We start from the raw sequence: 60,017 nt of genomic DNA on the forward strand, positions 1-60,017 counted from the left end.
GCTCTCCCTCCCCCCACCGTCCCGCCGCATCCGCGCCTAAACAGAACAAACTCCAGGGGGCGCTGTTGATAGGACATAAATTGTCATTGATCAAACAAGTGAATCCCGGGCAAATTACTTGGCTTGTGTATCCAAAAGAAGAATCCTATTTGTTTATATAATTTAAGTGCTTCCACAGAGCCTTTTCGTGACTTCCGAAACCAGTTTTAAATTGCTGAAATGATGGCCTATTAACCAGTTAGAATTTAGGAAAAGATAACAACAAATAGGCCTACATAAAAAAAATATATTTTCATTTTAAAATCACGGTCTAGATTTTAAAGTGCTTAAATGAATTTGTTTCAGAGATAATTTGTTACATTTTTAGAATTTTGTTTGATATCAAAACAAATGTATATAATTAATTAATTTATTAGGCCAATAACTTAATAAAAGTAATAACAATAACATAAAAGTAAATTAGCTTTCATAACAACGATGATAATAATAATAATTCTAAATTATTATTATTAATATTGTTGTTGTAATTATTATCTTGCAGTCAGACAGCAATGATTATCACGTTTGCTGAGCATCCCTCTTGTCATCCACACATTCCCGCCCCCTCGTCTGCGTTTCATTGGTTTCGTCCAAACTTGCTTTAGTTCTTCCAGACCGATGGGGTTTATTCGAGAGCTTGTATTCATAGTGTGTTCACAGATGGCCTGCCGGACAAGTTTTCAATGAATATTCTGGGTCTTTACAGTAAAATGCCCAAATTTACGGCAATTATGGACATAATTCGTTTGTTATGGATAATACGGATTGTGTGGGCTGTTGAAGGTAAGAGCATGTGTCTGGGTCAAGCGTGTGTGCTTTGAAATGTCTGTTACTTTTTACGCTACATCACACTGACGATATTGATCAAATTAAGATGATAATTATTTGAAGAAAGCCGCTGATGCTAGCGTTTTACAGTCATGTCATATTATCTCAATTTAAAGTCTTCCGTTTTCAGTAAAGTGCACCGAAAACAGGTGCACTGCAACTGTCTGTGGATATAGATGAGTTGAAATGGCTTTCCCTTGGTCAACTGTTATAATTCGTTTACAATCAATACAAACTGTTAATTCAGAGAAAAAGTTAAAGCGATTATTCACCCAAAAATGTTCCAAACCTGCATGAGTTTATTCCTTTCTGTGTAACACAAAAGATGAAATTAGTCAGTCTGTTCCATTCACTTTCATTGCACCTTTTCCAATGAAAGTGAATGGTGACAGACTCATTCTGCATGACATCTCCTTTTTTGTTCCACAGAAGAAAGAAAGTGTAATAACAACACAAGGGTGTAAATTATGTCTCTTTAAGCTGCATTATAGTCTCTATGTCTGTCTTCGAGAATGAAACATCTTCAGTAGTCTCTAACGTTATTATTTAAAAATGTGTAGGCTTAAACCTAGTGACCTTTTTTTCATTTATTACAAGTAAATGGAAGTAGGTGCCCCAAAATGTGGTCTATTTAGGTTTTAAGAAGAATACAGTAGTATTGAAACTGAAAATATCTTAAAAATACCTTTAGTATTTTACCAAGCAATATACTGTAGTACATTTTTGTGTGTCATGCTCCAGTCTGTCTGTTAGTACACGTGGGCCATTGTCTCAAATCTCTGCCTGGAAAATCTGCATCAGCACCTAATCACCACCCGAAACCTTCAGGAAAGCTGCAAGGATCTCTTTTTAAACTCCAAGATAGTGAAGTCTGTCTTTAATATATTTAGAAGAAAAAAAATGGACAAAATTATGTCTGCAGATGAGAAATGTTGATTCTCATTAGAAATCTTGTGTTAAATAGAGTGAATCAATGTGCTTAAAGTTCTTCCTGGACATTATGAGTTGGTCCTTGTTGGAATGATGGACCTGTTGCAACAGGACATGGGAGGAGAAACATTACAGTAGTTATTAATTTCTTTTGAGCATGGTTTTATTGATGATATCATCATCTTATTCTTGATTAGTCTTATAATATTAAAGTGGAAGGTTCCAAAACAGAGTTTTCACAGCAGTGCCAAAGAAGATCCATTTTTGGTTCCCCAAAGAACCTTACAGGGATAAGTTCTAAAAAGAACCAATTTCTTTAGCCTGAGGAATATTTTAATAATCTAAATAACCTTTTGTGCAATGAAAAAGGTAATCCATGGAGGTTGAGATGAGACTTTTGCTTTGTCTAGTATGTTATTCTGATGATAAACCATCAGTTTATATAGTGATAAGATATAAACAATGCATACTGTACATGAAGCTTAGCCATGGCCTGAAATCACACCGTCCATTCCTGTTGGTTTGGTCTGGTCTATGGATGTGAGGAGTAAAAGCTCATTCATTACACCTCAGAGTCAGAGCAGATACAGATCTTGAGAGTATAATTGTTTACACCATTGAGACACGCATGACTTAGGCTGCAAATAAGGACATGGAAATTTCCTCAAGTAAGTGAGGATGTCAGTAAATTAGACCCCGCTTTGACTAATCTAATGAATCAGTCCTGTTTCAATTTTGTTTGTTGGGTTCTTCATTTGCCCAGGGCCAGCGAGTAAATGATTTGCTGTAATGTGTAGAAAATACATGGCTGGACTACCACTTAAGCTCCTGTTCTGTTTTGTTCTTTCAATCATGTTGCAAGCTATAATGACAGGACTGTGCTGGAAAAGCCGTCCCCCTAAGCTTTTGTAGAGAAAGTAATGTGCATTTAAATTAAAGTTAGCAATGCATCAGTGGCTGTTTGTTATGTCAGAAATACACTATTTGTAATTTTCACAGAATGTATGAGTGAATCTGATACGGACCCATACCACTACAGGGAGTGTCACTACAAGTTTTTTTTTAATGATATCGTTTTTTTTTTTTTTTTTTTTATAATCCTCAAGGTTCGTTTAGGTTGCAAAATGTAATTTGATTTTACTCCCTACCAGAGTTATTATATAGCCTAAACTAAAAACATAAAAAAAAATGGAAACACAACAACATTACTAAAACTTGAACTAAAATTAAAATGAAAACCGAAAATATGAAAAGAAAAACTCATTCAAAATATCAACAAAAATAATAGTCTCTCAGTGATACTAAAATAAGACTGCACACAACTTTCAGGCTACCTGTAAACTAATGTAATAAATAAATAACTAGTAAAAAATAATGATTAAGAAGTAGCTACTTCACCTTCATTCAAAGTGTAGGGCAGGGATGTGATAATGTCGAGAGCAAATTACCGGTATGCAAATTGAATTATGCAAATTTAAATGGAAACATCATTGACAGTTGACAGGCAAATGTAAACATCTGTTGCATTGCCTCTAAGATCCTATTTTTGACAGAACATTCTTGACCCACTGTTAGAGAACAGTTCAAAATTGCTTACTCAAAAAATAGTTTCAAATGTTATTACCAAAATCCACACATTATCATGAATGAAAATAACATTATTTAACAATAGCGAAATATAACATAACAATTCAGTGCATAATTTCCATAGAGCACCCCCCCAAACACATGCATTTACCATTTAGTTCAGACAACATTCCCACAATCCAAAAGGCTTGTCTCAGGGGCTGTTTAGTTTTCAACCAAAAAAAAAGATTTTTTTTAAAAATCATTTATTTACATGACAACAGCGTTTTGGCGATCTGAAAACACAAACTTTTGAAAATTAGTTTCAAAGTGCAAGTTTTTGAAAACCATACCGTTATTGTCTTATTGTAAACAACAAAAACACTCATTTGTGAAAACTGGCACATGTAAATTAGAATTACGTGATCAGTCTATAAGCGCGTAGAGTTTCTTTACAAAGTATCATTGCCATCTACTGGCCTGGCATGCATAATACAATCATAATACACAGCGCTTTTAGTCATTTTCGTGGATCCGTGTGAACGGGGATCGTTTTGACTATGTTGTCGACTGTATGCGAGAAATGCAAAGGAAAAACTTTTCAGTTTTTATTACATCCTGACTGGAAAACACTATTTTAATCGTAAATTTTTCTTTTCTTTTTGCTAATTTTGGTGAACGTGCACATTAGCGCGCATATCCTACTACTCTCACGCTGTAATTACTAAGGTTATCGACAGGAACAAACAACCTCTCCTGGTTTGGGTTAACATCCTAATCTGAAAGCAAATGTATTAAAATTAAGCAGAATACAATAGGTTTAGCGGGCCGTTAAATATTTTGCGGGCTGCCAAGTTACCCATCTCTGGAGTAGGTGAAATGTTATTTACTTTTTATATGATGTTACATCAATTTTTATACACTTTTCTTTGCAAGTAATATAAACGCTTTTCAAATCAATATGAAAAATTTATACACAAATTCATTTTTTTATTTACAAAAAGATTTTTGTAGGATTTTGTCTTCTCTCAGCCGAGGACCCAATTATATGCCATTGGGCCTTTTAGATGTGGGATATGTTTTACTGTCCTTCCTTAGTCAGAGAAATGCAACCACCAACTTTTTTTGTTTCCATACAAAAACAGCGGTGTATCCTAGAATCCTGTTTTCAATCGTTCGATCACGTGACATGTATGCGCGCAGGGCCCATGTGACGTTTGTCATGCAGACCTCAGTACTTGCTGCACTCCCCTGTCCTTTTATTAGGAGCAAGACCTGCCTCTGGCATCTGCGACATCTTTCCGAGCCTTTACATAAGCACGGCAAACCTGACCAATTTCAGTCATGCCAGACACAGTCGGCTCTGTGGCCCGTCAGCTTTGCAGAACGACAGACCGAACAAACTGTCTCTGAATCAATGAATATATGAGTGATGTGAAACTGGGAGTTGTTTCCATATGGCCTCTCATGAAATGACAAGATTTTGTCCACAGGCTTTTGAGAGGGTCAAAATGCTGAAATTATCAGGTATCCAAGAGGGACTTGCCATCTGCTTGACAATTTAACTTTCCATCTGTCTCTCTGTCTTGTTGAGTGATCATTTTGAATAAAATGAGGTGAAATGGTTTGTCCTCTTAATGTTTATTGTTGGCCAGTTTGATGCGCTGTCATATTGATTTAAATCCATGCTATTTTTGAGTGCAGAAATGAGGGTACAAAACAAATTTGTATGTGTTAACACTCAGGATCTCATCTAACAAAATGTCAACCTGTCAGCTATTATCGAGGAGCAATAGCTCTCTAACTACCACACATACGTGGGCAGACATGGTTCATTTTTTAAATGGAGAGCACAAGCAGAGTACAGTGGTCAGTGGGAGAAAGTAGAAAAGAGCTTTAAAGTAGCAGCAACCCTTCCACTTTATGAAAGTTTTTTATGTTTAGGATTTAGGAAATAAGTAGCACAAGGACAGGATCATATTCCGGTTGTTTCTCTCCAAAGTTGTGTGCACACAGTTGGGTCAAAAACGTGACTTACTTTATTTTATTTTATTTTTGCCAAGATCTATTCATTTATCCAAAATCAAAATGTGATTTATACACACAGTGACTTAAATAAGTCTGTTCTATGATGAGCATGTTATTCATTTCATTGACGTAAACATTATTTTGATATTTTTTTGTGGCCATAACATAAAAATGTCAGTGTGATCCAAATGTCCTGATATCAAAATAAAGAAAAACCTCATTAACAGAATGAAAATCTTAAGTATTTTAGCAAAATATTTGAAAATACTAACTTATATTTTAAGATTTTTCCTCTACTTCTATTATGGAATTTTGTATATATTTTTTTTCATTAGCACAAGTACAGCTAACACTGATACATTGAGTCCAGTCATTTCTCTTGTGCTTACTTGATGTAGGTTTATTTGAGCATGTGGCTTTATTCTGCATTGTGTTGTTGCTTATTTGATGAAGATATATTTGAGATATATTTGAGAGCATGGCATTATTGTGGACCATTTTGTTTGTGCTTGTTTTTATGAAGATATATTGGAGTGCATTAAGCATTTCACACCAGTCTGATCTGTATGCCACCCAAGATGGAAAGTCATTCATCTTGCTACTACTGAAAAAGTAAATGTTTCTATGCCAGTGCAGTGCTGTAAATGCAATATAATTCATCCCCTGAACTTAACAGGGTTAAAACCTGGCTCAGTCACTGCTCACAGGTGTCTAATGGACTGTGCTGCTAAACTGATATTTTCTTTTTCGAAAAAGAATCTCAATTTAAATTGTATTGACCCAGAAGCTGTGCATTCCGAAGTGAACTTAATGAAAAGAGAAGAGAGATCCCGGAGCTAAAGAATCTCTATTCAAAGTGATTAAAAATCAGATGAAAAGTTAATTTGCTCTCATAGCCCGAAGCTGCTAATTTACTTCATATCCACCGAGGATTTGATTTGCAAATGGATTGTTGTTGAGTGATCATCAGTCTTCAGTCAAAACCTTCTCAACTGGAACCGTTTGGAATCATTTTCAACTTTGTTCTGTGTTACTTGATTTTAAGATTAATCAAGTACCGGTAATCTTTCTAAATGGAGAGAATTTGCATCAGGACGTGACCTAATAATTTTGATCTGTGTAAACTTAATTATTTTCTCCCTTCATTTTCATGCATTGAATGTCCCAAAGCAAGCAAGAAGTTATTATGAATGGACTTCCCAGATAATGAGCTGATATTGCATAATCATAATATCCTCAATAGTAACAGAAGTCAGATGCAGTCAATATACGCAGTGGTTTTGCCGGCAGAGCAGAAGCGCCCTTATTCCACAGAGAGCTGACATAAAATATTGAACTTCAAAAAGCTCATGACCTACTTCTCCACTATCCTCGATTTTGTAACTATGATTATCTGAAAACACAAGGGTACATGTTTGGTTTAATATCATTTGATTACCATTTGTCCTAATTATAATTTAGTCGTATTTATTGTTATTGCTACCTCAGTAGAAAACCTGAATGCCTAATCAGTCTTGGGTTACTTGCTTCTTATGTCTTCTACCTCCTCATACATTAGATCATGTAGACTGTATTTGCATTCAGTGTATTTATGGAGTAGATTATTTTTAAGTTAATTTATTTTTCAGTAGTAATTCATGAATGTATTCTCTATTTAGGCTGAATATACAAAAGTTTGGGTTCAGTAATATTTTTTTGGGGTAAAGAAATTCATACTTTCAATTGATAATGGTGACAATAAAGACATTTATAGGGCCCTAAAAAAAATCCGTTTTATTTTTTCCCAAATTCCGTTTTTTCCATTCAAATTTTTAGCAAATTCCGTTTTTTCCATTTTAATTTTGGGGATTTTTTTTTTTACCTTAAAATATATTGAGGTAACAAACATCACTTTTACTCAGTACTTTTCAGGACAAATATTGCATGATGCCACATAACAATGCACTCGAAGTACCGGTACTTCAAGTAACAACAAAATATTGATGCTTATGAGCTTAATGGTTAAAACCATTGACGGTAATGGACACAGCGACCCCATAGACTTCAACGAAAAAAAGTGAAGTCAATTAGAAGCACTCACTTCCTGATGGCTGAGTGAACTGCGCAGGCTCAAACTGAGCTTGACGACGTAGATGTGACGTGAGCAACCTGTCTGACAGTTGTAAGTCTTCTAGTAGCTGTGCCAAGAGAAATCTGAACCATTCCCTTCCGAATCTCGCAGAGACGGAGAGCGTGAGTATTAGCTGTCCATGAGCTATAGCAGCAGGATCAACTTTATCACTCTCTATGGGCTTCTCCCTTGACTTTATCAGACTTTATGCCTCCACGTCCCCCCGATTGCCTGCGAGCTTCTCCGTCTGTCTATACGGTAATTTCTCGACTGTGCGACAGAGAGTCGTGTGGTTATGACGCAACTGTTAGCCTGTTTTTACAAAAAGGCTTTTACGAAGCCCATAACGTAAGATACAAGGTAATGGAGCCTTTTATACATTGTCGTATTTCTTTAGAAATAAACAATGGACAAATGGAGTCTGTAAACGCCTCAGATATAAAGTTATTCGCTGTCAAAGTGACGCCAAAATGAATGGGACTCAATGGAATGCTAACAGCAGGTGATGGCTTGCTAGCCAATGGCTGCCCCCATGAAAGGTACGCTTTCCGGGTGCTGTATTACCCCCTTGGAAATGACGGGAGGGGTTGTCGCCCAGATTTGTTTCCCCCCGGTCTGCATTTTCCTCAGACATACGTTCTCCTCACACACAAAAACAGAATTTCATTCCAAATATGTAAAATTCCGCGTTAATTTGCCAATTCCATGATTCCGTGATCGCAGAAATTATAGGGCCTTACATTTATAATGTTACAGAAGATTTCTATTTCAAGTAATTGCTGTTCTTTTGAACTTTCTGTTCATCAAAGTATCCTGAAAAAAATGTATCACCGTTTCTACAAAAAAATGAAGCAGCATAACTGCTTTTAACATTAAAGTCGACATGAAATCAAAATGGACCCTATTTACTTTGTTAGCGCATATTACTAGTCTTGTGGTGAACAATTAATCCGTGCAAGTTAATACACAGAAATAAAATATTTGCCGTGGTAATCTTTAATCAAAGTCTGAAAAGTCACTTCCAGTCTGGAAGAATTTGGAATTCCTTTTCTGATGACGTAGGTTTGACGGATTGGGTTGAAAACGCTTAACCACTCCCCTCAAGCCGTTAGTCTGCTATGAGCGAGAGATGGAGAGGAGGAGCGCTAAAGTAAAACCCTGCCCTCTGTTCAATATTCCCTTTCACATGGAAATACGTCACAACAAAAAAAGTCGTTTACAACTTCCGATTCACGCTGACTTTAATGATAATAATAAGAAATGTTTCTTGAGCACCAAATCATAACATGTGAATGATTTCTGAAGGATTGTGTGACACTGAAGACTTGAGTAATGATGCTGAAAATTCAGCAATGCCATCTCAGGAATTAATAATGTTTTAGCAATTAATATTTTTTATAGTTGTTACTGCATTTTTAATTACACAAATGCAGCCTTGGTGAGCATAAGAGACTTCTTTTTTAAAAACATAAAAACTATTTTTTGCTGACCCCAAACATTTTAAAGTTCGGTAGTGTGCAAATAGGGACAAAGTTAACACTTGGAAAGATCCAAATGTATAAAAAAAAATGGGTTTGCCTTGTAAACTAAACTTGGCAGTTAGCCTGTAACTTTATTGAACCCTGCAAAATTACATGTGCAGGATTGTAAGAATGATAATTTAATCCTCGCTAACCAACCGTCTACTAAAACTAAATCTATCATGACCTCTGATCTCTTTATTCAGTGACAATCATGTTCAATGTAGTGTAATGTTTTTCAAATATGTGTAATGTACAACACATTAATAAGCATCCAAAACGAAATGCAGATCAAGAAGATCACAGACAGAGAAATGAAAACTGACTCTTCTCAGATAACACAAACTGTGCTGTTTGTTACGAATAATCTCATCATCGCAGGGATACAAATCTATTTTTCTAAGTAGCAATACTGCAAAATGTAGCCTGTAAATTTTCTCATCATTGGCATGTGTGGTTAATTTTGGCCCCCAAATGCGAGTGTTCAGACTCAGAGTATGGTCTGCTTCAGGGTGCTTTTTCGGCTCTTGGCCCACATCGCCATGGAGATGAGAGTTGTAAATTGGGAAAGCAGGGGATTAGTGTTGGGTCTGTAAACTGTGAGCAGGCTGCTCCACTGACCCACTGCTCATTCAGCGCCATCACATTTGGCTCCTGTCTGCAAATGTTAGACAGTCACACAGCTGAGATATGCGGAGGGGTTTATGGGCAAAACGTTCCCCTAATGTCTGCTCGAAATCCTGACATAACAGAGTGAGACAAATCTCTTGTTGGACCACAGCGCATGCTTTCCTGCCGCTGCCACAGACATCTTTCATCAATAGCTTTTGTAGGTCAGCAAATCCCAATTGTGTATCCAACAATGGATTTAGGAGGAACATGCTTGCTTGATTTCTTAAAGTCACCATGATATAAAAATGGACTATTCTAATTTTTTTATGGAATATTGCAGTATATACAGTGGGGAGAACAAGTATTTGATACACTGCCGATTTTGCAGGTTTTCCCACTTACAAAGCATGTAGGAGTCTGTAATTTTTATCATAGGTAGCCTACTCTTCAATTGTAAGTGATGGAATCTAAAACAAAAATCCAGAAAATCACATTGTATGATTTTTAAATAATTACCGAAAATGTGCATTTTATTGCATGACATATAGGCCTAAGTATTTGATACATCAGAAAAGCAGAACTTAATATTTGGTACAGAAACCTTTGTTTGCAATTACAGAGATCAAACATTTCCTGTAGTTCTTAACCAGGTTACAGAGATCATACGTTTCCTGTAGTTCTTAACCAGGTTACAGAGATCATACGTTTCCTGTAGTTCTTAACCAGGTTACAGAGATCATACGTTTCCTGTAGTTCTTGACCAGGTTACAGAGATCATACGTTTCCTGTAGTTCTTGGTTCTCAAAGGAGCTCAAATGTGCTGCGTAACACGAGAATGAACCTCATTAGTTCTTGCATGTCAAGCGAACATGCTATAGCTTCCGTTTACCGATGAATGCGTTGATGAATGTTTAAATGTGAATAAAAGCCTAAATTAAATCTGTTCTTTATCATATAAAGCGATCGTGTCTCCTCAGAAAATATGGACTAAACCGCTCAATTCATATGGATTAGTTTTACGATCTCTTTATGAACTTTTGAAGCGTCAAAGTGTTAGTTGCATAGAGGGACAGAAATCTCTGATTTCATTAAAAATATGTGTTCTTATCTTTTGTGTTCAGAAGATGAGTGAAAGTCTTATGGCTTTGGAACGACATGAGGGTGAGTAATTAAAGGCAGGGTAGGTGATTTGATCCAGAAGCATTTTTTTGTTATGCTGGCTGAAAGTTCCAAATGCAATGATACGAATGATTTGATCTGCCTATTAACGTATGCGTTTTCATACCTCCGCCCCTGCTCGCACAGACGTCATGTCATCAGCGCGTTTCATGTTTTTACAGTTCCTCCTGAACCAAAACAACGAGCTTATGCGTTTACGGCATAACTACTGTAATTATACTGTAATTGTGCAATTCAATGGCAACACTATCAACGCAGAAATGAATCTGCAGCAGTCAGGTAGTACATTAATGCTATATGCTTTGAGACATGAGGTAGTTTAAAGGTGCAGTATGTTATTTCTAAAATTCGCTGATTGTTGATATTTGAAATCAGTCCAAACAGACACACCCCTCTCTTCATTGCTCCACCTCCAAAGTACACCCTCCAATCCTAACCGCCCTGCTCCGAGTCCGTCTCGAACCTCCGTGCACAGGAAAGCTTTTCTAATATTAACGCGGCGGGTCCTGAAGCGTTAGATCTGTCCTGATCATAACCCTTCATTTTACAGTGATAATCTTTTGAGCTTTTCTGTTTTGTAATGTCTCTCAGCCATCTCTCTTTCTACAGTCTTTCTTCAAATCTCAGTTTTCCTGTGTGTGTGTGTGTGTGTGTGTGTGTGTGTGTGTGTGTGTGTGTGTGTGTGTGTGTGTGTGTGTGTGTGTGTGTGTGTGTGTGTGTGTGTGTGTGTGTGTGTGTGTGTGTGTGTGTGTGTGTGTGTGTGTGTGTGTGTGTGTGTGTGTGTGAGTGAAAATGCAAAGAATAAGAACATTTCATCTCAATATTTGTTTTTGGCTGAACTATCCTTTTAGGTATACTGTGAAATTATACAACCATTTCCTTCCTTCTATATGTCAGACTTGTCATTGGGTGCAGACTGGTGCTATTGTTCTTTTGAAGATGAATTGTGAATTTACACAGTCAGACACACTGCGTCGGTCTAGTGAATGTTTTAGCATCCCACCCACAGGTTGACTGACAGATCTGGAGCACAGAGGATCAATGCACTTTCGTTTTCTTTCTGGATGCGGAATTCTGAGCGTGTCCTCACACTAGTTCACACGTTCACATTGTGTCATAGCAGCTCATTGTAGGACATGGAAGCTCAAGCTATTGATCAGTTAGAATATCTATTACATTCGGCACTGTTTGACTCCATCATGTACTGGTGTGTACATGCTGTTTCAGTTGCATAATCATGTTTATGTCTGTCCATCCCCCATTTCAAATTACTCCACAAGTTTGTGTAGATCCTCATGATCCAAAGAGCAGCTTTTGCTTCAATGGAAGAACATCTGACCATCTGTACAAAAGAGTCTCATGATCAATGTAACATTGCTTCTATAAAGCTTCTATATTATTCATTTTAAGTCAGAATTCCTCATTTATTTTCAGGTTAAAATCAGATTTGGACTCTCACCTTTTTAAAGTGGTCTCAGACTTATGGATCCCGTCAGTAACATAACAAACAGTATATATAATGTCAGTATTGCACGCGTTGGCGATATTTGATATAATGGAATGTAATACTTTAGGGATCTGCATAGTTTTTGAGGGGTTGTTTTTGCATATCGTCGTGTATGATCAAAGCTTGATTTAATTAACTCTACATGAATTTTTCAGTATGTTTCAAGGGCAATCTTTGTGCTTCCATCTGGATAAAACAGACAAAACTAACGTTGGAGATCAGGAGAATAAAATCATCATGAAATGAGAATGTATATCATGATTCTGGACCAAAAAAAAGATGATTAAGAAAAGTAATTTCATATTAATTTCATATAATTTCAAAGAATATTTCAGCCATATTCTGGGAAAAATAAATGAAATGGATTTTGTGTGTTGCTTTATGTCCGTCTCTAAAATAAGCAAATTACAGTTGGTCCATCCTTACAATTGGACCTCATATCGCAAACAATAGCCAATCGTATTCTTGTACAAATATATATTTAAATATCAAGATTCACAAAGATACATTTAAATGAGCAAATGCAATGTGTATGTTATAAATTTAAATGTATCTTTTAGTTACACTTTTGTAAAAAGACAGACAGAAGACATTTACAGTCTACATCACATTAAGGGTTTATTTTAAAATCGGATATAATCAAAAAATGGTTCTTGATTCAATAAGAGAACAGTTTGATTCACTGCCTTTGAGTCTGATTTAAACTGTTAAATGTGCTGTCATTTACCATTGGTCTGTGTATTTTCACAGGCAAAAATACAGTAATTTCTCTAAGAATCTGCAATTTGGAATTTCCTATGAGGGTGAAAGATATACCCATGCAGACTCTGCATCACACTTTGCCACACTGACCAACAGAAAGTTGCTTGGTTGACTTTATGACCAGTGCTTCATGCATCCCGAGTATAGACACGAACAAAGCCGCCTTAAAGTTTCTAAATTATTGTCACAATTATTGTCTGTTTTAATCGCAGTCTGGAGTCCTATATTTCAATGAGTTCCAGAAGTGGGTCTTTTATGCAGTCTCATACGTCCCATAGTATGGAAATGCAAAGGAACATTGCAGCCATAAAAAACATTAAGTCTAGCTCATAGATTCTCAAGAGCACCATCACAAGAGCAAATTATATTTTAAGTATTCATCTTCTCGGCCTCTGAGCAGGCTCAGTAAACATCACTTCATCTAACAGTGTACCGTACCAGTTTCTCCACTTAAAATTTCACTCTTGATATAAGAGGGAGGATACTATGTTTATCATGTTGGTGCGTTTAATCAACATTACTTAATCCTCCCTGCTTGCTATGATGTTGTGCCATTTATATTTATGGGTATTTTGAGGTGTATTCATCTCCATTTGAATATTTTTTTTATCTTTAGCATGGATAGCATAAGGTCACAAAGAGAGTGATTTTGTGTGAGATTGATGAGCTTTTGTGGATGTGGGGTGCGTGCTTCTGTTCACCGCATTGGCATGGCTCAGCATGTGCAAACTGAGTGATGAAATGAATAAATAAAAAATGTGGGACTGAAAGTTGTGCCTTGGCACGCTGACCTAAAATCCAGTGAAGACTCGCCATGTTTCCCGTGGGATTAATCCAGTGTGGCATACAGAGTGTAGCGCAGCCTGTAAGGATTATATGTACTGGACTTGGGCTCCCGCTGCCCTACTTTTCATTAAAATATAAAGAGAGAGAGGGAGCGAGATTGCATGAATGCCTGGACAGATGGAGTGGGGGTTTGATTAAACAGTGCACCAAGTACTGGGAAATGCTACAACTTTTTCTTTCAATGCACAGACAGTTGTAATTTACTGGTTTGCATGATTTTCTTACAGGGATATTTTACTTGAATGCATGACGCTGTATTAATAATCATGTTATGTGCTTTTTTTTTTTGACCCATGAGCTTATAAAGTCTAAGAGGATTGTTTTTTTCCTCTTGTATTTTCCTCCCAGCCTCATCATATTCTCACATTCACAGACCTAAACACACAGCGATGCTGCTGTTCCTGGGAGAAATATCTTTGGTTGCCCCTGAGCTGCAGAAGCTGCTGAAATATAAATGAGACACTTAATGGCTGAGGCTGTATCGAGCTAGTGTTTAACAGGGATCCCAGGATTGTGTGTCACGGGGCTTCTGGCTTCGATCTCAGGAAGTCCTCCTGCCACTTGCCAAATCCCGATTCATAAATGCCACCGGGAGTCTGTGTGTCACACTGGATGTGTTAATGTTGCCGTGACTGGGGCCCATATGACCTGGCGGGACCCCCATATGTGATCCTCCCTCAAGACATCAAAATGCTCAATCATTTCTTTTATACATAAAAACTAAACAGCTTCACATACAGACTTGGACAGATGGTTTTCTTCTAAATATTGGGGGGAGACGTTCCAGTCTCCATTCTGAATATTTCACACAATTGGCTTGCAGGATGTTCACATGAAGACCCTATAAAATCAAAATTCGGTGGTGGTTTTGCGGCTTAGTTCTGATTTGTTAGCTTTGAGGCTGTCTGTATGCAAGTGTGCTCCTTAATGCTGAAAAAAAAATCTTTTTGGCAGATACAGACTTATCAATGACTCATCCTGCATAGATTTTTGTCCAATAAAAAGCCCTCAGAAATGAGTGTCCAGCCCCCCTAATACCACCTACCTCCAGCTCCAACCAACAAGTAGCAAATCATGACTGATGTCCATTTCGCCATGTAAAAGAAAAGGAACAACAGTGATGTCCAGCCCTAAATTCCTGTTTCAATTGGAAATTCAAGTGTTTTTTCCCCCATACTTGGATTTAGCCCTTATATATGCAGGGAGGGGTGGGTAACTTTGCTTTTCAAGAAGTGGTAGTTTTTTATTATTATTTTTCAGTATATATATGATTAAAAAAAAAAACGTTTGCTTTAAATGTTTTAATCTTTAAATTTAGATGAAGTCATTGTTAGGCAAAATGTACTTCAAAATGAATATACATTTTTCAAACTGTACATATTTAACAATGTTGAGATACCTGTACCTAAATTCACTTTTAGGTTTGAGTTGTACTTTTTATTTTTATTTTTTGTCAAGCTAATTTAGTAGCGACTCATCTTGGTGAAAATAATTGTCTGCTTAGCCTTAGTGGTTTCCAGACTTTTAATATCAGTGCATTTGTTAATTTGTACATTTGCATTTTGCCTTCTTAGGTCAACTCCAAAGCAGTACAACAAATCTTTTGCACAAAAAAACCCTAGGGTTTCATTTGACTGATTCTGGCAGTATGCAGAAACCACTTGTTCCCAGCTACATAATTGAAAATGTCAGATCAGAGTCATATTTCTAAACTATTTTGTCCTACTTGCCATATTGAATAGAAAGGCACTCTCTGTCATCTGGGGCAATTAGGAACTAGATGTGAAGGGAAGCAGATGTTAGAACATGATGTGATCTATCATCTGTGATGGATGACACCTTCCAATCTAGTAATAGCCATTTGTAACATTTGATTAACAATAAGAGTCAAAAATAGCGAGCTATTACTGCTGTGAAATGGGCAACTGTTATTCTGCATCTCACAGTGTGAGTCATCCTTCATTTAACATTCAGAAAAGCTATCCATTATGCATCATAATTACTGTTAAGAGTCTTGAAGAACAATGACCTTACAAATGCTCGAACGTGCGGTAATGGGCTCTTAGCGGCAGCATTTTAAACTTACAGGTTTTTGGTATGCATTTCTTTTCAGATGTGTTGATGGACTCCACGACGGCAACGGCAGAGCTGGGCTGGACGATATATCCATCATTGGGGGTGAGTCTCATTGAAATAATTTAGATGATCAGACCTAGCATAAATGAATAATTCAGTGCACAAATTCAGCATGTCTCATGTGGTACTGAAATAGAAGTTGAAAGAATTCCAAATTAGATTATTTTTGATGCGATCCATGCAGTTTGTCTCACTTCTGCACATTTTTACCTTAGCAAATGTGTAATGGTGTGAAACCAGAATCGAATGTTTCATAAATATGCAAATAGCTCGAAAAACATGCTTTTACTATTAGCCGCACACATTGCTTATTCAAACATTATTATCTGTTCTTTGGTTCCAGTGGGAAGAGGTGAGTGGCTACGACGAGAACATGAACACCATCCGCACCTACCAAGTGTGCAATGTCTTCGACGCCAGCCAGAACAACTGGGTACGCACCAAATACATCCGGCGGCAGGGCGCCCAGCGGATCCACGTGGAGATGAAGTTCTCCGTACGAGACTGCAGCAGCATCCCCAAAGTCCCTGGCTCTTGCAAGGAGACTTTTAATCTGTATTACTTCGAATCAGACTCTGATGTTGCCACCAAGGTGTATCCCGCCTGGATGGAGAACCCTTGGGTCAAGGTGGACACCATTGCGGCCGATGAGAGTTTCTCCCAGGTGGACCTGGGCGTCGGTATGATGAAGATCAACACGGAAGTACGCAGCTTTGGGCCGGTGTCCCGTAATGGCTTCTACTTGGCCTTTCAGGATTATGGAGCCTGCATGTCGCTCATCGCTGTAAAGGTTTTCTATCGCAAATGTCCCCGAATTATTCGGAATGGGGCCATCTTTCAGGAGACCTTGTCCGGGGCGGAGAGCACCTCTCTGGTGTCTGCCCGAGGCACTTGTGTACCTAATGGAGAGGAAGTGGATGTACCGATTAAACTGTACTGCAATGGAGACGGGGAGTGGCTGGTACCTATCGGGCGTTGCGTGTGCAAGGCCGGGTACGAGTCTGTGGACAACGATACTGTGTGTAAAGGTGAGTTTTGTTGCTTTTTCAGTATTGCTTATTAGATATTTTACAGAATTAGAAAATGACAGAAAAATTATTGTTTGGTGGTTCTTGCTGAAGATTCGCATGTGAAAAACACACAAAGGCCCATTTTCTTTTCTTTTTGTTGCTGGCAGACTACAGTAAAAATCATACATACACTGTTGGCTTGACGGGAGGGTTAGCACTTGGCATCACATTTTTTTTTTTTTTACATTCTTATCAAGAATTCAAATTCTTAAGTTTTGTCTCCAGAACAAACATAGGAAAAAAGTAAAGGAAAAAAAGATCAGAAGATTCTTAAGAGATGAGTTTTTATTTTGTTATTTTTTTTAGAAAAAATATTCTTTATTATTATAACATTTATTCTTAAGTTAAAAAAAAATAGAAGAAAATAGCAGTTAAGAAGATATTTTTTCTCTATGCTTTGTCATACTACAGACTTTATGGTGCTTTTATAGTACTTTTATGTACTTTTTTTGGGGTTTGACAGTACATAAAATATAAGAAAAATAATATATTTTACAAAACCCTTTGTCTAGCATAGATAGAATTAAAAATTGAAACCACTTTAGGCTGAGTAATTAATAATTCCTTTAAATTGTTTATTTTATTTTAACTGTTCTTTAAAGGCTGCCATTCTCATCTTTGTCTGGTTTTAATGGCTCTTTAAAACAGGAAAACTGTTACAAACTTAGCAATTTCTAGCAGATTTGACCCTTAAAAACAACTTTCGTCTGTGTGACGTGATGTTGTCACGTTGATTTAGATGTTACCACATGACACACATTTTTAGGTAGCCTGACAAAACATTTTTTACAGTGCCGGATGCCAGTAATGATAAATAAATAATGAAGAGCCTCAGCTTCAGCTTCAGCCTCAGATTTCTGCACCCACATAAAGCACCATGAAATAACAGATACATCGCCAAATTATGAAAAAGCTTGCATAATCTTTGTATTAGTCTTTTATTTTTATTTTTATTTTATCCAATGACGGAAAAGGAGGACCTAATGTCCTTCCTGAATGCGCATGCTCGCACACACAAACACGCACACATACGCGTGCGTTACAGAGTCTTACTATTGAGAGCTGCCCTGCAGGTACAAAACATTCACTGGCCTGATCCTTATGAAAGCTAGTTGAAAGACATTGTGTCCTCCTGCCTGTTTCCATCCATGTGCAGAGGATTTATTTGGTTACAAACATTGTTATTTCAAGCTAAATCCACACACGCTCATGCACACACAAGCACTGACCCTTAAAACTGTTTTTATAACATGAGATTTTGTTTTTTTAGCATTACTCGACCAGGAAGTAGCTCTCTGTCTGTGAGAACAAGGGAGCCGTAATGAATAGAAATCCTCCAGTCAGTTGTAATGCTGCCTTGATAGGTTGGAATGAATAGAGGGATTTGGGTAGAAAAAGGTGCTTTTTTTCACCCTCTCTCAACACTCGGCAGATATGATTACATTCAAGGAGAGCAGGGCGGCATTGAGGGAATGATTTTGGCAGGGTTCTCCTGGGTACTGTTGACAGAATCTAAATTACTAATATCCCCCCATCTGGAGCAGCTGATGGATGGAAATCGGCAATATCCTGGGCGAGCACAAGCCAGACCATCTCTTTTATTTCCCCTGGTGTTAATCCTCCTCGCTGCCACCACTTTAATGACACTCCTAATTGACTAATTTGGAGTGCGCAGGGGGAGCTGCGTGGACGCTTAGACGCTGCTCTCCCTGGCGAGTCCATTCAGAAATCAAGCACAACTAATGAATCCCCCTGTGGTTGTTAACCAAGGGCTGCATGCAGACAAATGGATTTATGAGTTCCATTTTCTGTCTCTAAAGGAAATATGCAGTAGCTATACTCATTAAAGCCAAGTAGAGACATAATGGTCTAATTGATAGCAAGCTTGACATGTAATTCTCTCATACTGTAATGTTATACTGGTACAATGGCACAGCACTGCATGCTTCCGGTCAATGCAACTTCAAAAGCACTTTGTGAGTGATTTCATCTCAGTGGCTGTGTGTTTTTTAAAGCCTTCCAGTGCTCAACAATAAGGATTTTTTGTCTGCTGGATAGTTGGACGTAGGCCAGTAGTTTTACTTGTCTTGCTGATATTTGTAATGGCCCCACCATATTAAATAACTTTTTGTTAAATATTTTAATATAATTGTTTTTAAATAAATTAAATAGTTTTTTTTTTAGTTAAATAAAGAACAATAAATAAATGCCTCTTTACTGAATTTTCTCAACAATTAGGATTTTTGTCTACTAACTTAAGCCAGTACCGTACTTAAAAATTGTACTCACCTTGCCAATGTTTTTAAATAGTCGCATAAATCAATAACCTGTAACAAATAATGTAACTTAATTGTTTTTAAATTCATTTTTGAATTATATATTAAAATGTATAAACCATAAAATACATTATTATGATTTTGTTTTTAGATTTCTTTTTATTAGGCTAAATCTTCTAATAATTAATGTCCCGGTTACACTTAATGTTGTCACATTTTCCTGGTTAAATAAGCATTACCTAAGACTGGTGTTTATGTAATATAAATGCTGAGGTGTCTTGTCCGTCACCTGTATCCACTGCACACTGCCGACACAGGTAACTGAACGAACACAAAATAGATTTCTTTATGTGTGTGATTATGCAGGAAATATTAAGCATTAACATATATCTGGAATTATTGACAGAAATATACATTAAATATTACATTACGTGCAATCCCCTATTATTCAATTGCTCTGTATAATATTAAAAAGGTTTACCATTCATCATCTTGCTCGGAGCGACCATACAAATGCTTGTAAATAAAGCTGATGTCTTTTTCTTGACCAACATCCACTTCAGACTCTTGGAGATCTTGGAAACTGTTAAAAAGCCAAAGGTCAGCTCAAATTATATGGCTTTTTAGCATGACTGTTTGCATATGAATTGAATGCTATTTGTATATATTGTTTAGCCAATTATTAATTTAAACCACCTTTAAGTCTTTATCTTTATTACTTTGAAATACGTGCTGTTAAGGAAAACACTGTTGAATCATTTACAGTTATTTTATGATTAAAAAAGGGTATTAACACATTACATAACCACAGTGAATAACTGTAGAAGAATCACTGTGACATTTGTAATACAAATGCTGAAGTTTCTCGTCCATCACCTGATCTGATATTCGCTCCTGTAAGATGAATAACGTGGACTCGTAAATACAGCTTTTTCTAATTAAAATCAGATGATTTCCTATTAATTCAATAGAATATGAGGGAATACTAGGGAGTGCCAATATGTTGGCGTGGTGGCTTTAAATATATATATATAATTATTATTTTTGGTGTGTATAGTTTTTTTAATTAAAATTAAATTAAAATCTTAATGAATTTTTTTCTTCTTCAAATAACTGAATTGTTTATTTTATTTTTTAAAAGTACAATTATAACTTTACATAATTTGAATTGCATTTCATTTACTGTAATTATTTATTACTTTTATTTTCGTATGTCATAAAAAAATACTAGGGCTTTTAAAATTAACTTATGTGATTTTTTTTTTTCTCCCCAGTTTAACACAATTAACGCAGCATCCACTTTTTTCGTCACCCTTTGGACATTATATAATCATGCTCTTATTCATGAAAATGCTTTTAAACCATTCAAGCGCGATACGACTCAAAAGAGAATACAGTGCAGTACTCTGAATCTCCTGTCTGTGTGACACACTCGTGCGCACAGAAAGCTGCTTCAGACAGTCGTTAAACTGACCAAAACACACAAAATGATGCCTAAATGCCGGTTTTGTCGAGTATCCTCGCAAGCACAGTCTTACTCTTAAATGAGAGAGATGAATGAGTCTAAATTAACGTAAAGGGTAAATGAGAAAACGGGATGCGTGTCAGATCTGCGTCATGTGCAGCAGGCCTTAAAGTGACAGCAGCCTAATAAACCTGCTACTGTCTGTCATTAAGGATGATCAAAGAACAGAAGTAAAAGAGAAAATCACACACTCACTGCTCTTGACTGAATAACTTTTGACTGAATAACTTTTGTAGCTTTAATAAGGATTCATCTATATTTAATTTATACTTCTTGCAGTGAAGACTGTGAAGTGTTTGATAGCATTATTAATTTTTTGTATATATCCTACCTGTTAGACCTACCTAAAATCTTAAAGCTCTGTTTACAAAGTTACATGGGTCAAAAACAACAAAAACAAAACAAAATTGTGCATTTTGACAGGATGGGTAAAAATGTGAACTGGTCTGACTGACTGGGCCAATGGAAAAAATTGAGCAATGATATATTGAGGGGCACAGGTAAATGTGACATTTATTACAATGGGTTTATGTGAAGATTGTTTTAAGTTTGTTTTATTTTTTTTAAGCCTAATAAATGTTAGAATTGATAGCTTTTATTTAATTAACTATTTAATCAATTGACCGCACTAATAAATTATTTTTTTTTTGTAAAAAAAAGAAAAAAAACACTATTCAAAAATGTGTTAGATTTTTGCGGCGAGAATAACTATAAATTATAAAAACTATAAATACTGACCAAAACTCTCTCACATAGGTCACTGGGCCATCCGGTCATTATTATAGTTGAGTCCTGTCTTATATTTACCCTATTGAAACATGACTAACCATCCTTATGAAAGAAAGTACAGGAACAGCTTGTGAAATATAATTTACATGTGTCTTGTGCCAGGAACGCCTCTCCTCTCCATAGCCAAGAGCTGAGACTCACCCACACCTCCAGTCATTTTAGTGGTAGCACTAATTCAGTTAATCCAACTGACCTTCTGACCCTCTCGGTGCTTCTCTCGAGATGTTCTTCAGCCCTCTCGCTTTCATTCAGATGTGCTTTGTGATGGATATTATTGACTGGCCTTCTAGATTGCATTTCATAAGTAATTACATAGACCTCATGGTACAGTCTCTGCTTGTTTTAACGTTTAATGATTATAAATTATAAATAAATGTTGGCCGCAGATGAATTACCTCTACTGTATGGAGCTGGACTGTGGCCAATCCCTCAAGCCAAACCCGCCTGTGTCTTGAAACAAGATGAATGTCGGCTGTTTTTGCTTATATTGTGTTATGGCCAATCAATACATTCCTCCACGGACAGCCACAATGTGCGTTTGTTGACCTTTCAATTAGAAGTAATGTTTTTGTTATCTTGTTATCTTTGAATAGGATATTTTATTATCAAGGGAGTACCTTAGGCCTAAGCATCAATTTTTGATTTATTGGAGTAACCTCAAAGCTAAAAGCATACAGTTAATCAAGGCTGTATATTCTTTATTATGTAAATGTCATGTATCTGAAGAGTTAGTTAGATCCACTAAGTCCTGCAATGTGTGTCCACTGGAATGTTGTATCTATAGCTTTTAATCTTTCAGTCACTGTTGAGGGCTGCTTGGTAACCTTTGTGCAATGCTGCCGCTATTTAAAAGCTCTTGTTTCATGTGTTTACTAGCTGGATGAATAATGTGTTCAGATGGGCACTATAGATCATAATTTAACAACACTCTCTGCTTTTTAGCACATGGGGAGCACATGGGGGTCACAGTGTCTCTACCACAGTTTCTTCAACCGTTATGACTGTAGTTATTATCTACATAGGGGGGCTGGGCTGGGACGGTATGGATTTGTTCTTACCGCGGTTGAAAAGCAAGAAATTTCACGCAAGTAAGTTTTAGTTAACAATAACAAAACGGAATCGAAAAGAGAAATCGATATCAATGCCCAGCCCTATAGAGAGAACAGTATAATAGATGACTTAGGCTGCTTCAATGTCCTCGCATTGGAAATGGTTCTAGAATATCAGCCATATGACACATTCACCGTGACAAAGGGTATTGTATGTGTCTGGATGTAATTATATATGGCAGTGAGACTTCACTGTGGATGTGGGGTCTGGAAAGTCCCAAGATGAGCCGTGTTATTCGGCATGGCAGTAAAGAAGGGTGCTGGAGCCTGTCTCCTGGACTGACTTTATCAGGTACAGCTCTCTAATCCAATCTCAGCAGCACATTGTCGTCTGCAACCTGATTTGTTCCTGTGACACAGGATGTATTTCAATTTGTTTCACCACAGCACTGAATGTAAAGAGACTGCAGTCAGGCTATAGAGAAATCAAATCAGTTTGCTACTTGTCTGTGCAAAAGAAAAGCAATATCTGCTTATTTTAGTTGCACAATTTCAAATTGCCCTTAGGCTTCTGATGAAGGTTTAAGTGGTCATGCAAGGCCGGGCCATTAATCTGCAGCTTTTTGTTTTCGGTCACACAATGGATTATTGAGGATTTGTTTGGATTGCCGCCTCATTCCACATCACACAAAACATTGATATTATTAACATGTTGACCGGTGGAGACCATCTGATCTCTTCACTACCTTTTTTGTTTAGCTGAGAATGCGACCGATAATAATAAGATGGTTACGTTTTTATTGCGTGGAGAGATTTCATGTTTTCATGTCAGTTTTGGTTTTTCAGCAACTGACTTGCAACTAGAGCTGGATGAGTAGTTCCGCTTCTGATGATGATTATTGATTGGATACCAGGCCAGACTTGCATCAGCTCCTTGATCTTTCTCCTTGCTGTGAAAAACCGATCCGCTCTGATATTCCATTTATTTTAAATATAAACCCTGAATTTCAAGGCTTGACACATGCATTCTGACTTCTCCTAAGTAATACTTATACTGTTATGTTCAACGTGAAAGTGCTGCAATTATACGCTGCTTGCCGGTATTATTGAAGTGTGATTTCCATGACTTCACACCCTGTGCGGAGGCCTCCTATAGATATGGCTCTTTTCATGAATATAGTACCAAACAGGGAAAAATAATAGTTTTTCTTAGTTCAAATGCATAATCATGCCATATCTGAGCTTATTTAGTTAAAATATTGTACGATTTTTATGATGCAACTGAATGAAAGTGCCTTGCAACATTTTTTTTGGTATATATTTCACTCTCGTTTTTCATTAGCTTATGTCAGCATTCAACATGGTTTGTTTAAAGGCTTTCGAGGCAGAAGTGCTTTGCGTGTATTGGACTGTGCATTGAAGCGGACTGTTTTTGAGCTGACCTTTGTGTCTAAAGACGTTATGATAAGACTTATGATAAGGGCAAAATCTGAAGTTTAGTGTGTTCCTTGTTGCATCAAAGTCAAAACATTGCCATAAATGTAATTTTTTGACAAGTGCTTTTGTGGGGTATATCAATCGGTACGAATACTAAATGTATTGTTATAAGTTAGTGAGTACAAATTGTCCACAATCACTTACTCATCTGAGAGAAGGGAAACCTGTATGGAGATAAAAGATTGGAGCATGGGGTTAATCAATGCTGAGAGCTGGATGTCCACACCGGAGCTTGCCTGGCCCTCGTCTCTTTGATGGGAAGCAGGTGTCCTGTTGTCATCGATAAGGGGCTCATTGATCAAAGGCCCTTCAGGAGTCCAGTGCTCATCCATCAGACTCCAGCGGCCAGGCAATGTCACGGAAACGAGGACTGGCAGTGCCTCTCCTCCTCACACATCACCATAGGGCTGGGCGATATGGCCAAAAAAAAATATCACGATATTTTTTTTTATATCAGTCGATATCGATAATTATCGATAAATGTCAAATCTTTATTTATTTCAAGTTTAAAGACAGATTTGTACTCCTAAGTGAAAGCTGTAGAAACCAGAGCGTTGTGTTTTTAAACTACTCTTTATTGTCAGAACATATCATGACAAACACTTGCCAAACAGGGGAACATTCACAAATCCGAGGTAGAACATTCAAACATTTGTCATTTTTCCTTAAAATAAATATCTTTATTTCAGTAGTATTAGCTTGAGTTAGGATGCAGATTTACTTTATACAATTTATGTTCATTAACAAAAACAGTAACATCTGTTAAAAAAAAGTAACAACATTATTTTTATTTGGTAAAATGTAATATTCTTTAGTTTTATTAAAAGTAACCATTGGTCATCCAGCATCATGCATTTAGATAATGATAACCACAGATAAAATTTAACTTTATGGTTTCTATGGTATTTATGAAAACCAGTAGCCTAAATACATTATTAAAAACTAATTATATTCCATTAGTCCTTTAATACATTGTCTACATTAATAATATTATACAATTCAATATATATATATCCCAGATTTCATGGTGCAGTTAATATTACTAGGCTAACGTTACAGTAAATCCGTGGTAAATTATGGGAATGTGTAACGTTAGACGGAGAAGCTTCTGACTGTATTTTTGCGCACAGTGTTTCTCATGTTCGTCAGCGCTGTTTCATCTGCCTTTAAACTGGTTTAAATCACTGAGACATTTGTGTTCCTCGCTGAATTCAAGCGCTTCTCACTGGATCTTGTGACCGAGACCGATCAGAGTAAACGCGTCTGCTCGAGTGAGCTCGCGCTGCGCTGCCGTTTGGACTTTGAGCCGAGCGGATAAACGGTCCGTGTGGCGCGCGCGGTTCAAATGAGATTCGTTCCGCTTTTGGCGCAAAAACATTATCGGACATTTATCGAACTCTTGATATCGTTTTATCGAGAAAAATTATATCGCGATAATTATCGTTATCGTTTTATCGCCCACCCCTACATCACCATGAAAGAAAGCGCTTCACTGGCCAGGCAAAAAAAAAGTCTACTAGGAGGGTGTTTTTGTTCACTTTCTATGTAGGCCCATATCAGGGGTGTGGACGATCGGACAAAATTGTTATTTCACAATATGAGAATTTATACACACACACACACACACACACACACACACACACACACACACACACACACAGTCATTTTTAGGAACAATACAGCATGGTTTCTTATGTCTCTTTAACGTCATTGTGCGTGTTTGACCATTTTAGCACAATAAGCCATGAAAGAGAACTGAATTTGGAATCGCATGCTATCTGAGAGGCGGCTTTCTGTGCGTGCGATTCAGGTGTGTGGCAGTCAGCATGAGTACACATTGATCAGTTTTTACACGACTTATTGCACTTAACTCTTTTTAACATCAGGCACATCACTCTCTTTATTTTCTCATTCATGCATGTTTCTTTATCACTCTAAAGTGTAAATAACTCTTAGTCCTACTGTGCTATCCGGATATAGGGTAAATTCTGGTTAATTGGGACACTTTTTCCAAGTAATCTCAATGACTTGAAATCACCTTATTTACATTTATCGATTTATTGACAAGATATAAACAAATTATTTGTTTATTTATTGTCAATAAATGTAAATAGGGTGAATTCAAGTCATTGAGATGACTTCGTACAAATCTATAAGGAGAGACTCTTTGTATTGTTGACTCAGTCAGTATACATCGTCATACCGCCCAGCCCTAACTGTCACAGAGGTAATTTGGAAGAGTCAAAGTCCTCCAGCATGTCAAATCACAGCTAATTGACCTACATGGGGATGTAAATGGTGCTCAAAACAGGCTGCCCATCGCCGTCACATTGGCACACCTGCTTAAATGAGTGGCAAAAGTCCCTTGTGGGGGGCACAGAGAAATAGGGCATGCAAGGTCTCTTTTGTGCAGCTGTGAAATGGGGCTGGAAAAATGGATTTTATCCATTTTTCCTCTTACTTCCACTTATCTTCTCAACCAGCAACATAAAAATGACCAAAAAAAAGGATTTATTGTAAAATCAAACTTCAGCTTACTGAACTTATTGAGTAAAGTCATTAGCATAAGTTCCAGCATTATGTAGTTCACATTGTATGTGGGTGGTTGACATTTAGGGATGATTATTTAGGGAGAAAATGTAGTGAACAAGACAAGAAAATTATATAGTTTGCTCTTACCCGTGGCTACGTAAAAAGGTGTATGATAATTGGACTTTTTCATTTAAAAAAAAAAAACGAACTTACCGGTAGCTTGTTTTTGCCACAGTTGGATAATAGTGACAACAGACTTTTTGAAGGACATGCAGGGGGAAAACAACACTAAAAATGTAAGCATTTAATGTTATATAATTTTAGGGAAATGTTTTAAGGTCTAAGTTGCATAGTGAAATACAAACTTCAAGAAACAGGCACTGAAAAACCCATATTAATTGGCCCTCAATCTCAAGTGTCTATATGGTGGTTATGACCGTTATGACCCTATCTGATTGAAATGCATCATAAAACATGCTACAGCATGTGTTTCATACAGTTGTTTCGTGGCTTATTTGAATACACCTAGCATACTTGCAATATAAACAATGCCACATAGCAACAGCGCTTTTAATATAACGCTGACCAAAAATGTTAATGCATGTCCGTGTGTGAAAAAACTGACTAGATCTGTAGCTCTAAAAATAGGCCATGAAAAAGTTACAAGGCAAACGTCGTCTCTTCACTTCCAACGTCCTTCAGAGATGTTTTCTATACTTCTTGGCTGAGCAAGGACTGCTTTTCGACACAAATATGTCACTTAACCCTTGTGCATCGTTCAAATTTCCATCCTTTCGTTATGTTCGTGGCTGAAAACAGCCACTACTTTAAACTGCTGTAAAAATTGATCAGATAAATATTTTTTTGAATTTTTTTTTGCATAAATCTATTAATCAACCTCAGTCCTGTTCAAAACTACTAAATGTTTTTAAAAAAATCAAGATTTTAACTCTTTAATTGCCAAATTCATAAATTATGACGCTGATTTTGGGGGGAAAAAAACACAAAATTACTTATTTTCAATATAAAATGTGATTGTGGACTGGATTTTTTTTTACCTTTTATCACAGTCTTGGACATGTCAAAGATTAGAAACAACATTGGTTTTGATGCATTGTTAGTTTTTGTGCAGCATCAGATTTTAACTTTTTCTCCCTCATTTACTGTTCGTGGCTGTTTTTGCCCCATTGACTTCCATTATAACCACATTTTTTGATTGCAAAGCCATGACACCATAAAATCATGCATTTTTGATTGTTGGTGGTTTTCCCTGTTGGGAAGAGGTAAAATTAGTAATTTTTACTGTTGATAACCAGGTGGCACCATTAACCCTTTATATAGGCCTGTGCAAAAAAAAGCTTAGTTTCTGGCTTTTACATGGAGTTATATGGAGTATAATAGCATAATAAAGTGAGTGTGTGTGTGTGTGTGTGTGTGTGTGTGTGTGTGTGTGTGTGTGTGTGTGTGTGTGTGTGTGTGTGTGTGTGTGTGTGTGTGTGTGTGTGTGTGTGTGTGTGTGTGTGTGTGTGTGAGTGAGAGAGAACTCACCTTGATGCGTCTGAGAAAATCAAAATATGCACCTCAGCTCTCAGAACTACATGGAGTAAACAAAAAACTAAGTAAGTGTATTTATGCATCTGCCTTTTGATGGTGAGAAATGCAGACTAAACAAAAACAAAGCAAGTGGACATTTATCACATGCTTGCAAGCCTGCTGGTCATTTGATGGTGAGAAGAGCAGCAACCAACATGAGAAAGGGCTTGACTTGCAGTGAAGTTCTAGAAATGATTTTGCAGCCTGACCCCTCCAGCGAGCGGCAGGATGTATTGTCTTCTCCCTCTGACACCACAGACTCAGGAGAGTCAGACCATGATTTGGATGTGGCACCCTCATCATCCTCTCTAGCTTCCACTGAAGGCAAAGGGGATTTCGGAGGATCCTGGGTCTGGGTGGATTGGGAGAAACGGCGAAGTGTGATTTTCCACCAACGCGGAGACAACTCCCTTTCTTCAGCCTGCCAGAGGCATGACTTCATGGCCGACGCGCTATGCCATCGCAAGGGTCCAGAACATTGATTCTGTGTTCAATCTGTTTTTTTACGGGCGCCGCACAATGAGAAACTGGACCGGGGTGGACTCCACAGATCTCCGTGCCTACATGGGGCTACTGATTTTGGCCGGCGTCTACAGGTCCAGAGGGGAGTCCACACGTTGCCTGTGGGATGATCGCAGTGGTCGTGCGATTTTTAGAGCTACCATGTCCCTCTCAAGATTCAAGAAATCAGCAGAGCTCTGCGTTTTGGAGGTTGGTCATGCTGACAATGAGGTCAATCATCTCGTCGGCCCTGGAGTCGACTCTGGCAGGCTGAAGAAAGGGAGTTGTCTCCGCGTTGGTGGAAAACCACACTTCGCCGTTTCTCCCAATCCACCCAGATCCAGGATCCTCCGAATCCTCCTCGCCTTCAGTGGAAGCTAGAGAGGATGATGAGGGTACCACATCCAAATAATGGTCTGCCTCTCCTGAGTCTGTGGTGTCAGAGGGAGAAGACAATACATCCTACAGCTCGCTGGAGGGGTCAGGCTGCAGAATCATCTCTAGAACTTCACTACAAGTCAAGCCCTTTCTCATGTTGCTTGCTGCTCTTCTCACCATCAAATGACAAGCAGGCTTGCATGCAAGTGTTCAAATCCACTTGCTTAGTTTTTGTTTAGTCTGCATTTCTCACCATCAAAAGGCAGATGCATAAATACACTTAGGCCTACTTTGTTTTTTGTTTACTCCATGTAGTTCTGAGAGCTGAGGTGCATATTTTGATTTTCTCAGACGCATCAAGGTGAGTTCTCTCTCACACACACACACACACACACACACACACACACACACACACACACACACACACACACACACACACACACACACACACACACACACACACACACACACACACACACACACACACACACTCACTTTATTATGCTATTATACTCCATATAACTCCATGTAAAAGCCAGAAACTAAGCTTTTTTTTTGCACAGGCCTATATAAAGGGTTAATGGTGCCACCTGGTTATCAACAGTAAAAATTACTAATTTTACCTCTTCCCAACAGGGAAAACCACCAACAATCAAAAATGCATGATTTTATGGTGTCATGGCTTTGCAATCAAAAAATGTGGTTATAATGGAAGTCAATGGGGCAAAAACAGCCACGAACAGTAAATGAGGGAGAAAAAGTTAAAATCTGATGCTGCACAAAAACTAACAATGCATCAAAACCAATGTTGTTTCTAATCTTTGACATGTCCAAGACTGTGATAAAAGGTAAAAAAAAATCCAGTCCACAATCACATTTTATATTGAAAATAAGTAATTTTGTGTTTTTTTCCCCCCAAAATCAGCGTCATAATTTATGAATTTGGCAATTAAAGAGTTAAAATCTTGATTTTTTTAAAAACATTTAGTAGTTTTGAACAGGACTGAGGTTGATTAATAGATTTATGCAAAAAAAAAATCAAAAAAATATTTATCTGATCAATTTTTACAGCAGTTTAAAGTAGTGGCTGTTTTCAGCCACGAACATAACGAAAGGGTAGTGAATTTGCCCAGAGTGTACTGTTGAGTTTTTGAAAAATTTCAAAGCATTTTCCCAAAATGTGTGTCAAAATAAGATTTGTCACCAAAAATCATTCCATTTGCTGAAACACAGAAAAAGTTATGGCCAAAATAAGACTAAAAAATACCCCATAGTGGCTGAAAACAGCCCCAACAGCACATAAGGGTTAATTTTTTGACTAAATCTGAAATTAATATTTTTCACTTAAATTATGAAAATGTTATTATTCTTAGTTTTTTTTTTTTTTTTAAGTGTTATTTTGACGCTCTCTTTAACGTTCCAAAAAATAAAGAAAATCATACATGTTTGGACCAATATGAGGATGAGTAAATGATGACAGACTTTTCTTATTCAATTTCATTCCTTTAATGAAGTGTGCTGTTGTCGAAGCTGACGCAGCACTAGCAAGAAAAGCTACTTTGAATACATTTTTTTAATTAATGTCTGCTATTCCACTGCTAACCTTCCCTCTCTCCCACCTCCATGAAACAATGAACTCTCCAACAGTATATTCATTTAGCATTTGATCAATTTCACATTATCTAGTTTGACACAAAATGCATCAGCTTTGACTTTGCTTGCTGACCCAAGGGGAAGAATGCACATTGCTTTGATTAATGTATATTTAACAACTTGCTGTCTTTTAGTGTAGGCAAAGAACAAGATTTGCATTATTGACTTGTTGCAAACAATTAAGAGGTTTTAGTGAGCAACCACCCTGAATTGATTTATCACTCCAGAACCTTGTTTAGACAAAGCTGTTTACTTGTGTGAAGCATATTTACCGTTGTCATTTGGATATGTTATTTATCAAGCCTCCGAATCATCATCTGAAAGCTTACAATCCATACTGAAGATCCGAGATGGAAATGCCCCATCTGAAACCCTCGCTGCTGTCGGATCATCTTCATTGTTCGCTGCTGCTGTGCGTCTTCTGCTAGTTCTGTCCCCAGCAGTGCCACTGAATGACACATTCAGATACAGTTGACACCCTCACAAAAGGAACACAGAGGATCTTTAGATGCATGAAGTTGACACCACACAATAAGATCTGGTATGGGTGTCATAACGGCACGTAAAAGAGCTTGTCGTATGAACATGGGGGTCTTTGTCTCAGGTAGAGGTTAGCAGATGGAGCTGACACCATTAATATTTACAACTCCAAATGAAATGAATACATTTGGACTGTCAGTCACGGCACAATGGAGGCAGTCAGCAGAAAAAAAGCTCCCTGGAGAGCAGAGGCTTAGGCGTCTGTGAGCACTGAAATATTAACACCAAATACTATGAATGAATAAAACAAAATCACTCTGAGGGGAATAGCTTTGCAGGTAAACTGGGTGTGTTAAGGGTTTTCTTTTCCCCTCTTTTTAGTAGTACTGGGCCTTGGAAATGTAAATATGTTTTAGCATTTGTAGTAGGGATGTGCCCGGAGTTCTGTTCACAGAAAATGAAAAGCCATTCAATGGATCCCATAAAAGGACATGGTTAGACTTGCTGCGGTAGTCGGTTACATTACAGTACAGCAGATTTCACACGTCATGTGAAGATAGTATGGAAAGATGACTGACAGGACGATGTCGGAGGATTTGGTGCACAACAGATTCTGAGCGGTATTGACAAATATCTTGTAAAATGTGTGGTCAGTACCGCCGTTCCCTGCAGAGTACGCGTGATTGTGAATTGGAAAGTGAAAGTAAAAACCAGCATTCAAAAGCAATTTCAATACACCACAATTAATAGAGACTCCCTGATGCCCGCAAATTATATACAATAATTACCCAACTACATAATTACGAGAGACCGCAAAAGCATGTGAAATATATTTTTTCCCTCCCATTTCATATTTTTTTTCTCATCAACATGTCCCTTTAGGGGCTCCCTAGAATGTGTTGTTTCCTTTCCGAACATAGTATTCGGCTTCGGGCACATCCCTAATTTGTAGTGTAGAGCTCTGTACAGGAATCGTGCGACTAAAAATCAATATTCAGGGAGGTAACAAACCTTGGAGCCAGCCTGAAAGCTTTTTGGTCTCACTAGTTGCTACATTTATCAAGTGACACATGCAAAGAGCTGATGTGCACACACTTGCGTAAATTGGATGAAAAAATAAAGCTCACAAAGAAAATCAATCCACACTGACACTTCTGAGCGCTCCTGTACCGCAGTCACAATGAAGCGATGGAGTCTGTTTTTGTCTGTGGGTATCAGGTGCTCTCATGATGCTTGTGAAAGAACAGACAGAATATGCTTAATTTCATAGAATATGGCTTTATGGCTGTAAAATAAGAACATATTTTATGCATTATACATTAAATGCATGTTGTGAAATTGCCTGAAGTTTAGAACTAATGTACACTTTCCATTTTTTGATTGTATCATTTGTCATAATGCAATGAAAAAAGTTGGAAGGATCTATAAAGTAGCTGGCACTTTAAAAATGGACCAATACGAATCCTGCTGAACACAATGTAGCCAACTATGGAGGATCTGTTTGGAGATCAAATGTGTATTTTCCAACATGATAACAATCCCAAACACACAGTGAATGCTTTATTTCATGTGAGCTTTATGCACTCTTGCATAATACACACACAAACAAAAAAACATTTAATTATATGCTGGAGTTTGCCTAATCTTGCCAAATTATTTTGCTGTTTTTTTTTAAAAACCTTTCTATCACAAATGTTAAAAATAAAAATGTATTTAGCAACAAATCAGCATATTAAAATGATTTCTGAAGACTGGAGTAATGGCTCCTAAAATTCAGCTTTGCCACCAGAGGAATACATTACATTGTAAAATATTTTAAACAGAAAGCAGTTGTTTGAAATTGTAATTAATATTTCACAATATTACTTCTTCTTTTTTTTATAATTTTTGTTTTGTTTTAGAACACTTTACGTACAAATCATTATTTGTATTAATGAGATTACCTTGACATTTGTCACTCATAAAAATGAGTAAAGCCCTTTCTCAGCTAAATCCAGCACAGGCTAGTGAGTGTTTAATGTTGTGGCCAGAACATATTTTTCATAGACCCAAAAAAAAAATTTGTTTTTGTTATTTAAATGAGCCTGTCAGTGTTTTAAAGGGTTGTTTTCTTCTTTCTGTACAGTACACCCTAAATGTCCTTCAACTCAGTCTGGCCGTGGCCCATAATTATTCAGATTCCAGACATTAGTGATGATAAAGGCATGAAAGAATCTGTTAATGACTATACTCTATAGAGCTTCCTCTGCTTTATTCTTGTGGTTTATGTTCAGATCTCAAGCTTGTGTTCTTGGCCAGCCGCCCCTCGGATTACACTTCTAGCTCGGGTTCTGCTCAGCCATGTTGGGCACAGGGGGGCAGGATTCCTGTGCCTCCCAGGCTCCGTCCTGTCCTGCTGGGTAATCCTGGCCATTTCGTAAGAATTCAAGATTAATCTGAATCTTCTGTTGCGCTCAGCCATGGTGATGAAAGTCTGGGAGAGTTCCCTCACACATCGGTGGGAATTAATGACCTTGTCTGAGGATGAAAACAAGATGTTAGCTTGAACTAGTACATGGTACAGCTGTCGTCATTTTTCTGTAACAATACAAGACTTCAGTGACGGAGTCCTAGTGCATTAGCAGCATTAGTGTGCTTAGTTTTTAAGAATTATGAAGACATATGCTGTTGGACATATGTTAGACATGTGCACTTGTAAATTTCTAGACCAAACATAGAATATCAGATATTAACTTCTCACGCTACACTGTAAAAGTTGACTTAACTTCAAATAAGTCAGGAAACCCGTTGCCTTAAAATTAAGTAAATAAACCAACCAATTGAAAAAATGTAGTTATGTGAACTTGACAATTCCTCAATAACTTTATTACGCATGAAGTTTATTTACTTAATCATTTTAAGTCAACGGGTTTCCTCACTATTTTTCTTAGTCAACTGATCGCTTTTTACAGTGTACAAATACATTTTCTGTATAGAAAACTGCGTAGTGCACAACGTCTAGCGGCACGCTGTTGTTGTTATGATCAGTATGTTATTCTAATGTTGATCTAGCTTACTGCTAGTCTCGTATACAGTAGCAAACAAACTAACACATAGAATAACATTATAACTTGCAACACACTCAAATGCAGTTTAGTATGATAGTGTAACGTTAGACCAAACAACACTGCGTTACCTCACAAGTTTAATTCAGCCATAGAAACTGTCTATGGGTTAAATCGACTGAAACGATCCCCTGATCTGATCAGAAATGACGGGATGGGTTGTGCCGCTCAGATTTGCTTCCCCCGGTCTCCATTTTCCCCAGACATGCGTTCTTCTCCCACACAAAAACAGAATTTCATTCCAAATATATAAAATTCTGCAAAATTCCACATTAACACTAGATTCCGTGTTAATTTACCAATTACGTGATCGCAGAAATTATAGGGCCCAATAAATGTCCTCATTCCTTTATATCCGTGGGACTGATATCGGTCTCTTATTAGCAATCGCGCCCTGCTTAAACATGAATCCATAAACATTATTAGATCCATCAGCATGACAGCAAGTCCCATCATTCCGCTTATCACTGCATCATCAACCTACTCCTTTTGTTATTATAAGAGGTTAGAAACCCCTAGCGGCGAAAAAAGTAATACATATTGTAGCTTTGACTATAGCTGTATTCATAAAAGTCAGCAGCACAAAAATAATTTGCCTGGTTAAATTAATGCTTTGCTATTGCCACCCACAGAACTTTGTTTAAAATAAATGTTTGTGTGCAGTTTCTATTGATCTGGACAGCAGTAATTCATCAAATAATGATCATTACTGAGAAGAGCATCATAACTGGGCATATATCCAGGCATGAAGTGTAGACCTTGCACATTTAGATTTTTTTTTGAAAGAGCCAATTGAGATGCTTCTGCAATTAAGTGCCTAGAACTGTCCTGCAAAATGTGGTGTTTTGATATATAAAAAAAAATGTATCAAGTTTTTGGTTACTTTTTCATAATTAATTTACTGTATTGGTGCAACAACTGAAACGGCATGTGCAAATTAGTGATGCTATTAGTGGGTGAGTTAATTTTTGGTATATTCCTTCCTACAACGTGTTAACACACTTCTACAGGGATCAGTGGAGGCTGTGGAGATTGTTTACACATTCTTGAGATGAGCTCTCCATAGTTGTTTACTGACAGTTCTGCTCTGAGTAGTCACTCCTCTCCGGTTCATCACATGCTGTCTGTTTCTGACTGTGTTTTCACTGTAGTCATATTTCGGGTTCCTGTCAGTGATGCGCGGGTCAATGTATAAACAACCCGCACCCGACCGACGTTTTCAACTAACCCGCCCGCAACTTGGACCGCAAAAAAAAAGAAAGAAAATATTGTACCCGACCTGCTTCCTGACCCGCGTTTTTTTTAAAAGTAGCTAGTAAATGCTCATTTTAGTCATTGGGCCATAGACGGAGGAACTAGGGGTGCGCATTTTTCTGAATGCTGTATGATATCGCCTAGTTTTTGTAATAAAGGCTTGATTTAGGCTATTCATTTAGGCTATTTCGTTTCATTTTCATTAAGATGCTGCATGTGTTTATCCAGTCTAATCGAAGTGTGCGTCTCTCCCCGGACTTTCCCAACAAAAACCCCGCCCCCTCTCAGCAAATACATAAAACTGACATTACTGAGCTATATGCGTTTAAAAGTAGCCTATTAAAATGGCACAATGGCATTGCTCAGTTCAATGTGTTGGGAAATCGGGCATTTTGTCCCGCGTCAGCTTTTATTCAAAAGTTAATAACGCTCAACATTCAAAAAGTAAATTAGGATTTCCCACTGTCATTTCTGACTGAGCTCGTGCGTCATCCTCGCGCAGTTATTCAGCCAATAAAGTGTAGACCTATGAATTTCATAGAACATTGTGTCTAGTACTATATAAATTACAAAGGTTTAATTGGCATCTTTATTTCAAACGACCCGACCGACCGCGACCCGAATTTTATTAAAAATATTTTTGGATGACTCGTAACCGCAGGCACCCGCTCACTTTGGATCAACCCGCGCATCACTGGTTCCTGTCTAGTGTGACTGTAAAGAGGGTTCTGGGGGGGCAATGGAAAATATTTATATGTATTTTTAGGACTGTCAAAATGAACAAATACAATGTGACAGTATGTTTTAATATGTTTACAAATTTTTTTCCATTCTATCTAAAGAATAAATAATAATTATTGAAAAATGTGTCTAATAAAAATACACTACTGTTCATACGTTTGGGGTCAGTAATATAATATATATATATATATATATATATATATATATATATATATTACAAACAAATGTCGTTCTTTTGAACTTTCTATTCATCAAAGGGTCATACTTTTTTTCCCAGTTTCCACTAAAATATTAAGCAGCACAACTGTTTTCAACATTGAAAATAAGAAATGTTCCTTGAGCACCAAATTAAAAGGATCATGTGACACTGAAAACTGTAGTAATGATGCTAAAACTTCAGCTTTGCCATAACAGGAATAAATTACAGTTAAAAATGTATTTTAAAAAATCACTAATTTTTTTTACTGAATTCATCATAAAATAATTGCAGCCTTAAGGCCCTTTCACACTGGACGCGATTTTGACGCACGAATAATTCGCGCGATGGTTTTATTTTTTGATCAGCTGTTGTGTAATGAGTGCTTACACACCGAACGCGAATGTGCTGCGGCGAAAAAACGACTTTTTTTTTTTTCGCTTCGATGTCGATTTTTTTTTTTTACTTTTGCGGCGACAGAAAAGGCTTCAGCCAATCACACACAGTGGATTGTTTATTTGATTGCATGTAAACGTAGCCCTCACCAGCAGACTGCCAGACGCTGCTCCGGACCGATTGGTTCCCTGAAGTTAGTGGTTTGTCTCGTCAGATGCGGTGCCACTGTCTGAACGAGCTCCTCAAATTGTCCCTATTTCGCACGCGAACTATTCGGTTTTTCGTTTCGCTTTTTCGTGTACGCGTCCGGTTTGAAAGGGCCTTTAAGCGATTAAAAATCATATTTGGGTGTTCTTGGCAAGCTTGAAATCCCAAACAAATTGAAGTAGAGGACTGAGTCATCTGTTGTATATTAAAATAGCAAAATGTGTGCTAAAATCCTCAAAAACAAATTATGCTACTTCTTTTGAAGGCTTTTGAAAGATGGATGCTCAAAGAAGAGGCTCATTACCATAGTAACTCCTTAAATTCTTCATTCACCTTGATATGGAGATGACAGGCAGTATAGCACAGATGAGTTCAGTCCTTCACCCCCATTAAACAAGTGAACTCCCCTGTGTGAATCCTGAGATGAGTTCAGCAGGTTGACACGGCACCTCTAATGGATATTAATGCCTCTCCAACCTCCTGCTTTGCCAAGGAGGGTTACAGACACATCTGTGGCCTCAAGTTGGCCAAGAAAATTGTTGGAGAGGGCTTACAAAAGACTGCAACCATATCTTACTGCATGAAATTATGTCTGTCAATGGAAAAGGCCCGTGATGTCAGTCTCTGCATTGTCTGAGGAAGAATTGACCTTTTTCTCTTCTTCGTATTTAATTTCCTCGCTCTCAACCGCTGTGGTTTTTTAGCTGAGCAGCTTGTTTATGAAGCGACAAAGATGAGTATGCAGATTGAATCATATAGTGTAAGCTTGATTCATCCTACTGATTTATGGAGATGCAAAAATCCTTTACCATAAAACCTTCTAAATACATTTGACATGCAATTCAGTGGCATTCAGCTGTGTCTAGTTGTTAAGTTTTGAAGACATTTGTTGTCAATTGAGTTACAGAATTACCAATTTTTCTGTGTTTTTGAATGAATCTTTTTAAGTAAATTAATCGTTCTTATTTAGTCACAATGCACTGACTCATAAATAACTCCCTTTTGAAGTATGTTTCTACTTTGGTGGTTTTTCCTGCCCTCAAAGATTGACTATTGCACAAGCCAGTAGCATTCGAGCCCGGACTGTAAAGGGCCATTCCATTGGTTGGACCGACTGAACCAATACACTAAATGAGTCTGTGATTTGAGTCTATAAGTGGAAACACGAAACAAACTAGAAAATCTCATTAGTAAACGAAATGAACAAATTAGGATGTGTTGTTCATGAATGAGTTGGTGTTTCAAGTCTAAACAAGACTCAAACTGGGACATGCCATTTGTGAATGAGAAGCTGCTGACCAATAGCGTTCGAATGAAAGAGGGCATGTTGTTCATTCAGCACAAAATATGAGTCAATCTTGGGTGGAAGAATTCTCCCCCAATTATTAATGTGTAAAAATTACTGCTGGCACACAATTAAAATGATGAGAGTAGGTTTTTGAAACCCATGATCAATTTATTAAGCCTTTTTTGTCTTTTTCTATAGCTTGATAAAACCATATATAACCATCTTTTTAATAAGACACTCAGTTATTATGCAAATGTGTTTTTGAACAATTCTGTTGAGTGAATTATTTATTTAATGACTCAATATGACTTTAAGTCACCACAAACAGGTTGTAACCTAGAGTGAAGGTGTGGTAGGGCAATTTCAGTGAAATATCTGCAAATAAAAGTGATGTTTGGACGGCCATTCACACAGTACCGGTAGTCACTTTCAAAGCAAACATTCTGTTGGTAATTGAGGCGGATTTCCATGAAAAACTTGAACCCGATGCAAAATATTTTGTTTGGACACCTATTGAAATGACTGCAAATGTTCACAGAGCAAGGGTAAATATAACTGCACCTTAAGGCTCACAGAGCAAATCAATGAAATTAATCTTTTGATTCCGTTAAAAAAAAAAAATGTTGTTCACTAAATCAGTCAACACCACTCTAAAACAAACCGCAATGGCATCACCAAATTTAATTGTTTTGAAGAAAAAAAAAAAGTTTGTTATTCTCGCCTCATCTTCTTTAAATTGGTCTGCCAAACGGATAGTCTCACCACAAACTCACTAGATTGAGCTGGATTCCCAGTAGATTTGACACTTTTTGAGAGAGTCAACCACGATTGTCTCTGCATTTCAGAAGATAAGGGAGAAAGTATTTTAACATTGAGAAAATTACACACCTTTAAATAAGTAAGTTTGTGTTTAAGAGGCATGGAAATGCCTTTCACCAAAGAATAAACAGTTATACCAAGGCAATGAAGTATTTACGGGGATTTCCCTGTTGTAAAATCTGCCTCATAATAAAAGAGCACAACTATTCACAGGAATGAAGATAAACAGAACTATAAGATTATAAAAAATGTGCGCTGCCACAAAGGTCTTTAATCAATTCCTCCCAGAATTCCATTAGCGCCTACTTAAATACTCTAGTCATGTACAGTACACTCTGCACACACATCTAATATGTCGCCAGGATATTGTTCTTCTGTCGTTCTCCCTCTCGCGCAGCACCATCTCTATTGTGGAGCCCTGTGGTACCACAGATTTAATTCCACTCCTGTACACTGTCACTCACACCCACTCTGCCTCATTCAACTGTAACCAACACCTCATTCACCACGTCCACCGCTCTAACTCACTGTGATGTGTGAGCGTGTAAGCCTTATATTCCTTCTGGCAGAAAGAGAATGTTCTGTCATCAATCATAGGCTGAGAGCACCAGCCAAGAGTAATGTTTTACTGTCAAAGCCATTTGGGGTATTAGGCTAATAGAATGAGTTTCATTGTACTTCCTAGAACACACTTTGCTCTTGGTAAGTGTTGATTGCTTTGCACCTGCAGATGATATGTGCCTCATATTACATCTATCCTCAATCTTTGATTTATTTCCAACCGGAGTCAGTGGGCTATTTCTGTGTGGAACGCTTGTATTATTGTGAGCGTGGAGGTTATTTTGGCCGAGGGGCAGATGAGGCAGCTGTTGACTAATTTGCTGTGAGCAAATAAAGGATGCTGTCCGTCTTGCTGTCTGTGACTGGGAAAATGTGCGAGTTTTGATTTTGTCAAAACACTGCATGACTTTAACATATCCTTCTCTGCAGTCACATGACAGGATGGTGTAGGTTTTGTTTTTAAAGTCCCCCTGTGGTGAAAATCAAGATTGTGTTGTTTATATGTCTATGTGGTGTTTTTAATATGCTTTAAGACAAACCATGAGCAAATTCATAAGTCAGCATCATTGCTGAGTATTTTCTCCTTAAAACTGCAGTGAACCAAAGACAGTCTCAAAACCGTGGTTTGAAATCGCTGGTGTTTCTGACATTACAAACTACCTTGTAACCAATCACTTCAACGTATGACCGTCAACGAGTGGATCTCTGGGCTGGAGTGAGTGGAGGCGCGGCTAATTTGCATATTCATAGAACCGCGTGTACTAAATGAGGCAAGGGTTACACTCAAGCTATTTTAAGGCATGAAGACATTTCTTTTCAAGAAAAAAATTCTTTAAATATGTCATTTGAGTGATCAAAGATGAGTTTTACTGGGATAGAATTATTGACTACACGGGGACTTTAAGTATATTCTAAATTATGAATGTGTTAGCGCTCTGATTCACGCAAAAGAGTCCCAGTTTCATGATGTAGGCCTGTCCCGACTATTCACTAAAAATGTAAATAGGCCTACTGTATGTCACCGTTTCAGCTGCTAGGATCAATGACTTGTAAAGTGAGATAGTTCACCAAAAAATGTGAAAATCTGTCAGTGTCATTACCTGTTATGTTTTACGCTGATGAACTTTCTATTCATCAAAGAACCCTGAATTATTATTTTCTTTACAGGTACCATAGTTTCCACAAAAGTATTAAGCAGCACAGGTGTTTTCAACACTGGTATTAATAAGCTATGTTTCTTGAGCAGCAAATAATACTTTCAGGAAATCAGTTTGCTTGTATGGTTGTCATAACAATAACTTCACGCACTATCTGCTCCTCGTCATACTCTCAATGCGGGCAGCTTGTCACATTAGCTAACAAGCTGGAGTTATGCCCATAAAACACATGTGTAATTACATTTTATGGTTTTTGATTTCAGTGTGGGGAATAATATAATGAAATGCCAAAATATTTCATTAAATAATTTAACTTGTTTCTGTAAATTCACGTGTACATATTAAAATCAGAAGAAAAGTATTTATGCAATGTTATTTGCATTTGATTTTACTCAGAAATTGGGGAAACTGAATATATAATATAAGTTGATTATATAGACTGAGATGCCCTGGAAGATAAATTAAAAACTCTATAGGTTTCAAATAAATACAACATGACATCAATATAATACGCTACAAATATTATATGATGATGAAACTGCTGTTGTTCCTCTACCGCTGTTATTTTTTATTTCAATGGTGGGATTTAAAAGTTTAAGAGTTGGTCTGTTTATGAATTGTACAGTATATGCATTATCATGTAAACATCTCTTTTCAGCAACACAGATTCTTGCTGAAGCAGTTGAAGAATAACCATTGCCTAAATATCCTGTTCAGACCGAAGGAAAAGAAAGCTTTCAAAAAACGTAATTAAATTCTTAATTTAAAAAAGAATTAGTTCTGAATAGCACAAGCGCATTTGCATTTTGTTTTCAGTAAGACTAGTCAGCAGGGAAAAGCTGTGCCGTGATTTAACAAGGTCTTTGTTAGTTTATTCCACAGATATATCTGAGTGCCATTCGGCTCTTTGTGTGCCAAACAAAAGATTATCAGTGCGAGATAAAGCTTCAAAACTGCACTGGAGGCCCATCAGACGGCTTTCACTTCCTTCCTATGTTTCTCTTCGATTCCAAACAGAAATATAAAGATGGCTGTTTTATAAGAAAATGTGCTCGTGGGGAGCTCCAGATATTTATGTATGCGTGATAGATCTTCAAAGGAACAAAAATGAACTTCGATCCCTAAATTATTTACTTGTTTATTCTGATTTGCTATTCACTAAACTTTCTCTACCTTTCTTAATGCAGCCTGTCCATCTGGGTCCTTTAAAGCCTCTCAAGGGGACCTGCAATGTCTCCAGTGTCCCATCAACAGCCGCACCACCAACGAGGGCGCCACCAATTGTATCTGCCGCAGCGGATACTACCGTACCGACTCTGACCCTCTACAGATGCCATGCACCAGTATGTCATTCTCTTATGCTATTTTATGTCATTTACAGTGATTTTAACTTTCTTTTTGGAAAATCAGACAGGCTTTGATCTACAAAGCACTCAGAAATAGGATTTTCCCAGTACAGATGGTAATACATAAGGATGCCTGATATATCAGTATATCATATTAGTTACTGGCCAATATTACAGATTTTTAAATATTTTTATTTTTTTAGTTTACTTTTGCTATCATCTAACTTTCAGTTGAAGTTAATTATTTAAAAATAGTAATTTAATAACAATATATTGCAAATCTAGTTTTTGATACTGTATGTTGTGATTCAATTATAGCATTTAAATGGATTGATTTGAGTTTTTAGTGTTTTATTTTATATATATTTTTAGACAGAATAATATTGAATTTGAATCATTTATTGATTATCATAAGATAAAAATAATTATTGACTTGTCAGTCATGCATCATTTTATTATTGGTGCATGCATATCAAGTAATAAAGATCATTATTGTTGTTGTTGTTGTTGTTTATTAATATTAACAACCATAGTTTTATTTATAATAATTATTATATATAATGCTTATATAATAATGTGATTGGATATAATAATAATAATATTAATAATAACAATTATTATTATTATTGTTGTAATTATTAATTTTATTATATATTATTATGATTGCCATTTGATGTGTATTAATGATATAATAGCCAGTGGCAGGTTTATTAAACTACAGTTTGCATTGCATTTGCAAGACATATTGCACTGGTTCAAATACACATATTTATAAGCAGTTTTATGCTTTTAATCAGCCCGACAGCCCTCGAGAACTGAATTGAGTTTATACTGTAAAAAGACTGCTATTGCAAAATACTACTTTATTTTAGTATCAACTTCATTCACACAGTACCGGTCATTTTGACATCCCTACTCAGAAGAATAACTTCAGCACAGGAGACTTGCTTGAGCTTATAGGCAGTCTTTTGTCTTTTCATTTTTGTATGCGGTTGCCCTTTTTAAACCTTCAGTTAAGTGCAGCCAATGAAAATGTGTGCGTAACTCACTGAACATTCATTCGCTGCTGTACCCGCCGAGCAGCGAGATTGACCCGTCGAGATTTGCATAATGCTCTGTTCTTTTGGGAAGGGTGAGCCTGTGTGAATAGTGGAGTAGTGCTCTACGCTGTCAGTAATCTGAACGGCTGCACTGTGTCCAGAATAGAGGGAGGAGAACATTCTTCTCTTTAACTCTTGTTTTACATTACAATGAACCACTTCTCTTTTCATCTCTTGTCATTACCCATTATGAAATTGTTACTTTAATGTGGCTTGTTAGAAAGCGGAGATTACTTTGATCCAGTTTCTTTTTTAAAGGAACGATGATAATAGGCCTGTGAATAAGGGGAAATCAGATCATAAAGACATAAGACGAAGCAGTTAGAATGTGCTTAAGTCAGCAACCCAGCAGATTATGAGGGGAGGGGGGGGGGGGGACATGGGACAGGACATGTAAAGTTACTTTACATCATACAGGCCTAATTTAGGGGGACTTTACGTTGCTATTGTTGCGACTTGATGATCAGATCAAATTTCAAAGGGTTCACATACTTTTTCCTGCACATTACACCACGTAATCCAAGAATTAAACTCATGTCCCGATAAGACACGGACCTGCTGATGAGGCAGTGTGTTTCTCTTTCCACAGCGGTTCCGTCTGCGCCCCATAGAGTGATTTCTAGCGTGAACGAGACCTCCCTGGGGCTGGAGTGGGACCCGCCGAAGGAGAGCGGAGGTCGGCAGGATGTGGTCTACAACATCATCTGCAAGAGCTGCGGTTCGGGTCGAGGCTCATGCACTCGCTGTGGTGACAACGTGCAGTTCGTGCCTCGCCAACTGGGCCTGACCGATCCACGGGTCCATATCAGTGACCTGCTGGCCCACACGCAGTACACTTTCGAGATCCAGGCTGTGAATGGAGTGTCTGACCAGAGTCCCTACTCGCCTCAGTTCACCGCTGTCAACATCACCACAAACCAGGCTGGTAAGACAGCAGTAAACTCCGGTTACATCGCAGATGATGTTCATAGTCGAAATGTTTTCAACTTGCTGTGGGCTGAATTTGACCTTGAATTTCTGGAGCTTTTTTTTTAAACCTTTTTTTCCCCTGCTATTTTGCTTTTTTGGAAACTAGTATACGGATAAAATACACTGAGTAGCGGCAGGCAGCAGCAGCGGTATTTCATTCATATCAGTAATTCAACTTAAAAGGTGAAACTAATAGATTATATAGACTCATTACATGCAAAGTGAAATATTTCAAGCCTTTATTTGTTATAATTTTGATGATTATGGCTTACAGCTTATGTAAACCTTTTCACAATATTCTAATTTTGAGTTTGGGGTTTTCATAAGCTGTAAGCCATAATCATCAAAATTATAACAAATGAAGGCTTAAAATATATCACTTTGCATGTAAAGAGTCTATATAATACCGGTATATAAGTTTCACCTTTTAAGTTGAATTACTGAAATAATTGAATTTAATTTAATATTGAATTGATATTAAAAAGTTTCGAGTTTCACCTGTATGTATGTATGTATATATATATATATATATATATATATATATATATATATATATATATATATATATATATATATATATATATATATATAATATATTATGGAAATGATAATATCATACTATATATAAATGTGTACTATATATACCGGTATGTATAAATATGTGCAAAATATTATCTGGAAAATATATAATATGATTTATTATATTATTATATTCCATATAATATATCCAATAGTATTTAGTTTGAAACAGTAATACTATAAAAATTTGGTACATGTTTGTTTATTTAATTAATTTATATATATATATATATATATATATATATATATATATATATATATATATATATATATTATTATTATTATTTTTATTTTTTACCTTTTTTTACTTTCAGCCCCCTGAGGGTCCTCAAGATACAAATTTGAAAATCCTTAAACTATTGATCCAAAATAATCTTTTGATCTACATTTGTCTAGTGTTATCTCTAGATCCCTGCTGCTTTTGTAAATATGTTGTATTGCACATCACCAGACTGTAGTCACACACTAGTATCTCTGTGAGTCTCACTATTCACGTTGCCCAGTTTTTAGTTTTTCCCTGCCGCTTTGAGTATTAGAGGACTTCATCATGAAACTGATGTGTTTGCATCTTTTTATCTTCACCCTGATCCGGTTTCTCATGTTCCTTCAATTTGATCAGAGGACTGAAAGCTAGTCCACAACACTCATCATATTGCTCTGTACAAGGATTTTAAATGTCAGTCAAAAAGAGCCAGTTCAAAAGGAACATAATAGTGTTTAATAGAGCATTTTAATGAGAGCCGTGCCCCCGGCTGTGCTGCAGTGAACTCGCTGGCCCTATCACTGGAGGCTGGGGCTCCACCGGTGTGCCTGTCAGTCCACATTACTGCTTCACTGCTGCCATTAAAAGACAAAAATCCACCTCACACCACCCGCGTCCCCAAAACACAGAGAGAGGGGACAATGCCAGGACCGGCTGCTCAACCAGAGCCTAAGCGTGAGCTCAACAGCCACGGGTTTACACAGCACTCAGGAACTATAAACGTCCTCCCACGCTCAGGGATTTATTAATAATGTTTCTCTGACAAACTTACAGTACAAGCTAATGGCTTTTGTAAAATGCATGAAATGTGAATCAAGTTAGGAAGGGTCCCAAAAGGAAATAAAACAGTAAAAGGAAATTAATATTATTATTATTTATTTTTGTTTTGATTTTAGATATTTAACCCTAAGGGAATGAATTTGAAGAATACATATATACAGTCAAGACCATGTATATATATATATATATATATATATATATATATATATATATATATACACATACATGGTCCTGATGCCGTAAGAACCTCCATTTTGGAAACATTAGGCTTGTAGGTATTCTCATTAATGTTTTCAAGTCTACATTGTTTTAAGCTGCGATCAACAAGGAAATGACTTTGTCAGTTGCCACAGTGGAAATTCTTGTGGAGAAAATAATGATTCTGAGATCCATTTCAGATGGAAATGCTCGTAATCGGTTCCTCTTATTCTCCTTCAGAATACCGCAAGGACATATGAATTTATGTTTTTCACTGAGAGAGTACTACTTGTATTTCTCATAAATTGCAGTCAAAGAGAGCAGCGGAATGATGAAGTACCACTTACTGCAGACTCTTTGGAAAACCGATCACCTCATCAAACCGAGAGAACTTATTTTCATATATTATGACTTGCTCTATTTTATAGCCACATACCTGTGGGGGATTCTCTCCAGATGCTCTGGGTTTCTTCAACTTTAGAAACTTGTAGAGCGTAGAGAATATTGTAGAGTGTTAAACAAACCATGGGTGCTTAGAATAAACAAGATTCAAAGGATATTAGCATTTTTGTTGTTGTTGTTGTCATTGTAGTCCAAGGAGTTTTATTTTTATTACTGATCTAAAGGTTATGGTCAGTAAGAAACTTTTTTAAAGGAATTCATACTTTTATTCAGCAAGGATGCGTTAAATTGATAAGATTCAATAAGTCAATAAGATAAAGATTCAATAAGTCAATAAAAGTCAATAAGATTTCAAAAGTGAGAGAAAAGACTTTTACATTGTTACAAAAGGTTTGAATTTTTTTAATATTTTAAGGCTTACATAATCATCAAAATTATAACAAATGAAGGCTTGAAATGTCTCACTTTGCATGTAATGAGTCTATATAATATATTACTGAAATAAATGAACTTTTGCCCGATATTCAATTTTTTAGAGTTTCCCCTGTATAATAATAAGTAATGTTTAGTAACTTTTTACAATAATGTCTCATTTGTTAATGGCAATGTTAGTTAATAAAAATAAAAATTGTTCATTGTTTGTTCATGTTAGTACACAGTCCATTAACAACTTTTGATTTGAATAATGAATTAGTAAATGTTAGAATTAACAGTAAATAAGATTATTAATAAATGCTGTAGAAGTATTGTTCATTCTTAGTTCATTTTAACTGCAGTAGGTAACTAATGATAACTAATGAAATCTTATTGTGAAGTGTTACCAAATGTTTCTTAAGCACCAAATCAGCATATTAGCATGATTTCTGAAGGATCGTGTGGTCACCATTCACAGTTTCATTGTATGAAAAAGAGCAGCTTGAACATTCCACTAAATTTCACTTTTTTATATATTAAACTGAAGAAAGTCATGCTGGTTTCAAAAGATGTGAAGATGAGTAAATGATGACAATTTGACTGGCTTGTCTTTAATAATGACCCAAATTGCAGTCCTGTCATCAGCTTATTTACAAATTATGGGGGTGAAAAAGTTACATGCGTCTGAGGAATTGAATTTTGTGATTGTTTGAAATGGTTCGTCTTCCTATTTAGAGTGCTAGTCTAATCACATCTGTCTTTCCTAGTGTTGTTTGGATGAATCTCTCCAAAATACACAACGGCACGCTCAACTTCTCAACAATCCCATCCTCCTCACACACCATCCCACCATTCAGCGCAGTAAATCAAGACACAGAGCCTGTTCTGCCCATCGAAACCAGCGCATGGAAAAACACTTAATCAAAGCTCAGGATCGAAGTTTACAGGGAAACTAAATAGCACAAGACATATTTTTTACACAACATTGTGAGCTTAATATTCCTGAGCTCTGATCGGCAACAGAGAACGCATAACAACCTGAGGCCTCGAACTCTCCGAGCAATCAACCATCAACTTTATGCCAACTATAAATACAACGTATAAAACATCTTTATTTGGGCTTAACAGCTATCATTACACGGAGATGGCACATGTGAGAGAGTATCAGTGCCATTTATGTTCGTAAAACGCTGAGATATTGTCTTACCTATTATATTTTATCACGCATGTCTGGGGAATCAGTATTTGGCATATAAACAAAATCCCTTTCCTCTCTACACACCCAAGCAAGCATGCCAGGAGCAAACTTCATGTACAAGGCATCGGTTGGCTTTAAGGCACTGCGATTTGTTTGATCTTTAAACCATGAGTGCAGTTTTATCAGCAGCCATAGTGTTTGCCAGCTTTCACGCTTGTCTTTTGGCTTCTTAAGGCTTGTAAATGATAATGAAGTGTTATATGGGCTTCCAGAGTCTTTCTTTCCAGTTAGTAGTCAGTCTGTAGCTGCAGTTGATATAATGGCTCCTCTATATCCAAAACGGCACGGGTGCCAGGGAACTGTGAGTGCTACGCAGAGGCCAGTTAGCATGTGAGCTCTAGCTCCAGAACTATAGACATTATAGCTGATCTTTGGTGGAAATGGTGTTGTGCTTAGGCAGAAATGTGTATGCTGTTGCAGCGCATTCCAGATGTCAAAAATACTCCCAAACTCCCTTCATTTATTATCTAAGATACTCCAGGGGTTCTGTTGAGAAGATACTGTATTCACAACCAATTCAAAGACGTAGGGTTGATTTGATCTTTTAATATATATATATTTTAAATGAGTCTCTTATGTTCACCAAGGCTGCATTTATTTAATAAAAAAAATACAGTAAAAAAGGTTTGTGAAATATTATTACAATTGTAAATATTTTACATTTTAAAGTACAATTTATCTTTAAACTTTAAACTTACAATCTATTTTAATATACAGAATTTTAAAATTTAATGTATTCCTGTGTTGGCAAAGATGAATTTTCAGCATCATTACAGTCATCAGTGTCACATGATCCTTCAGAAATCATACCAATATGCTGATTTGCTGCTCAAGGAACATTTCTTATTATTATCAATGTTGAAAACAGATGCTGTTCAATGTATCTGAGGAAACTGATTACATTTTTTTAAGCATTTTGAATAGAAAGTTAAAAATAACAGCATTTATTTAAAAGTTGAATTTTTTTGTAACATTAGAAAAAAAAATGACTGTCACTTTTGAGCAATTGAATGCGTGTCCTTGCTAAATAAAATTATTAATTAAAAAAAAATCTTGCTGACCCCAAACATATTGTATAAAACATATTGAACATAATCGTTCATTAAACCTAATCATGAAAATCTAAGTAATTTTCTTATAGATCTATTAAAAATCATAGAGTGTATCAATTTTAATGTTCTTAATGAAAGTCATTATAAAGTTAGGGAGTGTCCTTGGTTTGGCTGCGATCCTGTGTGCTGATCGAAACACTGTCAGGATTGAGAACCACTCTTTATTATGAGCTCATTTTTCATGAAAAGATTCTCAGATGAACTCCTACACTTTATGTATCCAGCTATATATATTTCTCATTTGTTTCCTTTGTTTCATCATCCTCTCTACAGCTCCATCTGCTGTGTCAATTATGCATCAGGTCAGCCGAGCTGTGGACAGTATCACATTGTCCTGGTCCCAGCCAGACCAGCCCAATGGGGTCATTCTGGACTATGAGCTGCAATATTATGAGAAGGTAATAAGTACTGAACATGATCCTCTTCTCTCAAAAAATTACGTAAACTGAGGGGAACTTTAAATCAATAAACAATTACTCTGGGTGTAATTGTTCTGTTCTGTTCTTGTACAAGCTTAAATTAATTTAGTTCAATTATATTGTTAGATTTATTGACTTTCTTCAAAAATATTCTAAATGTTAATGGAGGTTTCTGTATGGCTTTTATTTTATGATGATCTCTGATCTTTGGTCTAAATCTAGTATACGGCTGAGTCGAACTCGTCTCTGCTGCGGAGTCAGACTAATACAGCAGTTATCCGTGGCCTGAAGCAGGGGACCATCTACGTCTTCCAGGTGCGGGCCCGAACAGTGGCGGGCTTTGGACGATTCAGTGGGAAGATGTTCTTCCAAACAATGACTGAAGGTATTGGACTTTAACAGGCTTTTGAAACTAAACATTTTGCTGTTTTTCTTTCCTAAATAGTAGTCTGATTATTAATGTAAAAGTCAATGAAGTTGTCAATAGTTAATAAGGTGCCACAGTCTGGCAAATACTGCTTTCCTTTCTCTGAAAAATGACATTAACCGTAGTCAGTTGGAGGACAACTGTCCCAATGGCAAAGCCAGAATCATGAGCCAGTGGTCAAGCCATCGCAGCATGCTGTTTATTTACAATACTAATCTGACGAAAATGGAAACATTTGACAGCAGGGAGCACTTTTATTTGTTTCGTGGGCATTAGAAGATTCTGTGGCATGTCCAGAGCCGGCGCCAGGACGATCGTTGAAGATGATTTAACAGCTTAAAGGTGCAGTAAGCTATTTTTCAAAAATGCTGTTGAAAAGTTGTGTAGCATTAGGGGGCGTGTGATGGAAGACGAGAGAGAGTTAGCAAGGGGGAGATTTGAAGACTGTTGAAAGAGAGATGAGAGACTATACAAAAGAGAAAATCTCAGTGGAATATCACTGGAAAATGAAGGGTTATGATCAGGCAAGAGCTTTAGGACCCGGGTTAAGGTTATAAAAGCTCTCCAGCGCTGGAGAGACCCAGGCAGGAAGGCCTGAAAACAGACGACGACGACTGCATTGTTTGTGCTCCATACGTGAGAAACATTGGTTTTGCGGTTTCACAGAACTAAGAAATGCTGTTGTTGTAATGTTAGCCATAGTTACGGGACAGTTTTGTTTGTATGGAGCTGCTGGTGACAACCAACTCTTGCTTGTCATTCGTTTATCATCTTCGCTTTATTTTTCGTTAAGCATTGTTTTGCTTAGCTTCTGTTATGGTAAATAGACATCCACTCTTGCATTGTGTGTGGAACAGAGGCCAGCTAGTGATGCTAAACTAGAAGATTCTGTGTTTAGCGTCCTTGTTAGCGCGCCAGTCTCATATGCCGACGAACGGAGTCCGAGACCAGCTCGGAGCGAGGCGGTTAGGTGCTGTAAAGTGTTGGTGAATTTTGGAGGCGGAGCAATAAAGAGAGGGGGTGGGTTTGTTTAGATTGATTTCAAATATCAACAGTGTTCAACAACAATTCTGGGAGATTGCATGCTGCACCTTTAAGAATGTTTGTCAGCCAATCAGAATCAAGAATTCAACAACACCACATGGCATATAAAATGTGGCAGCAAAAATATACACTACCATTGCAAGGTTGGCCTCAGTAAGAGTTTTTTTCTACTTATATTCAGCAAAGGCAGCAAAGGATGCATTAAATTCATAAAATTTTGCATGACATTTATTGTAAAAAAAAATTAAAAAATAATCAAATAATCAAAGAATCCAGGAAAAAAATTTATCACATTTTCCTCAAATATATTAAGCAACACATCTGTTTTCAACATTAATAAGAAGAAAAGTTTCATGAGCAGCAAATCAGCATATTAGTATGTTTTCTGAAGGATCATGTGACACCGAAGAATGGAGTAATGGCTGTTGAAAATTACATTTTAAAATAGAAAAGTTTCTATTTTTTTTTACATTATTTTAAAATATCACTGTTTTTGACAATTTTTTTGATCAAATAAATGCAGCCTTGGTGAGCATAAGAGACTTGTTTTAAAAACATTTACTGTGCCCAAATATTTTGTGTGTATCTTGATACTCAGCCAACATTTAGAGTAATGCCCCTGCATTTCAAATGTTAAATGAACAACATAATGTTCAATGTTGGAAAACCTCAAATGTACTTGGTTAAAGCATGGTTTCCTGCAGGTCTGTTTTATTTTATTTATTTTAAAAAAATGTGTTAGGCTTTTGTGATTGTAAACTCTGGCTAACTGATGTGGTTTTTGTCTGCCATGTGTACACCTGAAGACGAGTATAACTCCAGCCTGCAGGAGAAACTGCCCCTCATTATCGGCTCTGCTGCTGCTGGTGTAGTTTTTCTCATCGCTGTGGTTGTGCTCATCATCGTCTGCAATCGGTGAGTCTGTTGGTAATCATGATCTGGATATAATACAAGTAGAATGCTCTTTTATGAAGTTATTTCACTTTAGGACGTATTTAGTAAGATTATGCCTGAAAAGGTTTTGGATTACCGGTATGTTAATAAAAAAATTATAATTGTGTAATATGACTTGTCGTGTTTGTTTGCTGGGATTTGTATTTGTGTCATTTTTGCCATGAAAAAAGCCTTAGATGCTGACATGGCTTTAAATAAAAGTATCTAGCTATCCTGATCTGGAATCAATTAAAACTGAACAGATGTTTTATTTCCTCTTTCTCGTATAAACTGAGAAAGAGCTTGAAAGTTTTTCTTCTGACTTCCTCTTCCTGTTTGGGTCTCATCAGGAGAGGCAGTGACAGGACAGAGTCTGAATACACTGACAAGATTCAGCATTACACCAGCGGCCACAGTGAGTAAACCATTCAGACATATATGGAATATTTCATTTGTGCTTACACTATTTACTTGATAAAACAAAAACAAAAAAAACAAGACTCAACAAGATCATTAAATGAAAACTGCCTGCACCGCACACATAAACATTGAAACCACAGCACAACTTTACTTACAATTTGAAGATCTTTACCACACAATGGCACTTTATGAACTGCAGTGTGTTGGAATGGGTCCATATGGTGTTGGTCAAATGTGCACTTAAGCTAGTTGACTCAGCATACACATGCAGAAACCATAATTCATTTGTGCTTCATGTCCTCTCCGAGAAGTGCTTGCATTCTCCCACTTTATTGTTTAGCTTGTTCGCCATGTGAGCCAGTGTCATGTTGTATTGATGTTTAATATTATCACATTAAATTTAATTATTCAAATAATTTAACTATGCATCAATGATTCTTGAGATATGGAACAAAACAGGCTACAGCAGTGGAAAATATTCTAAAATGTATATTTACTATTTTGTGACAGTGTGAAAACATACACATAATAATAATATAATATATAAATGTAGTGTTGTAATTACGCATAAATAAGAAGATACAAATAAATTGTACATTTCTGTTGACATTTTGGTGATCTGAATTTAAAGTAGAAATGTTGCTATGTAGCCAAATTATGTTTGTCCCACCTAATCTATCAAGAATCATCGAAATATAATGATTACAATATATGCCATATATTTCTGTTGCATCTGCTGCTGCAGCTCCTGTTTCTCTTTCTAAGTGTCTCCAGGAATGAAGATCTACATTGATCCTTTCACATATGAGGATCCCAATGAGGCAGTGCGCGAGTTTGCCAAAGAAATAGACGTGACCGGTGTGAAAATCGAGCAAGTTATTGGTGCAGGTGAATGCCACTGTTCACATCAATTAGGAATATTTTAATATGCCTGAATTGCATAGAGTGCTGATTTGCAGTCTTACCAACATCTTTGCATCTCATCTAGTTAGTCGAATGCATATAAGCAAATCAACCGTTAATTAGAAAGCAGCTACAATCTAGCAAAAAGCCTAGAGCTCTTGATGTGTTCGCACCTTTAATTATTGTTAAAGGAGCTACAAAGTTTTAGTAAACCAGGCTGCTAATTTAATTATATTCATCTAATTTAAATCTCCTGAGGTGTAATCAATTGGTCTATTTATGGGTTAACTGTCTAGGTGAGTTTGGAGAGGTATGTAGCGGTAATCTCAGGCTTCCTGGGAAGAGGGAGATTTTGGTGGCCATCAAGACTCTGAAATCAGGATACACTGAGAAGCAGCGGCGGGACTTCCTGAGCGAAGCTAGCATCATGGGGCAGTTTGACCATCCCAACATCATCCACCTGGAGGGAGTGGTGACCAAGAGCACTCCAGTAATGATCATCACTGAATTCATGGAGAACGGATCACTGGACTCCTTCCTTCGGGTAAGTTTATTACAACACTGTTTTCAACCAAAAAACGTAAAGCTTTTTATGTGTTTTGGCCATTCATTTACACGACAACGGCGTTTTGGGTGCTTGAAAGCGTAAACTTTTTAAAACGGGTGTCAAAGTGCACGTTTTTGAAAACGGTCTCTGGTAAACAGCAAAAAAAACACAAATCTCTGAAGATGATGATGTCATGCACATGCCTATTACATGTTCAGTCTATAATGTTTCATCGGCATCTAACTGCCTGGCAGCAGAATACAGCGTTTTTAGTAGTTTTTGCCGAACCGTGTGAATGGGGATCGTTTTGACTATAAAACTTCTCTGTTTTAAGCATGAGTAAACGTGTAAATGTACCCTAAAAGTGCACTTCAATTTTGTATGTTAAATTTTGACAGCTAGTGGTGTGGATGCAGTATCATGCTAAAAAAAGTTGTTTTGCCATTTTAAAAATGCTCTTTTCACAGTTAACCATCATTGATTTATTCCACAAGTTCAATTGTCCAGTGACAATAAAATTCGGCTGTGATGTGACCCGCTCCATGTGGAATAACATATATTGTATTACTTAGGACACTGATATGGCTGGTATCTTCATTACATTTTAAGTGTACATGATTTTACTTTTTGAATTTTTTCCCCAAAAGAAATATTTACACTACTGTTCAAAAGTTTGGGCTCCGTAAGATTTTGAAAGAAGTCTCTTATGTTCACCAAGGCTGCATTTATTTAATTTAAAATACAGTAAAAGGAAACGTTTAATTTAATTACATTTAAAATAACTGTTATCTGAGATTATTTTAAAATGCAATTTATTCCTGTGATGACAAATCTGATTTTCAGCATCATTGCGCCAGTCTTCAGTGTCACATGTTCCTTCAGAAATCATTCTAATATATATGCTGATTTGGTGCTCAAGTGCAATTTGTAATAGAAATCTTTTGTAACATTATAAATGGCTTCACTGTCACTTTTGATCAATTTGATGTTTTTCAGCTGTGTCTTTCTATGGGGAAAAAAACATGAGTGCACCTTTTGGGCAGCACGTGCCATTTAATAAATAAAAAAAATTACCTGCAATTATCACACAACATTTTTTTCCCTTATATTAATTATTTACAAGCCACCTTTGTTTTTTAATTCTGTACATTTAGATTTATGGAATCAAAGAAAAAAAATTTACTAATATTTTTGGCTACATTTTCCAAAAATCTATTCAGTTCAGCTTTTTATCTCACAATGTGTGACGACACTTGTCCTCCTGCTGATTTTAGCGGACCCAGGATCCCATTGGGCAGGACCCAGATGTGTCTGCATAGAGGCACAGCTGCACTAAGTTCTAGATGTTTTTCCACAAGATTGTGACACAAGCTCACAGAACAAAGATGTTTTGCTAGAAAGACTGATTTTATAATGTTAGAAATGCCTTCCTTTATTAATGTACAGAAGAAATATATGTGTATCCTTATACACTTTCTTTTAATAGTAATGTATGTACTTTTGTATTCTCTGTATGTCCTCTTAGCAAAATGATGGCCAGTTCACTGTCATTCAGTTGGTCGGCATGTTGCGTGGCATTGCAGCTGGCATGAAATACCTCTGTGACATGAACTACGTACATCGCGATCTGGCTGCCCGCAACATACTGGTTAACAGCAATCTAGTCTGCAAAGTATCTGACTTTGGGCTTTCTCGCTTTCTGGAAGATGACACGTCAGATCCTACATACACGAGCGCCCTGGTGAGTGTGTGTTCAGTGGGTCATATGGCCTGATATGACCTAATATTTCATGCTAATGCATTATGTGTTCAATACCTAACTAAATTCAGTGTCCACACAGGGAGGGAAAATTCCAATACGATGGACTGCTCCTGAGGCCATTCAATACAGGAAGTTCACATCCTCAAGTGATGTGTGGAGCTATGGGATCGTAATGTGGGAGGTCATGTCCTATGGAGAGCGACCGTACTGGGACATGAGCAATCAAGATGTATGGAATCAATTCTTGTATGATTACATGGTCATGGCTACTGTACATTCATAAAGAAATGGATAAGGATGTCACCTAGTGGACACATGATGTCATGAAACATCATGAAGTGCATTCAAGAACATGTTTAGTTTAGTATGATTTTATGAGGTTTAAGATGTATTCTTGAATCAGTCATTTCTGCTCTCTTCCCCACAGGTAATAAATGCAATCGAGCAGGATTATAGGTTACCTCCTCCGATGGACTGTCCGAATGCACTGCACCAACTAATGTTGGACTGCTGGCAAAAGGACAGAAACAACCGTCCGAAATTCAGTCAGATTGTTAACACTCTGGATAAGATGATTCGTAATCCCGGCAGCCTGAAGGCTACCACCCCTCTCTCTTCAGGGTAAGAGTTTTTTGGGGGGTCAACCCAGGCTTGAAAGGGTCAGCAAGCACTGAGCATTGAATTCAATTCATTAGTCTGTGTAAAAGATGAAAACAATGATTAAAATTCAGTATTCTTAGCACTGGCGAAAATTGCCATCTAGTTTTAAATTTCTGAATTTTGAAATGAATTTGGCCTAATTCGCATCTTAAAGAGATGCCTCTTTATATATATTTATATATAAATGTATGAACTTATATTTAAATAAGTTTATTTTCTATTTATTAAATTAATTTTAAGTTAGGTTTAGACTAGGGCTGTCAATAGATTAAAATGTTTAATTCGTAATCAAAAGGGTATCATGTTTAACGTGTTTATTTTGTCATCATTTGCTATATCCAGCAAAGTATTGAAGGAGGATTGAAGGATGATTCTCACAAAACTGTATTTTCTGCAAGCTTTTTTTAAGGTAAATGGTGTCTAAAAAAAAAAAAAGAAAGACACTTGGAGACTCCAAAAGGACACCAAATATGATTAACAAATGTATGCACACCAAAGCACCCATGGGGAAAAAAAAAACATTACAGAGCAAGACTTTTCAGAATTCAGTGTATAGTGTGTGTGCAGTTCAACAGCAAAGAGCTTGTTTACAGCTTTTTAGAGCTTGTGTACGTTTTAGACAGACATGTCCAAGTTGCGATACTGAACTGGACCAAAAAAAAAAACAACTAACTACATATATTTACTACAATACACGAATCCACAAAAAATATTAAGCTGCAAAACTGTTTTTAATATAATAATAAATGTTTCTTGAGCACCGGATAAGCATATTAGAAATAATCATGTGACACTGAAGACTGGAGTAATGATGCTGAAAATTCATCTTTGCCATCACAAGAATAAATTACATTTTAAAATATATTAAGGTAGAAAACAGTTATTTTAAATGAAACTAATATTTCACAATATTACTGTTTTTAACTGTATTTTTTAATTAAATAAATACAGCCTTGGTGAACAGAGAAGATTTCTTTCAAAATCTTACAGACTCCACATTTTTGAACAACATGTTATTATGAATTCTGAATTTAATTCCTTCAACTAGGTCAAATAATCTGAGATATTTTATTTCTAGTTTAGCAGAATACACTTTTTTTAAATACACGTTATACATGTTCCTATCCTAGTGATTGAATCTGTTTGTGTTTTGCAGCGTACATCTACCTCTGCTGGACCGCAGCACACCAGACTTCTCCAGCTTCAGCACAGTAGATGAATGGCTGGACGCCATTAAAATGGGCCAGTACAAGGAGAACTTTGCAAACGAAGACCTCACTACCTTTGAAGCGGTGTCTCAAATGACTATGGAGTATGTTTTCACTATCCTCCATAAAGCTTACTGGATTCATATCGATTAGATGTTGTAGCCACCGGAAACCTACAGTATTACTGTAAATTTGATTGATAGCCGTATCTGCTTAGATAATTCTTTGACGATGACGCTATGCCGTTAATGTCTCTTACGCCCCCTTTCTGTCTTCGCAGAGATATTATGAAGGTGGGAGTCATACTAGCCGGCCACCAGAAGAAGATTCTCAACAGTGTGCAGATGATGCGCGCCCAAATGAACCAGATACAGTCAGTGGAGGTTTGATTCTTAGGAGTGGAGGACGGGACCAGCCCGTGCACACCAGACCCCTGTGGACCTCCTCGCAGAAAGACGCCCCACTTCAGTGTCCAGAGCCCAGCAGTAGTCACTTTCTCTGGGTATGATCAAGAACAGATCACCACAAGACCTCTATGGTCTCAATACAGCACCAGCACACTGAAGACAAGCTGAAGTCTTTCCAATGGCCAAAACTAGCCATAAATGTCATTCTGGCTGCATTTACATGCAAGTTCATGTTCCTGTGTTATCTGTGACTTTGCAGTATTTCAAATAAGCCACATAAAAGCCTCATGTCTTTTCAAATGTTAGTATCTGTTATTTCATAGATGTTTAAAGTCAGCATGAAATGGAAGTTGCGATAGTCTTTTCTTCCCTGTTGTGACGTATATCCAAAAAACAAAACAAAAAAACAATAGCCTACTAGTGTATGGAAAAGTCACCTTAACCCAAGCAGCTCGACTTTTATATATTTCATAAAGTGCGCCCATTATACTATTAAAATTCAAATAGAATGATAAGAATAGACAGTTCTTTATAAGAATCTCATGCAGTCATCTTTATCATGATACTGCCATATTGGGTATAACTTTAATCAGACAAGTTTCAAGTTTCCATATGCAGAATAAAAGGGAAGAAAAGGTTGTTTATGCATGTAAATGTAGCCACTATCACATCTTATTTTATGAAGTTTATTTTGGCTGTTAGTTCTGTGGGTAAATCTGCAATCTCATTAGATGAGATCGAATTAGATTTTGATCATATATACAGTATATTACCCTTTACTCTTTGATATGGTTTGGTTCTCATCCATATTCACCAGCTATGATATGTTGTCTGGTTGTCAATCTAAAACTTGGACTATGGACTAATAGCAAGAAAAAGGGAGAAACAGTTATACATGTGTGATACTCATGTATGATGAGGAATGATCCATGTGATGGATCTTGAGCTGGCAGCACTTGCCAATATGAGGACTATTATAGAAATTCAACTATGTGAATAGTAGACAAAGCAACCAGTACTGGTTCAGTGTGATATTGGGGGGTTTTTTTTGTACAAAGTCATGTGATGAATATTTTTTTTATTTTCTTCATGAGTTTTATTTATTTGTTTTATACTTTATAACACCATTTCTTTCCACCATATAATCATGCACCAGTGTTTGTTGTTCTGCAGATGTTTTTGTAACATATCGGAGGCACTTCAAGTGCTGATTTCCTCACAGAGCCTGCCAACAGAATTGAATAGAAGTGCAGGCTGAATAGAAATGTTTCTTTTCTATCCCAATTATATCTGTCACTTGGTGGGGTATTTTTTTCTTTCAGATTTCATGTTTTGAAAAAAGTTTCCCCTATTTTTACCGCTACATTTTCCTGTTGATATTTAGAATATTTCTTATATTTATGTATATGCATACATACATACACACATAATCATTTGTGTATATACAGTCGTGGTCAGAATTATTGGCACCCTTGATAAATATGGTGAAAATAAATCTGCATTGTTAATCCTTTTATTAAAAAAATCACAAAAATATAACCTTTCATTGAAGAAAAACTTTTTAAAATGGGGTAAAATCTCATTATGAAATAAATGGTTTTCTCTAATACACACTGGCCACGATTAATGGCACTTTTTTATCCATTACTTTTTGCAACCTCCTTTTGCCAATATAACAGCTCTGATTTTTCTTCTATAATACCTGATGAGTTTGGAGAACACCTGACAAGAGATCAGA

General features: G+C 36.8%; 1 protein-coding gene across 2 annotated transcripts; it reads left to right on the forward strand.

The window, feature by feature from the left end:
* Positions 1-623: 623 nt before the first annotated feature.
* ephb2a (eph receptor B2a) lies at positions 624-59,797 on the forward strand. Of its 2 annotated transcripts, none has more exons than XM_079589256.1 (16): positions 624-822; positions 16,041-16,105; positions 16,407-17,091; positions 42,317-42,472; positions 44,165-44,500; positions 49,823-49,947; positions 50,191-50,353; positions 52,246-52,354; positions 52,723-52,787; positions 53,558-53,680; positions 53,992-54,239; positions 55,768-55,983; positions 56,084-56,233; positions 56,432-56,625; positions 57,821-57,976; positions 58,153-59,797. In XM_079589256.1, exons 1-16 carry the CDS (start codon positions 723-725, stop codon positions 58,259-58,261), a joined length of 3,000 nt encoding a protein of 999 aa, XP_079445382.1. In that variant the 5' UTR covers positions 624-722; the 3' UTR covers positions 58,262-59,797. The 2 variants fall into 2 exon arrangements, with proteins under 2 accessions (XP_079445382.1, XP_079445381.1); XM_079589255.1 differs by having other exon boundaries at positions 658-822; positions 53,567-53,680.
* Positions 59,798-60,017: the final 220 nt, after the last annotated feature.

Source organism: Phoxinus phoxinus (assembly GCF_949152265.1).
Source record: "Phoxinus phoxinus genome assembly, chromosome: 18".
NCBI lineage: Eukaryota > Metazoa > Chordata > Actinopteri > Cypriniformes > Leuciscidae > Phoxinus > Phoxinus phoxinus.

Bases quoted from the DNA above. Each gene is read 5' to 3' on its own strand.
- ephb2a (XM_079589256.1), top strand. From the start codon at position 723: ATGAATATTCTGGGTCTTTACAGTAAAATGCCCAAATTTACGGCAATT. The intron at 16,106-16,406 runs GTGAGTCTCATT...CTTTGGTTCCAG, and splicing joins CGATATATCCATCATTGGGG to TGGGAAGAGGTGAGTGGCTA. The intron at 44,501-49,822 runs GTAAGACAGCAG...TCCTCTCTACAG, and splicing joins CATCACCACAAACCAGGCTG to CTCCATCTGCTGTGTCAATT.